General features: G+C 43.7%; 1 protein-coding gene across 3 annotated transcripts; it reads left to right on the top strand.

Annotated features, from left to right (window-relative positions):
* Window positions 1-17710: 17710 nt before the first annotated feature.
* Window positions 17711-51708, top strand: LOC147444872 (calcium-dependent protein kinase 4-like). Of its 3 annotated transcripts, XM_086527389.1 has the most exons (9): window positions 17711-18337; window positions 18426-18555; window positions 18630-19077; window positions 19189-19332; window positions 50041-50193; window positions 50280-50395; window positions 50626-50793; window positions 50948-51172; window positions 51258-51708. In XM_086527389.1, the coding sequence occupies exons 1-9, from the start codon at window positions 18267-18269 to the stop codon at window positions 51393-51395; spliced, it is 1593 nt and encodes a 530-aa protein (XP_086383515.1). In that variant the 5' UTR covers window positions 17711-18266; the 3' UTR covers window positions 51396-51708. The 3 variants fall into 3 exon arrangements, with proteins under 3 accessions (XP_086383515.1, XP_086383513.1, XP_086383514.1); XM_086527388.1 differs by lacking the exon at window positions 17711-18337 and having other exon boundaries at window positions 18386-18555; XM_086527387.1 differs by having other exon boundaries at window positions 17714-19077.
* The last annotated feature ends 20381 nt before the right edge of the window (window positions 51709-72089 follow it).

Genomic DNA, 72089 nt, shown 5'->3' on the forward strand with positions numbered 1-72089 from the left:
AAGGTTGCCAATTGCTTCGTACTCGTAGGTGATGGAAGAAGAATAATAAACTTAACCTTGTCTGGATCAACCTCAATGCCATTTTCTGACACCATGTGGCCCAATAACTTCACCCTTGGCTGTGCTAGATGACATTTCTTTGGATTTAGTTGTCCTCCACATTCATCATATCGAGCCAATACCATCTGCAGCTTCTCATGGTGTTCAGCCCTACTGCTATAAACACAGAAGTCATCCATAAAAGCTTTAACACAACTACCAATGAATGGTTCCAACACCCAATTTGCTCTCTCTTGATAGAAGTAAGGTCCATTTGACAACCCAAATGGCAATACTGTGTAGCAATAGTAGCCCCATGGCGTAATAAAAGTGATCTTTGTGCGGTCTTTAAGAGCAATCTTCAATTGAAAATAGCCTAAAAAACCATCACACACACTGTACCTCTCATAACCTGCCACTGAATCCAAGATCTGATCGGTGAATGGAAGAGGATATGGGTTCTTCTTAGTGGCTGCGTTTAAGGGTTTAAAATCTACACAAATTCTCCACTTTCCATCCTTCTTTGGACTGACTACAACTGGACTCACCCATTCTGTGGTCTCCACAGGGACTATGAACCCTGCCTTCAACAACTTGTCCACCTCTTCTCGCAAGGCTTCCATTTGCTCTTGACCCATCCTTCTTAGCCTTTGCCACACTGGCTTAGCACCTTCTTTCAGCTCTATATGCATCTCTTCACCCTTGAACCCTCTGATCTCTTCATATGAAGTAATGAACAAATCAGGAAAACTAGCCAGCATGTGAAAATATATATCCTTCTCCATAGCTGAGAGGTCTCCACTGATCATTTGTGTCATCAATTCCTGCTTCTTTGACAACTCAGCCTTGGTTTGCATCAGCCCTTCAATCACTTCATAAGGCCCTTCACTTTCATCTTCAACCTCATTCGCAAATGCAACTAAACCAAACTCTTGGATTTCTTTGTCCATCAAAAGAAATGCAACATCAGCATCCTCATCACTGCTGGTAGTGCTATCACTGTCCTCATCTGTCACCGTGGAAGAGTCTTCATCACTAGACTCATTCTCATCTTCATAAAGCTCCTCTAATCGTTTCCTTGTGTCCATATTATAAAGCTTCTTGGTACCTGTCTTTCCATAGAGGCTAATCGTACCATGTCGCCAATCTTGAACAGCTCCCACTGCACGTAACCATGGTCTACCCAGTATAATAGGATATTCTCCCAACCCTGCTGGCATCACATGAAAATCAACCACTGACTTTGCATCATATGCCTCCACTTCTAAGCTCTTTACAACACCCAAGCATTTTACTTTTTGATGGTTTGCCAATCTGATCCAGAAACCTGACACCCTAGACACTGTAAGACCCATCTTCTCAATGCATGAGTGTGTAATGACACATATTTGGGCTCCTCCATCCACATAACCTTGTCCCAAATTTTTCCTTTTATGCCACACATCTACTATTGGGCAAATGTCTGGTAGCTCATCCATTGCCAACACCTTCACTGAACCTCTCTCTGGCTCTTTCTCCATTGGGTTAACCATCCTCTTCCACCGTCGCTTTAGCTTAGGTACCATCTCTATAAGTTGCCCAAAAGTAACATCTGCCCTCCTGCTTGTCAGATCCTCCTTCAAGTCATAGCTTAATTGCCCATCCCCTAGTGGAAAATCTGAAACATGAAACTTTCGACGAGCTCTCATTTTCCTCTTGGCCTTGACATCCTCACCTTCATGACTCTTTCCCTTCTTCTTACTAGGACCTGGGGCACTTCTTCCTTCCTTGTCCTCTGTGGTCCTCCTCCCAATAGGCATCACTAATGTATCCTCTAGCTTTGATGCCTTCTCCAAGGTGACTACACTTAGCACTTTTGTCTTTCCCTTTTCCTCCTGGGTCAGTCCACTGGTTCCTTCGTCTTCCTTAATTTTGATGCCATAATCATTTGACCTAGTTAGCACCTGTCTTGGCAATGGATACATGTCTCCCCCCATCCTTGGTGGCTTATCACATTGCGGGCTGATGTGACCCAGCTCTCCACAATTATAACATGGTCTGCCTCCAAAACCTACCATTTCTTTGTCCAACACCATTCCTAGGCCTTTCTTCACCTCCTGGCTGATTTGCAAACCTCCCTCGACCTCGATTATTTCCCACTTGACCTAGCATGTTTAGGCTGAGATTCTTCATTAAATCTACCACTTGCCTCATGTCTTGCCTTAGCCCATCATCTTGCACCGATGTAGTGACCACTGCTGGCATAACTTGAGTAGTAACAGGAACCACTAGTTCATGATGAACCCTTGACATGCGACCTTGTAAAGACTCTATAGGTTGAAATTCAGACCTCATGGGCAAAGACTCCACCCCTAACTGACTCATTTTCCTCAACTTCCACTCTTTGTTTCTTGCTACCTCTAGTGCATCTTCATATGTCCTAGGCTTCTTTAGCTCCACTCTCCAACGTATATTCTCCCAAAGACCAGCCAAGAACCTGTCCTTCTTCATCATGTCAGGCAGGGGTACCTGTGGTGCTAAGGCCTTGCACATCCGCTCCCATGCCAATGAGAACTTACGTATATACGCATCTACTGGCTCACCTTCCTTTTGCACCAAACCTTGTACTTCTTGCCACACTTTGTCAGGATCTTCTATCTTCACAAACTCCACTTCCAACCCATGCCTTAGATTGTCCCAACTCAATCTTACAGGTGGATCCGCTGCACGCAACTCCTCTTCAAATGTTTTGGACCAGACTCGTGCATCACTCTTCAAACAAATTTGGAGAAGACGTAACATCTGCGAAGGGTCATGAATCTGGTTGCTAATGCAGGCAACCTCCATCTTTTCCAAAAAATCTTCCACATCTTCATCACTTCTTCCATGAAACTCCGGATAAGAGAAAGCCATGGCTACCCAAGTTACAATGCTTTGAGAACCCCTTTGAACACACGTGCAAGAACCCAAAACTTTTGACTACCCAATCCCCAGAAACTTCAATGGAGCTCAACTTTAGATAAAGACAAACACATGCACATCAAATGAGTTTTCATAGTTGATCATCGGAATTACAACAGGCAAAAGACATTCCAAGATCTCTCGTAATCTTCTTGGCCCGAACATAAAGACTATGCGCTGCTGGAAAAAAATCTTCCTGGACACATGAACATTTATCTGGATTCTTTGAGTTAAATGAAATGGAGTGAATTGAGGGCCATTTTGATCATCCATTAAAGCCAACCATGAAGCTCCCAAGAAGGCACACCTGACTTAACCTCTGATTTTGCCAAAATTTCAGCAGCATAACAGCATAAATGGCTCAAAAGACCAAAAAACCAGCCATCATAACTTGGAAAATTTTTGGCAGAGTTTCCCCAGAAATAGAGCAGTAGGAACCCAAAATATAGACTGTATATGTATGCATAAACTGTCAACAATAGAACCCGAGCATCAAGTAGGACTCACTAGTACATAGCCTATGGCGAGGTCACGAAAAGGGTGCTCCAGCTACCTGTATCACCAAAAGGATCTCCACATTTGAGAATCCCCCAGCTCAATAAAAACCTCATGCTATCGACCCTCACACGAAGGCTAATGCAAATCGCGTATAGTCAAGTCTCAGAAATGACTATCTTCCAGACCAAGTCTCATAAATGGCTGGGACTGCCAAATACAACCAAGTATGGCTCCACAAATGCGTACAATGGCAGTTTCCACAAGTAACGTACAATCCAGCAGACAATGCGCTCAAATAGGCGCCAAGTGATGTATACCCACAACAACTGCAAGTGACATCACTGCTAGTATGTCAGTGTACTGCAGCTACCTGTACCTGTGTGAATCACATGTATCTGTACCTGTCCCTGTAACCTGTAACCTGTAACCTGTAGCCCCGAATCTCGAATCTCGAAGCTCGAAGCAGAAAGTACTCGAAGAAGATCCTCCGTGGGGACGCCAAAAGAATGTGAGCGGGATGGAAACACACACAGCGCCTCTATAATGACCCGACACACACTCTTGGAATGATACACACACACACACTATGGGACACCACTCGGCTTACACAACCAACCTGGCCGAGACAGGAAACACGCACAGCGCCTCTATAATGAACCGACACACACTCTTGGAATGATACACACACACACTATGGGGCACCACTCGGCTTACACAACCAGCCTGGCCGAGACAGGAAACACACACACGGAGTGAGAAGAGAGAGATTTCCCACTTGCCCACTCAACACTCACACACACACACTCACACACACACTCTCAATTTCAGCTCAAAGGAGGCAAATTGCTGTTGTTTAGACTCAATGAAGCTCAGCCCAACACCAATGGGGCAAATAGTTTACACAGTATTGAGGAAATACACCAGATACAACCACAAAGTTAAGCAGAGGCTTCACTCACCGGAGAAGATTACACAGAAAAACAACAGAAAATCTGTGAGGAATTTGGCAAAATGGACAACGCCATTGCGTCCGGAATGGCCCAAAACCCCAGTCTACAATGTCAAAGTGCTCAAATCCAACTTCGAATGAGCAGTTTAGGGCCAAAAATGCTCCAAAAACAGCAAAAACACACTTGCGACTGTTCCTCCTCTCTTCTCCACGTTTTTTCTAGTCTTCTCTCAGTTTTTTCAGTTCCCACACTTAGATTTTTTATTTGGGCACCCTTGGCCTTTTAGATGACCTCAAACGGACCCCGAACATGCCAAAAACTGACCTCGCAGTGCATAGTTGTCATCTTTTTGCATCATCCGCACACCTGGCACTCATTTCTTTTCAATAATGCCTCTCGCAACCACGTGAAGTGGCCCCAAAAAGTGGTCCTAATGATGACCTTTCTGCATAAATCTCACAAGAAAACACCACGTCGTGTCCGTACTTATCCACGTGCAAGTCTTGACCCCGTTCGGCCTCCTGACGCCACTAGATGCCATCTGACGCACCTGCTTACCTCATGTCGTCGGCCCGTGGATAGCTTCCTTGAGAAGTTTTATGCACTACCAACTCCTCCTTATTGTAGAAAAAACACACTGGTACTGGTAATAGTGAAAATCGCTGCACTATGTACACCCTGTCCTACCTGTGCACACGTGGGCCCCACGTAACCACCTGGCTATGGAAATTGGGCAATCCTTTATTCGATGCACCATGCATGTGTATGTACATATGCACAATCTCTTACTTCAAAAAACTCCTGACAACGCCTATAGTCATCTTGGTCAAAAGGGTAGGCTTGTGCAATGGGAGAAACGCTCTCTACTAAGTATGGATCAGTCATGGTCAAGAGACGTATCAGCCACTCCAACTCCTTGAAATTCCTCTCACATGCTAGGGTACCTACCAAATCCCATTCACAAGCAAGCACCGGAAAGACCATGTGAAAGATTTGTGAAAAGTAACGAGGGCACCTCTCACCCAAGGCAGGAGTGGATGACTCTAGCATACTAGCCATATATGTACATGCAAATACATGATGGTTAAAGTGCATATATTACAAGGGTCTCGTTCTTGTGCATAATGTGTTTTTATGATTTTGTGTTATGGCTCTTGATCTTTTACTTTTTAATCTTGTTTGTGTGAGTATAAGGCTTTATATATACATTCCCTAAGATTGGAGATTAAGAGGTGAGGGAGGAAGTTGAGAGAGAAGCAAGTGAATGATGGATGTCAGCAAACACTCCCCCCTTCCTTGGGTAGATCATACCTTTTGGAATGATATCGTCACCTTTTGAAACCAATTGTTCCAAGTTGTTATGGGTGAAGGCTTTAACCAATAGTTTTCGACCGCCCTATGCGTTTCATCTAGTTGCAAGGGTGGTAAGGTACTCTCCCATGATTTTATTTGCAACATTGTTGTAGGTGGTGAACTTACAACGGGAGGTGCAAACTCTTTCTTGCTTGTATGGATATGTACAATGGTAGGTGGACGTTGTGTTGAAGCTTCTATTTCTGTATAGAAACTACACGAAGAGCAAGAAGCTTCATTTGATTTCGTTGTTTTTGAGCTAGGTGGAACAAATCGTTCTTTCTTCGGCACCCAAACTAGCTCTGGAGCAGGTGTGTAGCATACCGTGATTTTTTCCTTTCCACGATCCTCAATTTGTTTTGGAGCCACAGGATTGAGCTCACATGGGCCCGCTGACAAGTAAGAGCACAATTTACATTTTGGCAACCAGATTTGATCATTTCCTTCATAGTAGCCTTGGGCTTCCAATAGTTTTTTAGGAATCCAATGCAACATTTCTTTACATTTCTTGGGGCGAATGGGACGTCTCTTACCAAGCTCCTGTCTTTTAGCACTGGCTATGGTTGCTAAAGAAGCTTTAGGAACCCACTTGTATGTTCTCTTTGTTATATTGGGATGGGTCTTGTGTGTCGCAAGCTTTATTTCAACTACATCAGTTGAAGCGCTAGAGAGTTGGGCTATTGGGACATATGGTTCAACCTCTTGGACATGCAATGTTTTGGTTTTTATTTCCTTAAGAGGCAATATCTCCGGGACTATGGCTTGAGTGGCAGGGCTAAGAGTTGGTTTCTGTGTTGTGACACCCCCTATCCCCCAATCAATAGTGCATTTGGTCGCTATCATCCACAAGCGTCCTAGGTTTATATTACCCTCCATAGTTCCAACAGGCATGACCAAAAGTCTTGAGCTACAACCCCATTGTCATAACTGACAAAAGTGTGCCAGATTCCAAAAACCGAAGTTTTTTTCTTGTTGACACCCTTGACTTGGATAATACTCTCAGATAGAGGTGGCTTCCCTAGCTGACACCATACTCCATATGATAGCAGATTATATTTAGCAATCGTGACCAATAAGGCGTTATATAGCACTTTTCCATAGGTGTTGTTTAGCTCAATAGGGTATCGTAGAGGTGTGTCAGAGTCCAACCAATTCTCGTCGGTTTCAACGTGGAATGCATGTGTGACTCCAAGGTTAGCCCCTCGTTTTTGTCTTATGCGTTGTTGTCGCTCCTTAGCCTCAGCTTGAGCTTGTATCTTCTTCAATTCTATTTGTGCCTTGGCTGCCTTTTTTGTATGGATGGCACATAGCTCCTCTTGACTTAAAGGATCATAGTATCTTTTAAATTTGCTCCCATTGAGGAATCCAATGGTTTCCACTCCATCAAGAGTCTCCACACGAATGGTTCCTTGTGGGGTGATCTCACATACTCTATATGGTCCTTTTCCCATATATTTCAACTTTTTCTTTTCGTTATGCACTCCATACATAAAGACTTTATCACCAACATTGATATCTTTGTTCTTTAGATGACGGTCAAACCATTTCTTCCTCCTATCTTTCTCCACAAGTGCATTTTGCACAGCTAATTGCCTCTCTTCATCTAGCCTTTCAAGGATATATAATCACTCAACTAAGGGATTACCATCCCAACCTTCTTGAGAAGCTACTCGAAGACTAACAATGACAAACTCCCATGGCATAACCGCTTCTTGGCCATACACCATCTTAAACGGTGTGCAATTAATGGCAACTCTGTACGTAGTACGATAAGCCCATAGAGCTGATGTAAGCTTTAAATCCCAATCTGTGCGATGAGTGAGTCCACCGTTTTGGTCAAGATAGAGATTAAGGTCTTGTTGGTGCTCTCAGCTTGGCCATTTGCTTGTGGATAATAAGGTGTGGACTTATGGTGAGCTATCATAAAGTTGGTAGTGAGTTATTTTTTATAAAATGAGTACCATTGTCACTCATAATCTCAAAGGGACAACCAAATCTTGTAATAATATTCTCAAAGAGAAACTTGGTAGTTGACCTCGAATCGGCCTTACATGTCGCCCTGGCTTCCGCCCACTTTGTCACATAGTTAGTGGCAACGATAATATATCGAGATTGAGTGTTACGAGCTACCGAACTAATTAGGCCTACAAAGTCCAAACCCCATTTTTCAAATGGTTGAGTCACTTTAACAGGATGTAAGGGCAGCCTATCCTTTCGTTGTGTGATCTTGTAACGTTGGCATTCATCACATCCTTTTGCAAAAAGTGATGCATCCTTAAATAAGGTTGGCCACCAATAGCCTGATTGCAACACCTTTCTAGCTGTTAGTTCCCCTGAGAAATGTCCTCCGGCTATACCCATGTGGACTTCTTGCAGTTTGTATAAATACTCATTCTCACGGGCACAACGTCTAAGAATATCATCCTTCCCTAGCCTGTAGAGAGTTCCTGCAATGAGAGAGTAAGGTTCACATTCTTTTAACAGTTTTTGAGCTATGTCTTTATGAAGCTCTTTGGGTGGAAAACCATTAACTAGAAAGTTCACAATCTTCTCACTCCATTCAGGTATGGTTTCGACTAGGAATAGAGAAGTATCGGGCAACTCATCATCGACTCCAATAGGGGCTTCACCATTGGGTATGCGAGACAAATGATCAACCATGACATGTCTTTTACCAAGTCTCACCACAACGGTAAAATCAAACTCAAGGAGAATTAACAACCATCGTGTAATTCTTCCCGTGGAACAAGGTTTATTTACTAGATACAACAAGGCTTGATGATCAACATAGAACACAAACTTGTTGGCCAGAAGATAGTAGCGAAATTTCTTCAATGCATAAATCATACATAAACCTTCTCACTGTGTAGTGGTGTAGTTTCTCTCGGCATCATTCAATTGACGACTTGAAAAGCTAATGGGGTAGTCCAGTTTATGTTCTCCTGGTTGAGCTAGAACACAGCCAATAGCAAAGTTTGATGCATCAATATGCACATGAAAAATTACATTCCAATCGGGCACTCGTAGAATAGGAGCGCTAGTCAAGGTCTTTTTCAATGACTCATAAGCATGGTCACACTCCGTAGTCCATTGGAACTCAATAAGAAGCTTATACAAAGGACGAGCTATCTCGGCAAAGTTTACAATAAACCGTCTGTAATAACCAACATGGCCCATGAACCTTTGAACTCCTTTATAGTTTGTAGGTGGTGGCAATTCAGCAATGGCTTTAATTTTGCTATCATCTGTGGAAATCCCATTTTTGGACACTATATGCCCTAAAATGACTCCATGTTTAACCCAAAATTAGCATTTGAAAGGGTTTAAGGAGATGCAATACAATCTACACTTCTCAAACACTTTTCGTAAGCATGATAGATGTTCTTTCCAAGAGGAATAAACACAAAGGTCATCTAAGAAAGCTTCACAAAAATCCCTCAAATATTCTCTAAAAGTAGTGTTTATTAATCTTTGAAAGGTAGCAGCGGCATTAGTTAAGCCAAAAGACATAACGTGAAATGTGAACACTCCAAATTCGGTTATAAAGGCTGTTTTAGGTGGTGAGCTTCCAGGAAGGAGCTCAATGTGATGGTCATCATCCCCTCGTTTTGGAGGTAAGTCCATAGGGATATCATCGATGAACACATCTTGGAATCCTTTTAGAAAATTAGACAAGTCTAACTCTTCTTGATTCCTACCATTTACATTTGATGAAACATTAGTATCTTTTAGAGACTCTTTGACAAAAATCATGTACGCAGAAAGTGAGCTCTTCATTGACTTATCAAAAGCAAGAGGATTTACAAGTGGAATAGTGCAACCACGCTCACTAGCATCTATATACATGTTCTTTCCCCTATAGGTGAAGTAGATTCTCCTTTCAGGGAACTTCATGTTGGCAGCCATGCGATCAAACCATGGTGCCCCTAGGATAACATCCTCATGTTGGAGAGGAGAGATGAAGAAGTCTTCCTTGTCGACATAGCTTTGGACATGAAGCCTCAACTTCCCAATCAAGGGAGTAACGGAGGCTTGTTGTCCCTTGAAGCTGCATCAGCCACTACTATATCTCCCATCTCAAAAGCTTGAATGTCCAACTTGGTGGCCAACTCCATTGATATGAAGTTAAGAGTAGAGCCAGGGTCAAACAAGATGAAGGCATCATGCTCTCTTACCTTTCCCCAAGCATAGGAAAGTGATGATCCTTTGCAATGAGCATCCTCTTTTGGAGCTTCGATGGTGGAAGCCCTGGGATTCTCATTGCGAGTATTCTTCTTGGGGCAAGAACGATAGCCATGTCCTTGCTCCCAACACTTGAAACGCTTATGGTCCTTGCAAAAAGCTTCAAGCTCTTCAGGAGAGAGTTTGTTTTTACCTTTGTAAACTCCCTTCTCCTTGGACCGATTGTTGTTGTTGTTGGAATTGACTTGGGAAGTATTTTGAACATTGGTTTTCCCCTTTGCATCATTTTTGTCTTTGTTTTCCATGGGCTTGACATTACGTCTAGCCCCTTGATGGAAATTGATGCGTGAAGCAACCATGGTGTGATGGACTACTTCGCTAATAGTACCAGGCCGTTGAGAGTTGATGTATTCGGCCATCTCTTCAGGTAATCCCGCACAGAATTGTTGCCTTTGCTCGGCAAAGTCTATCTTTTGAAAGACAGTATCCTTGAGATGTAAATCCCAAAACTTGTCTACATATTTGTGGATAGACTCATGGGAGAGGAGCTTCAAGCTGCGCCATTCGGTAAGCACTTTGTCCTTTGCATCGCTTGCAAGGGATTGCTTCATGATGGAAACTCGTAGAGTTTTCCATGTCTTTGGGGCTTCACCATTTCCACGAAGGCTAGCCCACCATTGACGAGCTGATTTTTGGAAGTGCATAGCTACATGGCGTAGCTTAGAGGACTCTGTGAAGCCCTCATCTCCAAAGGCCACATCAAATTGTTGGATGAAGGCCAACACTTTGTCGGTAGCACCGAAGGTGCCATCATAGGTGAGAAAAGAGATACTCTTTCCTCAACTTCTTTAGCTTTTGTGACCTTCGCCATGCAGGAAATGATTTACGATGTCCTCCTCTCTTGTATTCTCCAAGAGAATAACCATAACTTTCGTCAGAAGAGGAGGAAGGTGAAGAAGAAGGAGAAGAGGGTGACCTCTTCCTAGCCCTTTTCTTCCTTTGTTTCCTCTCTTGCCTTTCAGAGTGATGAGAAGAAGGACTATATGTTGATCTTTTCCTCTTGGGAGGAGTGGGCGATCGTCTAGACCGCCGTCTTCGTGGAACCACATCTTCAGAGGAACTTAAACTTTCATTGCTTTCTTGCTCTTTGGATTCCTCCTCTCGAATGGGAGAGAGTCTTCTTTTGGGGGTCTCTTCAAGAGGCCTCCTAAGCTCTCTCTCCTCTTGGAGAGGAAGGGAAATTCCATAAGCACGAAGTTGTTGAGTAACTTCGGCTTGCAAAGCAGGGTTTCCCATAGCTTGCTGCAACCTAGTGACGAGATAATTCACAAAAATGGGAGCATCATCATTAGCACCTTCATGTGCAAAATCAAAGCTATCAATGTTCATTCTACTCTCTTGATTATTGTCAGCCATGTTAACAAAATTTATGTATGTACTTAGTGTATGCTTCGGCAATTCAAAACCTTAGTTGCCACTCCTCTTAGCCTTTGAAAATCGGCTCTTAAGTATCTACACCCACGGCTCGAAGTGGTTAATTATAGAGAGTAGAGGAGTAGGTCTAACATAGCAGAGTTGCCAAGGGCTAGCTCCTTTCGGACTTCTTATGGCTCAGTAATGGTAAAGCCGTAGGCAAGTCTAAAAATACTCCATTATAAAGTCCAAAGCTCCCGAGGTGTGCACCATCCCGCACATAGTGGGCTCAACAAAACCGATAATAGATCCCACTTCCACTTACCCTAATATAATTAACAACATCAACCATTTATAGTCTACTTAAGGACCTCTCTTCTTAAGCAAGCAAAGAGAAACCAAATGCTCTGATACCAATGTAATGGAATTGGCCTATTTAATTTGAGAGTAGCGGAAATTAATGAGAGCACTTTTGAGAAATGACTTTGTGAGCATAGCGGGTGAACATAATTGAAGATAGCAACATAATCATAGCAATTAGTTAACTTGGCATGAACAATACTTTTGCAAGAGAGAGAATTTAGAGAACATGACAACAGTTGAGGACTGGATTTATGTGGAGCCGGTCCCCCCTCCAATAGGCATTTGTATTATGATTTCTCCCATTAAGAGAGACTTGTTACAATACAATCTTTGTGTTCCTTGTGACCTAGGTGATGCAATGAAGATGGAAAGCTTCATGCATCACAAACATAACATAAACTTAAAGAAAGATTTAACTATCCCAAGCCTCAGTCCCAAGACCTCAAACACCTTCGAAGGTGGAGAGAGCTAGCAAGGAATGAGGGTAGGGAAGAGAAAGAAGAAACATTTTGTAGGAGAAAGAATTAGTTCCTCACTTATCATAACTCTTGTTGCTAGCATACATAATAGCATAGTAATGAAGAAGAAGGAGATGGCAAGCTTAAGCATTGAAGCATGGCTCTTGGTTGGATTTGCACTCCCATATCCAAGAGTGTTGGTGTAGGCTCTCAACCTCTACTTGCTTGGAGAAGGAGAGGGAGCTCTTGCACTTTGCATAGCACACAATGAGAGTGTTTGTGAGTGTGTGTGGGTGAGTATACCCCCTAAGAAACCCCCTAGCTTGCTTGGGTCGACCCCCCCTTGTAGCTCATGCTTGAAGCTCGTTGGACCCCTCCAGGCCTAGCCAATCACAAGCATGAGGCATTACAAGCAGCAAGGGTAGCCTTGAGACAAGTGTCCCCCTTTCCCCTTTGAGAGAGAGGGCTATATAAATGCTAAATCATTTAATTAAATCTCCTAAATTATTATTGGATCCCTTGGGTGGCCAACCAATAGGCTTCAGGCACACCATGAGGGCAACATGAGGAGGAACTTGACAAGTGTCCCTTTTGCTTTATTAGTACCATGCATGCCTTGGGTGGCCAACCAATAGGCTTCAGGCACACCATGAGGGCAACATGAGGAGGAACTTGACAAGTGTCCCTTTTGCTTTATTAGTACCATGCATGCCTTGTGTGAGTGTGTGGGTGTTCTCTCTCATCCCCCCTCATGTAGGGCTCTCCCCCTCCTTGTAGGGATTGAATCTTTGACTTTTTGACACCTCAAGCCCCTCATGCATAGGCCCAATTCCCACCACAAGCTTGGCTCATAAGCACTTTAAGCTTGGGCTGGGTTCTCACCTCAAGTGCAACCTTAGCATCTCAAGAATGTCAAGCACCTCAAGCATCTCAATAATCAAGCACCTCAAGCACCTTAGTCATCAAGCATGACAAGCAGGACAAGCACCTCGAGCTGGGTCGGGTTCCCGTGCCTCAAGCTCAGCCCTAGCTTACCTAAGGTCAAAGGCCTTTTACACACATTATTGGAGCTCTTCAATGAAGCTAACCCTAAGGTCTTATGCTCCATTTGTTAGCCTTGCTCTTTGATAGACCATCTCTCATTTGGGCCCCTTTACCATTGGCCCCGTGTTGAGATAGATCTATAAGCACATGTCTATATCTTAACACTTGTTCCCGTTTATTCTCCCATATTAAGTGATCAATTTAATATGAGAAAATCATTTGGTTAGATATTAGATATTAGATTTTATGACATTGGTGATATGGTGTCCGTGAGCCAAGAGGGTTAAGAGAGAGAGAGAGAGAGAGAGAGAGAGAGAGAGAGAGAGAGAGAGAGAGAGAGAGAGAGACGCAGAGAAGCCACAGACTAACACAGAGAGAGGGAGGGGAGACGAACAAGCCAGAAGGGAAGAGAGCGAGAGGGACGAAAGATGCCTACTGGCCGCGACAGAGGGAAGAACGACATGTCTCTGATTTGGTTGCCACTCTCCCTCGTGGTAAGAGTGAGACTCTGAGAGAGAGAGAGAGAGAGAGAGAGAGAGAGAGAGAGAGAGAGAGAGAGAGAGAGAGAGAGAGAGAGAGAGAGAGAGAGAGAGAGAGAGAGAGAGAGAGAGAGAGAGAGAGAGGGCAGGTGGCTATGGTAGCCATGCACATGATCCATTTACGAGAAAGTTGGTTGGATAATAGCAATTTCAAGTGGGCTAGACTGGGCAAGGCGACCAGAGGAGGTACAATTTTGTAAATGCCATATTTAGAAGCCTCAGTTGCTATTTCTAAATGTACTGCAATGGATCAAAAAATTCCTCTTCGGTAGGGTAGTATACCGGGCATGGTGCTATTTTGTCAATCCAATCAATATTTGTAGCCCCATGTCTATCAACCTTGGCCCCCTCATTGCCTACATTCAAATTGAACTAGAAGATGTCTCATCTCTATACTGAAATATTGAATTGTGCCAATCCCTTTGCGTCAAAGCATCACCACCACTACGTGCTGAAGAACAATTTCCAATGTGTGTTTTGTATTTACGTAAAGCAATTGGACACTATCTTTTCCACCTAGCCCAATGCTTCCGTTCCCTGGTCATGAGCGCCAAAGAGTTTGTTGGATGTTGCAATAAGGCCCTCCAGTCCTTGCCAAAACAAGCAAAACACCTTTCACATTCTCCTTCATCGGGCCATCTTCTAGAAGCCCTACTTTTTGGCCCTATAAATAAAAAAGGGGTGTTGTCGTATTACCTTGCCCTACGACAATGTCCTCTTCAAAGCAGATCTACTTTGACGATGTAGGTAAGCAGCATTGTGGAGACAAAACCTATGTGCACGCACATGCGCACACACACACACACAGATAGATAGAGAGAGAGAGAGAGAGAGAGAGAGAGAGAGAGAGAGAGAGAGAGAGAGAGAGAGAGAGAGAGAGAGAGAGAGAGGCCATGCGGCTATGGTAGCCATGCACATGATCCATTTACGAGAAAGTTGGTTGGATGATAGCAATTTCAAGTGGGCTAGACTCGGCAAGGCGAGCTGCATGGTGGGCATTGAAATTTGAAAAAAAAAAGGGGTTAGGGGTGCGTCAAGCAGTGATCTCCACCATTGAAAACAAGCCTCGCTTATTAGCGAAGATCACAACCATCGATCGAGAATGTGAAGTTGATGTAAACTAGACTAGCATTATAGACCGGCCTATCGGCTGTTATGTCTTGCTTTCTGTCTCGCTTTTCTTTGCTGCCAAAAAAAGATCTTACCCAAATGGTAATTGTTTGTCACCTCATTTGCCACCTAACTTAACTTGTTGGCCCCTCAAGTAAGCATGCTTCAAAACTATCTTGCCTTTTAATTTGCAAAAATAAGTACAGACCTCAACCTCATGACTATGCATAATAAAGACCCATAAGATCAATTCTATTTGTTGCAATTGTAGTGCAAGAAATTGATGAAGTAATTTGACCAAGCTTCAACATCTACACTATGTTTCTAGTATTCTGATAATTTTCTCTTGTGCCCAGAAACATACACAACTTGAGTGCTCTTGAAAACATCCCCACTTGATGAGGGCATGTTTCAAATCAGCTGGTGGAATGTGATTGTAAACAATAAAGCATGGGTGCTATGCACTAAGTGTCAACCAAATATGAAATCAACTTAAAACTGAAAGATAAAGTGTTGATTGACAGTCTCTCTAACTGCTTCACATTAACCCATTCAACGTCTCCTCCCTTTTTGGGTTTATTTTTCAACTGGTACATTCAAGGTATGGCATTCTAGACATGAAGTTTGCCCATCATTTTTTGTGTGTATTTGAGCTGAGCCAACCTCATCATGAATTTTTTATCTGCTATCGACATTATCCATCATGCCAAATACCCTAAGGTGCAAGCATAGATGATTGAGTCCCAAGGAAACCCCCCACTCCACCATCGCTTTGAAATTAATCTTAAATTTCTTGGTCTCTTCCCGTTAGAGGAATATTCAACAATCCATCTCAGTTGCGCTCCAAAAACTGGTATTTCAATCAAGAACCTCGTCTAAATTTTATTAAGCATTAGAGCTTTTCACCAAAAATATCCTCATCAATTTGTTAGCCCCCCATCAACTTCTTGCATCATGCAATCTGCCTTCGAGGTAGCGGCATCTGCAATAACAGTTTTTGTATTTAACAGAGAACACTTGGAGCATGACCCCCACTCGATATTTGTTGAAAAAAGAAAAGTATCCCATGTCTCCTCCCATGCTAAAGGATCCTGGCCTAAGTGTAGACAAAGAGACTACATCTTGGATCAAAAGCTCATCTAAAAATGAAACCTCACTTCATGTTTATTGAGAACTCCCGTTGGTTGCTAGTCATGCCCCCAATGGGATTCCTTCAATCAATAATATGAAGAGACCACATCCCTGGCAAGAAGCTCCTCAAACACATTGTGTATAATAAATACTCTTGTCAATTTCTTGCATAATGCCACATACGTTGAAGATGCAAGGATGTGTGCTTGCAAGGGCCTCACTTTCCATAAGAGAAAGAACCTAGAGAATGTTTTCCATGCCCATGTTGGAACATACACTGCAATAAGCGCACTCTAAGAGGCAACATGCTGGAGGAAGGATTGAAAAATTATATTGGGTGATTTCATTTTGGAAAAGCCCTAGCTTTTCATTTGTTCAATTTTTGGCCCCACCCATGTTGATGGACATGGGGTGCACTAAGTGCACCCCATTTATGACATCCAAGATGGCATGGAAGTATCTTTGTACCTGTAGCAATGTGGATCCCATCCTCATATGCTGCAAGAGTTTGAGCAAGTCTCGACTTTCTAAGGATGATTGCAAATCATGCCGGCCATTGTTTTGAGTTTGATGATGTAAAAGCTAAACCCAATAGAAAAAACAACACTTGCATTGATTGAGATGCACTAAGACCCACAATCCAATAAAGAAGAAGATAGGTGTGCGTGAGGAGAGAGGATTGCAGGCAATACAGGGTAGAGAGGGGACCAAGGCTAGCAATCAAAACCCATTGGGCGCTATTGTATCTGCAAATAAAGGAGGACATTGCCTACATGTTGGTGTTGTAGGATGAGAATTGAAGGTTCTCTCTCCCACATATTGCTGCCAATGGGTTCAATAAGCAAGGCTTCGAACCAAGGGCTTCTATATCCAACTCCTTACTCTTGCGGATAGACATGTGAGGCTTGGACCAACATTTGCTGAACGTTGTGCTTCTATCATACCTTGCAAGTCTGTGTAAAGAGCAACAAAGCCCGCAGTCAAGGCTCAAGCTACTGGCCAAGAGCAACTGCAGCCATGCCTGGCCAAAGGAAGGGGCCAATTCAAAATCCAAGTTAAGTGTAACCGACTGCGGACAACGTTAGTTGCAACCAATCCTTGCCACCTATTGTCTACGTCTCGCCGTCTTCACAGCTTACGGCTAGTAACTTTGTGAAAAAGAGGATGGACTTCAGGTGGAGGGGGGATTTGTAGCCACGTGGCAACCCTTTCACCTCAATTCTTTCCACCATTATCTTGTTATATAGATGTAAACTCAGACGAATGTGAACTTGCATGAAAACTAGATGTGAACTTTGCAAACTATGTGCACTATACTATTATGGTGTGGACTCCTTGTAAACTCGGTGTGAACTAAGATCGCGGCGGGCTAGAACTACGCAATATAAATGGTATCATTTTCCATGTCCATCGAAATTCTCAAAATGCATACAATAGCATAGTGGTAGCATAGCGATGGTCTCGGGATGGGGGGTTATGAGGTCGAATCCCACCCAACCCCAATTTTTTCCTCCAAACATATGGTCCACAATCAACAATGCTCTGGAACTCTAGATCCCCAACCAAATAGAGGATACCGATAGGCACTGGGCAGTGTGAAACCACTTGGAAAGGATAAAGTCAACAAGGGCTTGGGTTGGGTCGTCGTCCCACGAGGTCCCGGGAATTGCGATGCGTAGCTGGCTGGGCTGATGCCCGTGTTTTGTTCACTCCCGCCTGTCGCTCTTGCCCTCTCTCTCTCCCACACACACAGACGCACGCACGCGCGCACACCAACCTTGACCTCATCGCCCCAATCGATCTATCGACTTCTGTTTGGAGAGAGAGAGAGAGAGAGAGAGAGACAGAGAGAGATTTGGGATTCTTCCTTTAGCGTCTTCCTTCTCTACGTACCTCTCTTCCACTCCCACACGCTCTCGCACATCAGCAGCAGCTTTTGGATCGTTTCTTTTTGTATTTTCCTCGTGTAGATTTACCCTTTCTACGACTTCTTTCATAGAAAACGAACGAGAGAGAGAGAGAGAGAGAGAGAGAGAGAGATCAGATTTGCTATCGTTGAGGTAGAGAGAGAAGGGGGAAGGGTATAGAGGTTTTCAGCTACGAGATTCAATAAAAGAGTGTGTGTGGGTTTGGCTGTGATGCGCCTTTCCTGCTTGTACCCTTCCTGGCTCTACCTGGCGGCGAAGCAGATTGACCCATTTGATGGGTCAAATCACTATTCATACCTCTGCTAACTTTACAGATAAATGGGCAACACCTGCATAACATCTAGCTTGAACAAGAACGGCTTCTTTTCCGGGGATCTGAACTCCTACAGGTTTTGGAAAGCAGAAACAGCTGCGGACCCCGAGCGGGGCTTGTCGGAGCCGCCTTCAGAGAGTGGGGCCGTTGAAATTACGAAGCAGACAAAGGGTGAAGGCCTCTCTGAGTTCCCACAAAAGAAGCCTGACGCCATTGAAGTTCACCCACCTGTTGTTGCACCCCGGCCACACCCTCAAGCCATGCATCGGTCACATGACCCCATTCTCTCTCCAGGTCAGTCTCTCACCTCATCTGTTTTGGGGCGGAAAACTGAGAATCTCAAGGATCTCTATGTCCTCGGCCGAAAGCTTGGACAGGGGCAATTCGGTACCACCTTCCTCTGCATTGAAAAGTCAACAGGCAAGGAGTTTGCGTGCAAGTCGATAGCCAAGCGCAAGCTCATTTCGCAAGAGGATGTCGATGATGTGCGACGGGAGATTCAGATTATGCACCACTTGTCAGAGCATCCCAACGTCGTTACCATTAAGGGTGCCTATGAGGACATCACATCAGTGCATCTAGTGATGGAGCTGTGCGCTGGTGGTGAACTCTTTGATAGGATTATACAAAGAGGTCATTATAGTGAGAGAAAGGCAGCATACTTGACCAAGGTGATTGTGGGTGTAGTAGAGGCTTGCCATTCGTTGGGTGTTATGCACCGTGATTTAAAACCAGAGAATTTTCTCTTTCTGAATAAGAATGAGGATGCTGCTCTTAAGACCACAGACTTTGGACTCTCAGTTTTTTTCCACCCAGGTACATAAACTCAGTCGGAGATGTGTTTGCTTGTGCTTCTGAGTCCAATTTTCCCAAGCACAAAAGAATTCGTATATGTTCTCATGTAGTTCATATTGCTTTCTGAATTAGGTGAGGTTTTCCATGATGTGGTTGGAAGTCCATACTATGTGGCACCTGAGGTATTACACAAGCATTATGGGCCTGCAGCAGATGTTTGGAGTGCTGGAGTCATATTATACATACTTCTAAGCGGAGTGCCACCTTTTTGGGCAGGTAGCAATTAACTTCTTGTTGTGTGAGAAATCCTATGCAGTTTCAATGTGTAACAACCTAGTTTAATTGCCTGCCTTTTCAAGTTGCTCCCAAAATTGGTTTCACTGTTTTCAACTATTGAGCATTGGTAGTCGAAAATGCGATGGAGGAAGAACCCTCTCTCTCTCTCTCTCACACACACACACACACACACACACACACACACACACACACACACACACACACGTGCATCTTACATACACATAAGAGGAAGAGAAAGGAATGCAAAGTCTGACAAGAACTGCAAAGGAAGAGAGAGAGATTGATACTAGAGCAACTTTTCTCATATGTAAGCTCAAATATAAGTGAGATCTGTTGCAAAGTAAGGGCAGAGTAAATTATATATGATCACAAGACTGAAAATTAAAAAGACCTAGTATATGGTGCTAGGATGAAGAATGGGGCCTGAAGCCCAATAATATGGGATGTGCCTTATGAGCTGCCTTAGACAGGTTCTACTTGGCCAGAAGTGATCGCATCAACTGGGATGAGTGTTTGGGTCTCCTGGTTGGTGTTGAGGAGCATTGCTCTTACTTGAGATGGTTTGACTTGGTGGTTACCTGGCTGGCAGTCTGGTTGCCAGGGCAGGCCTTACTGATCTGGAGCTGTGGAGCTAAGCCTTGATTTTCAAGGCTTAGCTCGTGTTGCTTGGCACACTGCTTGCCTGTCAGATTGGGGGGAGGGTTAGGCATTACCGATCTGGAGATGTGGAGCGAAGCCTTGATTTTCATCCTCACAGTCCATGGTATTTTCCGTTTGCTGGGATTGACAACCCTCTTGGTGGTAGCTATTTGAAGATGTGCCTTTTGGCACTGCTTGTCATGTGCACGAGGGCTTGATGTGCCATGTGGACATGCTACTATGACTCAGAGCCACCCCTAGACTGGGAGAACCTAGGGAGTTCCATGTTGAGACCATTGTGAGCTTGTTTGTAGGACCTACATGTCTGGATAGATTCAATTAGCTCAGTTAGCATCACTGTACAAACTTTTTTGAATAAATGATTGTACACGACGAAGTCAGACAACTTGTGGCGGTTAGTTAGTAATCTAGACTAGCATTACACGTGTTTGCTACTATGTACTGGTTAGAGTTGTGAAGCATGATGTGTACTAGCATGTGCATGTCTTACCTGGTGTATTTTTGAAAGTACACTTGGTATAGATCCAACTTGGTATAGATCAATAGCAATACAAAGTTACTGGATACTGAAACTTATACACTTGAAGACGATGTCACCATTCACGTTTAAACACTTGAATGCAAACCAGGCAATTGTAGAGAGTGAAACTACTAAAAATAACAGATGAAAAAGTACAACAAATGCCTCGTCACAAAGAGGCGAGTATACAAATGTCATGCATGGCATATCAAAATGTCAAACTACATAAATAGAGTATGAAGTCTCAAACCATCTAGTACTAGCCTAGATCTAATCATGGCTCCACACACAAAAAGAGTCAACGCTGAGATCAGAAGAGGAGGATGACTCTGTTGAGGAGACTAAGCCTCCATCTGTCACAAGGTTACCCTCCTTGTCATACTTTGGCTCTACCATGACAGGCACTATAGCTTGGACTGCATCAGCATGACCTAAATTATCCACCTATGTTGCGTGATTCAATCGAACAGTCTCATTTGAAGGTTTGTTGGAGGTTCGAATTGAAAGCTTCCCTCTATGGATGCTTTCCCATTGTGCATTGTGGATCTGAAAGTCCCTCACATAGTGTCACAAAGTGATGACGTGGTGTACCCAAATGGCCGGGTGGACAAGAGAAACTGAACCTAGAAGATGGCCAATGGGGCCTAAGGGGTTTGGGCTGTAGAAACCTAACCTGTTGGAACTTAAATAACTTACAGAGCACCGGCCGGGGGGCTTAAACCCAAAATACCGAAAGCTTGAAGTCTAGGACTGATTAAATTCGCGCTGACATGTTGACGTGGCTGATTGTACAGAATCCCATGATTTGTGTTGATTGCTGATGTGGCACAACTGTACGGATTTCCGTAATTTGCGATGGCAGATTTTTAGAGTATTGCGTGGAGCTTTTGGTAGTAGGTGCTTTTGGGTAAAAGTGCTTTTGAATTGATGCTTTTGGGGCTCTGCTTTTGGGCATCCCTTGTACCGTTTATAAGTGCCCCAAGGGTCACTCTCTGAGAGCATCTGGACGCAGTGTCTTGAAGAGGGTTGGCATGGACCACCTTCCTGGGAAGAGTGAGTCTGTGACCGCACATTGAGCGGTTTTGTTGTGGTTTGCCAAAAGAGATTCGATAGTATTGTCTGCAGTAGAAGTCTTCTATTCAAAGACTTGTGGGACATGCTAATCAAGGTTTTGGGATGCATGCCGACTCATTGACGTATCCTACTGTAATGTGCAGTGGAAGTGAATGATGGTGAATACTCAGGATGAGTGCTCGGTTCGTGCCCAATGTTCCTTTTATTGAAGGGGAGAGAGAGCCCCTTTTACTTGTTGAGAGTTATGCAATAGACCAAAACAAAAGAGAATGCAAATTGAGTGTGAGTGTTGTGTGTGTGTGTGTGTGTGTGTGTGTGTGTGAGAGAGAGAGAGAGAGAGAGAGAGAGAGAGAGAGAGAGAGAGAGAGAGAGAGAGAGAGAAATGAAATGTTATATTAACGTCTTCAAAAGGCCAAAGTGACCTATGAGAGAGAGGATCGACACCAGATGGGGTCCCAAACCCCCCTCCAAGGGCCCCCCTCTCTACTGCTATGGAGATATTTGCTTTAGATTGAACAAATCTGGTACAATGGTTCTAGATGCTGAGATGCTTGACGATGCTGGTATGGTGCGGGTACTACGAGGCTAAGGATGATGAAGGCTGAAAACTGTCGTCGGTGATGCTTGAGAGCTGAATGCTGAAAATGCTAGGCTCGAGGGCTGAAATCTGAAAATGCCGAGTTGCTGTTGCGGTAGATGCGAGGTGCTGATGTCGTGGATAAGACGAGTGTAAGGTGCAGCGGAAGTGAATGTTGAACTTTGCTCAAGATGAGTGCTCCGAATTGTGCTCAAGGATTCCTTTTACTTACGGAAGGGAGAGTTTTCCGTTCCTTTAGTGAGAGAGTGCAATGGACACAAACAAAGTGGATGAACACTGTGAATGAAGGTGTTGAGACTGAGAGATAGAGAGAGAAGAATACGACACTAGAATGTTGTCAAACCCTCCTTCGAAGGCCCCATTCTCTATGGCGAGAGCGGTCTACTATTGATTGCACAAATCTCTACAATGCTTGGACTAGCCGACGATATCGACGACGACAAGACGGGCTGAAATCTGAAAACGCTACTTAAAATCTGCAAATCTTTATCTACTGAATTTTGACTCTATGTCGATGACGACGATGCGATGACGACGCGCTGAAAACGCAGATGCTGAAATCTGCGTTCTCTGGGCTAAAACTGCGAACTTTGCGGGATCTGACCGTGCGGCGAGGATCTGCTGCGGGGAGGTGAGATCTGCGAGGTTCGGGGTTCTACTGCGTAGTCTGACTGCTGAAAAATGAAAATGCTGGTCCTTCTTGATGCCTTGTTGCGAAGGAACTGCCCAAAACACTGAGGTCCAGGCTGATCCAAAACCGCTAGGTTGAATTCTATCTCTTGGCAAAACGCTAGGGCTTTTGCTGGTTCTGTTGTTGCCGGTTGTCTTGCAAATGCAAAACGCTAGGCTGATCTGTTGTTCTGCTGTCGCCGGGAATCTGCAAGTGCAAAAACGCTGGCTTCTGTTGTGGATGGAAAACGCTAGGCCTCTGCTTGGCAAAAACGCTAGGTTGGTCTTGGGGGGTTTTGCTGAGAAGGTGCCTGTTGAGCAAAGGTGCTCTTGTTGCCTCTTCTGCCAAAAAGTGCTAGTGCTAGGTTTCTTATATACAAGCTTATCAAATTTGCCCTATCTAGTTTCTGACAAAAGTCACTTAAAAATAATAATTGAAAATGGGCTAAAATAGGGAAAATAGGTCTATACATTGTAAAAATGCTCCTGATGGGTTCTAATGGAAATCTGATGGTCATGCTGTGTTCAACCAAAGCATATGCATCTACTCTAAGTGTCTGGACATGCACGGTCTATGAACAGACTCACAAAAGTGCCAGATCACTTCCTATTCTAGACTGACTGAAATGAAGTGAACCCTTGTCATGAAGTAGCTTGTCCACGTACACAGGGTTAGATGTGCACGTGACGTCCCCTCCTTTTCAAAGTGAGGTACTGGTACCGAATTGTATGGCATCGAGGGAGATCGCCAACAGGGTCTGGAATCTTGGAAAGGACTCTTCGCCGGCCCACTCTGATGCGTGGATCATGCGATACTTGAACTTCATAAAAGTCTGTAACGCTTGCTTCTTTGGGCCGCACCGAAAGCGACACAAAGTCCTCTGTGGCTCCTTCAATGCTTCAACTTCGTCAATAGTCATGCGTCTACCTTCTTCAAGAATCTCCAAAAATGAAAATTCCTGAAACCACTTCTAACACAAAAACATGAACATACCCATTCCATGTAAAGTGACTGGCAAAATTCTTGTCTTTCGAAAAAACTGTGCATGCAATGTAGATGAACAAAGTGACGGAGTGCTAAACCGTTCATCAAACACATGCAAACAATGGAATCGAATCTTGACCTTCTGATCTAAATCAATCAACTGTGGCAAATCACAATGGAAATGCCTATGCTTGATGCTCAATCCTTCTTGTGCTCTTTCAGATACTGTGTTGTGCCAAGGAAGAGACATGGAATGTGAATTCCTTGGGTGCAAACATTTCAACTTTTCATGAGTAATCCGCATACATCCGTGCTCATTCATGAGTGAATTCAACGTGGAATATGGCATGCGTATGAAAAGGGATCACATAATGACGGTGACTAAAATACAGGAAAGCATCACGAATAAAATATCCGAACAATGCGTACTGACTAATCATTTGAACACAGAATACTTCCTGTGGGGGTTCTTTGGACCAAGACTCGAGAGCCAAGATCGGTTCTTTGTGATTGATTGAAACTGCAATAAGGTTAGCTTCACTAGCAAAAGTATCAACTAAACCATCATCCTTGTGAACAATCACATCATCTTCCTGCAAATCATCATGCTTGTGAGAAATCACATCGTGATCATGCAAATCATAATGCTCATCATTATCATGCAAATCATCTTGCAAATTATCATGCTTATCATTATCATTCAATTCATCATGCAAATCTTGTGTGTCATGCTTTGGAAAAGAAGAGACTGAGAGAGTCTCCTTCTCCTGACCCTTTGCAATGTATGTCTGCACATTAGAAAAAAGTCGTAACAACTCTTTCATGTATTGGTCGCTCATCGCTTTTCTTGCTTTGTTCTCGCAATCAAAGTCTACTCGTCTTTCTTCGTGCTCACGATCCAATTTGGCTTTTCTTACTTTGGCTTCCAAGCGTGCTTGCTTGTGCTCACGCGCTATGGCTGCCATTCTTGCTTCATATTTGCGCTCTATGGCTGCTATTCTTTCTTCGCTTTCTAACTTCTGTCCATCATCATCTTGTCGAAAGCCTCCATAGGACTTAGTGCAATCCTTGGCGTAGATGGGGAAGGGGGAGGGTCAGAAAAACCTCCTGGTGGGGAAAATTCTTCTTCGCCACTGCTGTGCTCATCACCTCCATGCGAAGTATCCATTCCGCTTTGGGTGACGACCATACACTGAAGTCTTGAGTTCTTAAGTTCACGAGGAACTTGGGTTCTTGTGGGTCTTGGGTTCTTGGGTTCTTGAGTCTTGAGGTTCTGGAGTCTTGAGGTTCTTCTTTAGCTTGCAATCTGTGTTAGAGAAGGATCTTCTCTTTACCCGAGCTCTTCTCTTTTCCGCGGGCGCACCCCTTGGCGGCCTTGTGCTCGCACCAAGGTTGCTTTTTCCCACCTCACGTCGATTCGCCGGCCGCTAAGTGCACGGTCCGCTCTCAATGAGTGAAAATAGAAACAAGGGGAGACTGGACAAGCTCTTCTTTCTTGGGTTTCCTGTCACTCTTCAAAAACACGATTAGGAATCGACACGCCCAAGTGGACTTGGGTTACGTGCGACCGCAACAAGCAAATTTTTTAAAAAAATTCTGTGGTTCTTTCCTTCAGTGATACAGAACACTGCCAAAGCTCTGATACCAATGTAAGGTTCAGCAGAAGTGAATGTTGAACTTTGCTCAAGATGAGTGCTCCGAATTGTGCTCAAGGATTCCTTTTATTTACGGAAGGGAGAGCCGTCAGTTCCTTTAGTGAGAGAGTGCAATGGACACAAACAAAGTGGATGAACACTGTCAATGAAGGTGTTGAGACTGAGAGATAGAGAGAGAAGAATACGACACCAGAATGTTGTCAAACCCTCCTCCGAAGGCCCCACTCTCTACGACGAGAGCGGTCTACTATTGATTGCACAAATCTCTACAATGCTTGGACTTGTCGATGATGTCGACGACGATAAGGACGAGGACGAGACGGGCTGAAATCTGAAAACACTACTGGCTAAAATCTGCAAATCTTTATCTGCTGAATTTTGACTCTATGTCGATGACGACGATGCGACGACGACGCGTTGAAAACACAGATGCTGATATCTGCGTTTTCCGGGCTGAAATTGTGAACTTTGCGGGATCTGACCGTGTGGCGAGGATCTGCTGCGGGGAGGTGAGATCTGCGAGGTTTGGGGGTTCTACTGCGTAGTCTGACTGCTGAAAAATGAAAACGCTGGTCCTTCTTGATGCCTTGTCGCGACGGAATTGCCAAAAATGCTGAGGTCCAGGCTGATCCAAAAACGTTTTTAAAGCTGGTTCTGCTGTCGCCGGTTGTCTTGCAAATGCAAAACGCTAGGCTGATCTGTTGTTCTACTATCGCCGGGAATCTGCAAGTGCAAAAACTCTGGCTTCTGCTGTGGATGAAAAACGCTAGGCCTCTGCTTGGCAAAAACGCTAGGTTGGTCTTGGGGGGTTTTGCTGAGAAGGTGCCTGTTGAGCAAAGGTGCTCCTGTTGCCTCTTCTGCTAGAAAGTGCTAGCGCTAGGTTTCTTATATACAAGCTTATCAAATTTGCCCTACCTAGTTTTCAACAAAAGTCACTTAAAAATAATAAGTGAAAATTGGCTAAAATAGGGAAAATAGGACTATGCACTGAAAAAATGCTCCCGATGGGTTCTAATGGAAATTTGATGGTCATGCTGTGTGCAACCAGAGGATATGCATCTACTCTAAGTGTCTAGACATGCATGGTCTGCGAACAGACTCACAAAAGTGCCAGATCACTTCCTATTCTAGACTGACTGAATTGAACTGAACCCTTGTCATGAAGTAGCTTGTTCATGTACACAGGGTTAGATGTGCACGTGACAACGAGGCTAATGGCTGAATGATGAGCACAAAAACGCTGAAGCTTCTTATTTGCTGGGTGGTTGAAAACATTGATGTATTGCCGGCGAAACGCCGGCTGATGGCTGATCAAGCGTTGGTACTGCTGAGAGGTCCTTGCCTTCTAATTCCTCTGCCTTCTTCTAGCACCCAAGGGGCTGCTCTTATAGGAGTTTCCGTCTGGGCCGAGCAGCATGAGAAATCAGCCCACGATTTATTAAAATGCCCCCAAGTCACTTATAAGTTAAGTGACTTATAAGAGGTGGTTCACATGCAGTTGGAAATTTATGTTTGGGCTAGTGCTTATGCCTAGGTACTAATGGATCGTGTAGTAGTTTAGAGGAGGAGAGCTCGTCCTGTTCTGATAGTGAATAGATGAGCAAGAAGACCAAGGAGTTTAAGGAAGGGGGTCAGGATGTCAATTTCGACACATTTTCAGGCTACCAAGACGCCCATTGAGCCCTTTGAGTTTATACAGCAGTTTGACGTCGTGTTCTTGGAATGCTCCAAGGTGCGAAGGGCCGCATTCTACTTGAAAGGAAATGCATAGACATAGTGGTCTACTTTGTTGTTACATAGAGAAGCACCTACGACATCGGTAAAATTCAAGAAAGTTTTCACGTCCACTTGGATATCAGAAGAATATGAAGACGATGTCATCACGGCTTGGAAGGTGCTGGCGATGGAAGATCTGATGCTGAGGTTGAAAACGTTCGTGATCCTTGTGTTGTGGGTACTTGTTCTATGGTACTGGGTTTTACCGTCCTTAAACTGATGGCCATGTGACTCTTTTATAGGTCTTTTATAGGGCTTAAGTGACATAATTGTGCAAGTGAGGGTTATGCAACCATGACCTGCGTGATCATGCACGTCCTAGAGGCTCACAAAATGCTAGGCTAGATCCTAAGCTAACTAAGAATGAGGCTAGACTATAGCATTAACTTGTCCATGTGGCTCCAGTGCAATGCACACGCAACACCTAAATTCAAAAAACCTAACTCACCAACTTAAAGAACTTGTGGAGCACCGACCAAGGGCCTAGAACCCTAAAAAATCAGAGCACTAAAGCTGAGGAAGATTTACGCAATTCGCGCTGGTTGCTACGTAGCACTATTGTATGGGTTTTCACGTTTTGCGCTTGCTGCAAGGCAAGGCTGATTACGCATGCTTTTTGGTGCAAATGCTTTTGGATATAAGAGCTTTTAGAGCAAGTGCTTTTGGGGCTCTGCGTTTGGTCATCTCTTGTTCTGTTTATAAGGACCCATGAGTTCAGTGTCTTTGAGAGCATCTGGACATAGAGTCTCTGTCACGTGCACATCTAACCCTATGTGTACGTGGACAAGCTACTTCATGGCAAGGTTTTAGTTCAGTTCAGTCAATCTAGAATAGGAAATGATCTGGCACTTTTGTGAGTCTGTCCGCAGAGCGTGCATGTCCAGACACTTAGAGTAGATGCATATCCTCTGGTTGCACACAACATGATCATCAAATTTCCATCAGAACCCATCAGGAGCATTTTTACAATGCATAGACCTATTTTCCCTATTTTAGCCATTTTCCACTTATTTATTAAGTGACTTTTGGTGGGAAACTGGGTAGGGCAAATTGCCTAAGTTAATATATAAGAAAACCCAGCGCTAGCACTTTCTGGCAGAAGATGTAGTAGCAGGAACTCGGTTCAACAGACACCTTCTCAGCAGGATCCCCAGCAGGCCTAGCAGGATCCCCAGCAAGCCTAGCATTTTTGCATCAGAAGAAAGTACCTAGCGTTTTCATCACACAGACCAGCCTTGGCGTTTTTGCACAGCAAATCAGCCCTGGCGACAGCAACACAACACGTTCCTTAGCGTTAGCAGATTCCCACCACAACAGATGATTTTAGCCCTAGCGTTTTTGCATCAGCATAACACTTCAGCGTTTTGCAGATTCACCGCGACGGAATCCCAAGAAGCACCAGCGTTTTCAGTTTTCAGCACTTAGACACAACAGAACAAGTCTCGAACCTCGCAGATCTCACCTTCCCGCAGCAGATCCTCGCCGCACGGTCAGATCCCGCCAAGTTTGCAGTTTCAGCCCGGAAAACGCAGATTTCAGCATCTGCGTTTTCAGCGTGTCGTCGTTGCATTATCGTCATCGACATAGAGTTAGAATTCAGCAGATAAAGGTTTGCAGATTTCAGCCATTAGCATTTTCAGATTTCAGCCCGTCTTGTCGTCGTCCTCATCGTCGTCGACATCGTCGGCAAGTCCAAGCATTGTAGAGATTTGTGCAATCATAAGTAGACCGCTCTCGCCATAGACAGTGGGGCCTTCGGAGGAGGGTTTTTGACAAAATTCTGGTGTAGTATTCTTCTCTCTCTATCTCTCATTCTCAGCACCTTCATTCATAGTGTCATTCACTTTGTTTGTGTCCATTACACTCTCTCACTAAAGGAACGGAAGGCTCTCCCTTCCGTAAGTAAAAGGAACCCTTGAGCATAGTTCGGAGCACTCATCTTGAGCAAAGTTTAACAGTCACTTCTGTTGCACCTTACAATCTCAGAGAGCTGCAACCTCACCTTTGTGAAGCAACAATAAAGAAATACCGCAAGGGGGCGCTAGTCTTTGGGGCTAGTGCATTTGGGGACGGAACTCTGCCATTCCGTCTCTCTCTCTCTCTCTCTCTCTCTCTCTCTCATCAAGTTCAATATTTTGCAGAATTTACTCGTGTGTTGCTATTGATTTCTCGCTTGGAGTGTCCAAGCCTGTAATAGTTTTTTATGTTGTCTTTATATTATGAACTTAAGGCTTATGAGGCTGAATTAATCTTTGTTAAGCAATGACTTTGACATAACGCTAAAAATAAATAATGTAAAAGTTGCTTTTAACAAAGTAGCCGGAGGGGGAGTTTTTGGGTCATTGCTGCACATTTCTTAACCCAAGAATCCAATCGTTTGGGGTTGGCACGTTGGATTCCTCCTACCCAAATCTACATGCCCGTAATACCAAATGCCCACCGAAGTACATTGTGTACAAACCATTTATGTAGGAGGGTTTGGAGACTAGAAAACCGAATCTAATGGACTTGTCTGGGCATCAGGTCCTACGAACAAAATCACAAAATTGTCGGCACCAAATCCCCTAGATTCTAAGACAATGCTATTTACAAGATTGGCTGTGGGAGTCGATGTAGCATGTCCACGTGGCACACAAAGCCTTGTGTATGTGAAAGTTTTCACCATGTTGGAGGAGATATCGATATCTCTTGATTTTGGGGGCAAAATTGCAAATAAGTGAAGTTTCCACCGGATTGGCGTGATGTGGGTATTATGAGACGATCTCAACGATTATAGAATGTTGAGACAGATGCAGATTTATTACAGGCGAACTTTGTCTTGATGTCCTCAATGGCAAAGGTTAGAGAACCTCTCACATTTCATGAGGCCCCTTCACAACCGAAGAGGAACAAGGCCATGCAATTCCACGGAGAGAATAACACATGGGAGTTGGTTCTGCAGCCACTAAATTGGGTCATTGATGTCAAGTGGGTCTACAAGACGAAGTACAAATAAAATGGATCTTTGGATAAGCACAAGGCCCGTTTTGTTGCCAAGGGCTTTCGTAGAGACCAAGAGTAGACTAAGCCGAGACCTTTGCACCAATTGCGCGGATGGTGACTATTCAGACAGTTTTTGGCCTATGATTCAGATGAATGTCAAGTCGCTTTCTCAACGTTGACTTAGAGGAGGAGGTGTAGGTAAGGCAGCTTCTAGGATTTTCAATTCTAGGATTGGGCGACAAAAGTTTATAGGTTGCGAGAGGCTCTTTATGGCTTGAGCAAGCTCCTCGAGCGTGGTACCAGAAGATTTCTTCTTCCTTTCTACGACATTCCTTTCATCGTTCTTCTGCAAACCAGATTTATATCTTTTCAGAAAGAGACACTTGGTATCCTCTATGTGAACTGCACGTGCCAATAGAAAAGAACAGACTGAACAGACTTTTAGCACTTTAATAACAACTGAATTGAGAGAGAGAGAGAGACGACACGCGACACGGAGTGGTGGAATTCCACCCTAGAGAGTATTGGCCCCAAACTTTGGTGCCCCTTTCGGTATTTCTGTATATTGCATCAACACAGTACAAGCCGGTACTCCAGACTCTGCACCTTCTCCAGGAAGCATGCCAAAGAATGAGCCCTTAGCACATATTTAAAGGCCTTTGGCCTATGAAAAGTAGTTTACATGAAAAGCCTTCAAACTCAAAATTTTCTGGTCCAAAAGCAATGCCAAAAGATGCCAGCGTAAATCACGGAATTCCGTACAACTGCCACGTCAGCAATCAGTGCAAAACGTGGAAATCGGTACAGCCTGCCACGTCATTTGTTCATGCGCAAGCCTTTGCGTGTAGGTCCTGCTTTTTAAAAATCCTTTATGTCACTTGGGGCCCCATGAGACGGGGTCCCCATAAGTTGGCATGACTTCTTCTTCTGTTATTTGTTCTTCTTAGGGTTTAGGCCCCTCGGCCGGCATCTGCAAGTTGGATCCATTCTTCAAGGCTTTGACACGTCAGCAGTTTGTGACATGAACGATCTTGTGATTATACGTAGCCATGATCCGCATATAGGCAGCACTGTGGAGACCTTGGCAAAGGAGTTTGAGATGACAAACCTTAGCTTGCTTCATCACTTTCTTGGACTAGGGATATGGTAGATAGAGGGGGGACCATCTTTCTCTCTCAGTAGCTCTATGTCCAAGAGTCGTTGCATTTGTGTAGACCAATCTCTTCTCCTATGGAGCCCAATCAAAAGTTGTCCCTATATGACACCTCGAATGTAGTTGATGCTGTGAAGTATTACAAGTTTTTGACATCAGTCTCCCGATGGGACTTCTCAATTCATTTATGCAAAAACCCTCCAAGTCACATATGGAATAGGCTCTTTGGATCTTACAGCATTTGAAACGGTCATTGTCATTGGACATGTTTAACCTGTTGATATGTTCACGTAGCCTTTACCAGTGGCGACATTATCCCTTCATGCCAGCTTCCTTGATTGGTTCTCCGTCTAGGGTCTGAGAGAGAATGTTTGAGTTCTTATATTCCGTGGTGGCTGTGTTAGATTCTTCATTTCCTGCCTACAGGCTTCACACACATCACGTGCACTGGCCCTTGGCTGTGGGTTGGCCACCTGTACGCCTGCTGGACAGGGATCTTCAAGCACATTTAGGGTTATGCTCAGCACTTTGCCCGGCTAGACCTATTTTGGTCCTTTTCCATTTTTTCCATATTCATGGGTATTTTTTGTGCATTGTCGTTGGGGCTTCTGGTCTACTCTACCTACCCCTATTCTCCTATATATAGGAGGGGGGGGGGGGGGGGGGGGGGGGGGGGGGGGGCTGCACTCTCCCATTCATCTTGTCTTGTACACAACAGGTTTTCCATTTGGAGTTATTGGGGCTTGCCATCCTTTTCCATCTGCCTCTTGTGTGTCCATCACCTCTCTCTCTCTCTCTCTCTCTCTCTCTCTCTCTCTCTCTCTCTCTCTCTCCCCGCTGCTCACTCTGACATGGTATTAGAGCTCTAGGCTTGGATCAGCCATTGCCTACCCCTGGGAGGTCAACACGGAGGATTTTATTGCAAAGAATTGCTTCATCTCCATCAGCCTTTTTTTGGGACTTGTGTTTTTTGCTTTAGCCCTAGCATTTTGGGATCCGCATCTTCTTTTGCAACCTCTCTGCTATCGCCCTCCCTCCCTCCCTCTACCTTGATCGCCACCTGCTGCCCCTTCCTTGCATCAGCGTTTTTCAGCACCTTGGCCTAGCGGTTTTTTGTAAAAGAAGGGCAGTCAGCTGATCTGCGTTTTTCAGCCCTATGCTCTAGCGTTTTTGGGCAAGACAAGAGATTGGACCAACGTTTTTACCCTCTGCATCAGCATTCCTTTGCCGCCGATCTTGGACAGTCAGAGCCCCGCTTCTTGCCCCTTGGTCTTCCCGTTGTCCCATGGGAAGGGCTGTCTAGCATTTCGACCTTCAAAATATTAATGGAGAGTTCATGTAAGCAATCTTGGAGCGAAGTGTTTGACATCCGATGAAAGTTGAACATTTTGTTTGTCTTGCAAAGGAAACCCTATACCTCATGTGCAGTGGTGTGAAAGTGTAAAGAGGTCAACACGCTATCCGCACAGTTGATGAGTAAGAAAGAGTAAACTATGCGATTCACCATAGCTTGTGTAACCACAATACCTGATCCGCCAGAAGCAGTACCATGAGAAGAAGTAGATGAGGAGCCAACAAGTGTAACAACAGAAGAAGTTGTAGGTGATTGTCACAAAACGGGGGCGTACACGAGCACTTAGAAATCTGAAAAATAAAATACTTTGCAAAAGTGAGAGAAGAGAGAAGATCGACATAGTATTGGGGACCAGAAGATGGGCTGGTCCCCCCCCGTCAAGAGTATTCTTTATTCAGGGAGAATTCTTATACAAGCACGAGAACCCGAGGAAACCCCTCCATTCTGTAATCTTAGACCCGAAGGTCGTGCTTTCCCGTAAAGGGCTTGGGCTCCAGGCCGTTCCTTCCCGTAAGGGACTTAGGCGCGAAGCCGTACTCTCCCGTAAGGGACTTAGGCGTGAAGCCGTACTTCCCGTGAGGGGCTTTCCCGTAAGACGGGAGATTCCTGCAAAACAAACCACACAAAGCAATAATTCTCAATGCGTATCAACACCTTATACCTGTCGCTCCTTGCTCGGAAAAACGACCTCCGTACTCAGTCGTCACACGAACACTTGCAATTTCCGTCGCCAACCCTTGCTCCAGAATCCCAGCGCTAGCTCCTTCTGCTGCTTCCGGCGTGTGTATAAAACTGGAACGCTGGCTGCTACTTTATAGGGCTTGGCACCCGGCGGGAATAGAGCCGAAAAGAAAGACCCTGGCGCCCCTAGAGAGAGGAGAGAGAGAGATCGCTGAATTTGCGTTTTCTAGAGAGAGGAGAGAGAGATCGCTGATTTTCAGCCTGCGTAGCTTATTAGCGTTGGATTTTTAGAGAGCCTTGCTTTATTTTATTAATAAAAGGGTTGGTCACTTAAAAGTGACCGGCCACTTTATAAAATAAAGTGTGAACCTATTCAAACTTTAAAAACTCACTTAGTTAGTGAAAACAATGCTACACGAACACATTCCAGGCGTCCCCGGGTGCAGAACACGGCATAGATGCAATGCAGACACAGACTCCTCGCGGGAAAGCATCTGCCCTCCCGCAAATGTTCCTGCTTTTCGTAAAAAGCTTCATTGAACCCATTTTTATTCTTGTGCTTGCGTTCTTACGCGTATTTTCTTACTCAGTTCGGATTTCCTCCTTAGCCTACGGAATGCCCCCTTTCTGATGCACCCGTCACCCATCCTGTGACGTATCAGAGGCACTCGTATCCTGGCCCTTTCCACCGAACTTACGGAAACTCCTTCGTGATGTTTACCATCACCCATCAAATGACACATCAGAGTTGTCCTTTCTTGATGGCAGTTCCTGTAGCTACAATCTTTTAACAGTTCTTAGTGCACACAATAAAATATCCTAAAAAAGAGATTAATCATTAAAAAATAAGAAAATAGTCCAATTGGCAACATCCCTCTGGCTTCTAAACAGTTGACCTCAACTGTAGTGTTTGGACATATACCTCCAGTATCTCGTGATAAGCTGCTAAATCCTCCTGCGTCATCCACTGAGCATCAAGATTCGAATAGTTCTTAAACTTAACCAAATACTTCCGTGTTATTTTTCTGGACTTGAGAGGCCGCTCCTGATGACTTACTATCTGCTCCGGTTGGAGTATTTCTTCTGTTTCCTCAACCTCAGGAGGTTCCTTAGCACTAGGCTGGCTCGGAGGTGGTCCGACATACGGCCAGAGTAAACTGACATGGAAAGCATTATGGATCCTCCAATTAGGCGGTAGCTCTAATCGGAAGGTGACATCATTCACTCGGTCAGTGATCTTAAACGGCCCATAATAACGGGTAGAAAGTTTTACCACCTTCCCCTTATGAGACACTTGTTTCTTAAGTCTTGCCTTCTCAAACTTGAGTAAGACTAACTGTCCGACTGTTAAGTCTAGATTCCTCCTGTGCTTGTCTGCAGCTTTCTTATGCTTTTCCTGAGAGCGTAGAATAGCTCTCCTAACTTGCCCGTAGGCTGTGTCCAAATCCCAGACAAATTCATCTGCTGCAAAGATCTTATCCTTAGTTAAAAGGATCGGTGGAAGCAAAGGCTTACTATAGAGAATCTCAAAAGGTGCTTTCCCCGTCGATGAGTGTATGGTATTGTTATACGCATACTCGACAAGAGGCAAATATTTCTCCCAGTCAGATTGCCGGTGTGACACATAAGCTTTTAACATATCCAATACTGTGGAATTGGCTATCTCACTTTGCCCGTCCGTTTGAGGATGGTAGGCAGATGAAAAATTCAGCTTCGTACCAAGATTATCCATCAAGGCACGCCAAAAATTTCTTGTCATGCGAGGATGTCGATCACTCACAATAGACTTAGGCATTCCATGATGCTTAAAGATCTGTGCCAGAAAGACCCTAGCCATATGATCTGCTTTGATCGTTTTCTTGACTGGTATAAAGTGTGCTTGCTTGCTAAACCTGTCCACAATGGTCCAGATCGCGTCATTTCCAGTCTGAGTTCTAGGGAGGTCCATGATGAAGTCCATGGCAATACTTCCCAAGGTTCATTAGGCACAGGCAATGGTTGTAGCAACCCAGGCGTCTTATGCCGATCATACTTCACTTTTTGGCAAACCAAGCATTCCTTGACATACTTATCAATGTCTGCTTTAAGGCTAGACCAAAAGAAATATCTTTCCATTGCAAAGGTCGTGGGGAGGATACCCCGATGACCCGCATAAGGCGAAGCGTGTGCTTCATCCATGATCTTCTTTCTTAATGGTTCCGCCACACATATGGCCTGATGGTGGTAGAGATAACCGTCCCGAATGGAATAGGGAAACTCATTCTCTCCATGATGTAGCTTTCCCCAAATGGTGGAGAAATTTGGATCATTCGGATACAAATCTGGTAGTGCTTCTAATTCTTGGTGATACACTGAAGTGATAGCGTTCACCCTTGGCCGCCTAGACAATGCGTCCGCGACCACATTCTTACTCCCAGCCGTGTGAAGGATCTGGAAGTGAAACATAGACAAAAAGTTTGCCCATCTCATCTGCTTCTCAGATAGTTTCCTTTGCGTAAGAAAATATCGCAAACTCTGGTGATCAGTCTTGATCACAAAATCCGCTCCTAGAAGATAGTGCTTCCAGTTGGATAAGGTGTGAATCACAGCCGTGAGTTCCTTTTCCTAGATTGATGCATGCAACTCTGCATCCTTAAGTCGTTTGCTTTCGTAGGCCACTGCATGGCCTTCTTGGTTTAACACTGCTCCGATGCAATCGTTGAAGCATCGCAGTGAACCTCAAATGGTTTTCTTAAGTCAGGCACTATCAAAATAGGTCCATGGCTTAGCAAGTACTTGAGCCGATCAAAAGCTCCTTGTTGTCTCGATCCCCATCTTAAAGGAATCTTCTTCTTTGTCAAATCATGAAGTGGTTCTGCTACATGAGCAAATCCTCGGACAAACCTTCGATAATACGAACATAATCCCAGGAAGCTACGTACATCATGTACCATAGTGGGAATAGGCCAATCTTCTACCACTCGGATCTTGGCAGGATCCATACTCACTTGATTGTGAGAGACTATATGGCCGAGATAGTGTATCTTTGAGAGATAGAACTCGCTCTTCTTTGCATTCACATGCAACTCATGCTTTCGCAATTCTTGAAACACTAGGTCCAAGTGCTTCCGATGTTCCTCTTCTGACTTAGAGAAGATGAGTATGTCGTCAAAGAATACTCCCGTAAAAGCTCGATACGGGTTGAAAATGCGGTCCATCATGCGATTGAACGTCGAAGGAGCATTGGTCAAGCCGAAAGGCATTACCAAAAATTCATATAGTCCAAAGGTGGTGCGGAAAGCAGTCTTATGGACATCCTCAGGGGCGATCCGTATCTGATGATACCCACTCTTTAAGTCTATGTGACTAAAGACACTTGCACCCTGCAACTTATCAAGTATATCATCAATCCGAGGGATCGGAAAACGATTCTTGATCGTGATCTTGTTTAAAGACCTTTAGTCTATGCACATTCGAAACGTGCCATCTTTCTTCTGCACAAGTAGAACTGGAGAGCAGTAGGGTGAAGCACTTGGCCGTACTAACCCTTTTTCTAGAAGCTCGTTGACTTGCCTCAAAATTTCCTCTTGCTGAGCAAGACTCACCCGATAAGGGGGTTGATTGGGAGGCAAGCTACCTGGTATGAGATCTATGTGGTGATCTTTCGGGCGTACTGGAGGTAGTTCATTAGGGAGTGTTTCCGTGAAACAATCTTTGTATTTTTCAATAAATTGAAAATGCTTAATTTCCAGACTAGAGAGTGAATCCCCACTAGTTTTATCCTTCTCACGTGCAAAAATCAAGTAAGCAGAAACACACTTCTTCATTTCTTTCTTAATGGAGATATGACTTACAATTGGGAACTGCCAATCTCCTACATGAGCATGAATCTTTATTTTCTTACCCCCATGATCAAAAGTGAGGGTCTTTTCCACATAATCAGGGACAGGTGTCATGTGGAAGTGCCATGGCATACCCAAGATGATATCACATCTCTCGATGGGTGCCATAAAAAATGATTCGTGGTCCTTGTACTCGCCAATCCGAAGATTGAGCTGTCCTTGCACGGGAGTTGCATTGGTTGTCAACCCCTCGAATGCCGATCCAGATGTAACCGGTGTGCCAAGCTGAGCCAGTGTGAGGCACAAACGTTCCGCAGTATCCAGGGAGATGAAGTTATCCGTGGATCCTGGATCGTAAAGAATCAGTACTCGCTGGTTGTTCAAAGACCCCAAGCCCTTCAGAAGTTGACGCTTCCCTTTCTCCGTTTCTGTGTTTCCTTGAACATCTGGAATTGAGTTCGAGCTTGGTGGAGCGGGTTCCTTCCTTGCTTTATCTTGCCTCGTAGGGGCGTGTTCTTGCCGTTGCTGCTTTAGCGGGCAATCCGGTTTCAAATGTCCTTTCTCGCCACAATAGAAGCATCTTCCTTCCTCTTTGAAGGTTTGAAGTTGAGTAGGAGAAAGATACTTAGTTCGCTTGCCATTGCCCTCTGGCTTCTTAGAATGATCATAGTCCCTAGATGGAGGACGTTTTCTTCCTTGGCCCCCTTGGTCATCGTAGACCCCTCTTTGTCTCGCACGGTAAGTGCTATGCTCCATTTTTCTGGGCGTCCCAGTTGAGTGCAAATCCTCAGCAATGATTGCTGACTCCATCATCCTTTGAAGAGTGTCATGCAGATACACTTTCATACTCTTTCGAAGCTGCGGTTGGAGACCCGCTTCGAACTTTCGTTTCTTTTCCTCGTCGGCAATCTTCATGAAGGGAGTGACCTTCAGAAGAACCGACCAATACTTGTCCACATAGGTCGTTACTCTCTCATGTTCCTTCTGGGCGAGCCAGTCCCATTCCTTCCGTATGTCCTGCTCAAAGTCAGGCGGAAGAAACTGTTCATAAAATTCAGATTTGAATCTCTCCCAAGTTCTGGCCTGAGAACCTTCCAGAATCTTGGCTAACCACCAATTACTTGCCGTTTCCTTGAGGTGCATCCCCACATGGCGCAATTTGGATCTTTCTGTGAAGTGCCCATTGGTAAAGGCGACTTCAAACTGTCTGATGAAGGACAGTGCTTTGGAGATATCTCTCCGTCCGTTGTAGGTTTCGAACTTGATGTCCTTGTCGCCCGATTTGAAGACTCTCATGCGATGTTGAGACTTGCGACCATGCTTCTTGAATCGAGGCTTATCTTTAGGTTGATGTAGGGTAGTAGTAGTAGCGGCTTCCTTCTTGTGGCGAGACGATTGAGAAGTAGAAGTATAATCAGGAGAGTAGGATGGAGATGAGATAGAGATGTCCTTGCTCTCGTCTAGCAAAGAGAGCACTTTTTCCTGGCCTTTCCTTGGAGTAGGCCGTTCATTCCGATCCGAAGATCCTTTGTGCACCTCGGCACGTTCTTCTTCACTTTCCTCCTGTGGTCTCACGCCAACAGTGTGGTCTGGATGCCCGACTGCATTGGTTCCATTCGTTTTCTTCATTCCGCCCAAGAGCTTTTGGACTTCTGGCAATAGTAAGATTTGTTGCAAATCCGCAAGCTGAGCTTGCACTTGTTGAAGCTCCTCTTCAACGCTTCTCCCTTGGCCCGACATGGTTCTTCCCGTTCTTCCCGGAATCGTCCTTCTTTGCAAAGAAAGAGAGGAGTCCGAGCTCTGATACCACTGTCACAAAACGGGAACGTACACGAGCACTTAGAAATCTGAAAAATAAAATACTTTGCAAAAGTGAGAGAAGAGAGAAGATCGACACAGTATTGGGGACCAGAAGATGGGCTGGTCCTCCCCCGTCAAGAGTATTCTTTATTCAGGTAGAATTCTTATACAAGCACGAGAACCCGAGGAAACCCCTCCGTTCTGTAATCTTAGACCCGAAGGTCGTGCTTTCCCGTAAAGGGCTTGGGCACAAGGCCGTTCCTTCCCGTAAGGGACTTGGGCGTGAAGCCGTACTTCCCGTGAGGGGCTTTCACGTAAGACGAGAGATTCCTGCAAAACAAACCACACAAAGCAATAATTCTCAATGCGTATCAACACCTTATACCTGTCGCTCCTTGCTTGGAAAAACGACCTCCGTACTCAGTCGTCACACGAACACTTGCAATTTCCGTCGCCAACCCTTGCTCCAGAATCCCAGCGCTAGCTTCTTCTGCTGCTTCCGGCGTGTGTATAAAACTGGAACGCTGGCTGCTACTTTATAGGGCCTGGCACCCGGCGGGAATAGAGCCGAAAAGAAAGACCCTGGCGCCCCTAGAGAGAGGAGAGAGAGAGATCGCTGAATCTGCGTTTTCTAGAGAGAGGAGAGAGATCGCTGATTTTCAGCCTGCGTAGCTTATTAGCGCTGGATTTTTAGAGAGCCTTGCTTTATTTTATTAATAAAAGGGTTGGTCACTTAAAAGTGACCGGCCACTTTATAAAATAAAGTGTGAACCTGTTCAAACTTTAAAAACTCACTCAGTTAGTGAAAACAATGCTACACGAACACATTCCAGGCGTCCCCGAGTGCAGAACACGGCACAGATGCAATGCAGACACAGCCTCCTCGCGGGAAAGCATCTGCCCTCCCGCGAATGTTCCTGCTTTTCGTAAAAAGCTTCATTGAACCCATTTTTATTCTTGTGCTTGCGTTCTTACGCGTATTTTCTTACTCAGTTCGGATTTCCTCCTTAGCCTACGGAATGCCCCCTTTCTGATGCACCCGTCACCCATCCTGTGACGTATCAGAGGCACTCGTAACCCGGCCCTTTCCACCGAACTTACGGAAACTCCTTCGCGATGTTTACCATCACCCATCAAATGACACATCAGAGTTGTCCGTTCTTGATGGCAGTTCCTGTAGCTACAATCTTTTAACAGTTCTTAGTGCACACAATAAAATATCCTAAAAAAGAGATTAATCATTAAAAAAAAAGAAAATAGTCCAATTAGCAACAGTGATGATGTCGATGTAGGAGCACCTGCAGGATCGGTTAGCCAGTCCCACAGGTCAAACTACATAAGCATCACCATGATCTTCATTTTCCAGACGACAAAGTTGGAGCCGTCAAGCTTTTCGTCGGGAGGAAAGATGGGCATGGCTGGGAGTGTTGCCGTAGGTACATACAAAAAATCAGCAGAGAAGTCTCGTGCGTAAAATCAGAAGCAAAGGTGAGGATAGGATCAGAAAACCACGCCGGATAGGACGCCAAAAGACCGCAAAGTAGCCAAAAGATCGCGAAGTAGGGGTAAGTGACGGTAGAGGCAAGGGAAACCCGAAGGGATGCCGATGAAGCAAAGTCGAGGTGCTGTCCAAATCTGAAATCGCACAAAATGGGGCTGAAACTTTGCTAGAAATGCGGGGGTTTGAGCAAAACGCCCGGTGATGAACACCAACACCGGATTGAAAATCTCGTCATTTCTGACTATCGAGGACTTCATATCCTGCATGCTTCTGCTCCGTGATGAGCTAGCAGCTTGTGGTCACCAGATCTCTTCGAGGGCATGGCAACTTGGTTGTTGCTCAAGCTTCCTGACACGTATGATTCCTTGTTCCAGTCACTTACTACCTCTACGCGCCCTACTCCTATCACTTGGGAGGACCTCTTACGTGCTATGCAGCAGATAGCTTCGTGCATTTAGGATAGAGCCATCTCAGACCTCTCTGCGGGTGCTACTGCCTCTGCGGGTGCTACTGCATTGGTTTCTACATCCAGTGGGAGTGGTAGTGCTCCCGAATAGTCTGGACTTGGTTGTACACCTTCTCGCCCTGCCATTACTTGTACCTATTGTGGAAAGGAAGGTCATTTTGCAACAAAATGTTATAAACAATGGCGGACCGCAAGAAGGATTCAGATTCTGAGGATGGGACAGCTTCTCGATAGACTTCTGTCACCGCCATCTCTAGCCCTTCACAGGCCGATGGCTTCACCCTCTAGTTTCATCCACCTCCTTCTTCACTCTTATGATCGAGATCACTTTTTGGCTTGGAGTTTGCCGGTTTACCACCTTGGCCTTCTATCCTTTTGTGTCAGAGTGCTCTTCTTCAGGCTCTTCCGTCTCTCTCGTGCTAACCTCCATTGATGAGCTCCCTGCTCGTCTTTATCTTTCCCTCATGTATATTCTCTTCAGTGACTTGTTCTGTTGTTAGCCTCTCCATCAGCTTCCATGTGCGACTTGATCAGCTTGACCTAGCTTCGATCATCATCACATTGGTGCTGGACGGTTCGTCGTTTTTTTTGTTTGGCTGACGCTTCTTCTTTTCACATCCAGATTTGCCAGGCGTGTTGCATCTTCTTCCTTAGCGACTCCGCATCTATCGTTGAGGGGGGGTGTTAGATTCTTCATCTCCAGATGCTTCGCACCCTGCCTACAGGCTTCACACACATCATGTGCACTGGCCCTTGTTTGTGGGTTGGCCACCCATACACCTGCTGGACAGGGATCTTCAGGCACATTTAGGGTTTTGCTCAGCACTTTACCTGGGCAGACCTATTCTGGTCCTTTTCCATTTTTCCATATTCATGGGTATTTTTTGTGCATTGTCGTTGGGGCTTTTGGTCTGCCCTACCTACCCCTATTCTCCTATATATAAGAGGGGGGGCTTGCACTCTCCCATTCATCTTGTCTTGTACACAACAGTTTTGCCATCTGGAGTTATTGGGGCTTGCCAGCCTTTTCCATCGGTCTCTTGTGTGTCCATCGCCATTCTCTCTCTCTCTCTCTCTCTCTCTCTCTCTCTCTCCACTTTCCATTGCTCGCTCTGACAAGCTCCATTATTGTCACGTGACACATCTAACCCTATGTGTGCGTGGACAAGCTACAACACACGACAAGGGTTCAGTCAGTCCAGTCAGTCTAGATTAGCAGTGTTCTGACACTTTTGTGAGTTTGTTCGCAGATCGTGCATGCCCAGACACTTAGTATAGATGTATATCCTCTGGTTGCATACATCATGATCATAAGCAGTCCCATCAGAATCCTTCAGGGGAATTTTCTAGTGCATTTAGCCTATGTTACCTATTTTTGACATTTTTCACTTATTATTTTTAAGTGACTTTTGTTGGAAAGTAGGTAGGGCAAATTGAGTAAGTTTGTATATAAGCAAACCTAGGCTAGCACTAATTGGAGAGGAGACAGCAGGAGCACCTTGCTCAACAGGCAACTTCTTAGCAAGACCAACCCCTGCGACAACTCTGGCGTTTTCTCTCAACAGAAGGCCTAGCGTTTTTGCACCAGATCAGCCAGCTTTTTTGCACTTGCAGATTCCCGGCGACAGTAGACAGCAGATCAGCCCTAGCGTTAGCAGATTCCCACAACAACATAGCAGATTTCCTAGCTTTAGCAGATTTCCCTGCAAGGTCAGTTTTCAGCCCTAAACACGGCAGACATCAGCGTTTTTATCAAGGGAAATTCAGCGTTTTTGCAGCCTAAAGTCAGCCTCGAAAACCAGCATTTTACTTGCAGCAGATTTCAGCAGATAGTGTTTTTGGACAGCAGTTAGAACTGTCCCCATTTCAGCCCTATTGTTGTCATCGCCATCCCGGTTGTCGTCGTCGACATAGCTTAGATCTGCATGAGTTTTATGCATCATCATTGTACCCGTTTGTGCAATCAATCGTAGACCACTCTCGCCAACGAGAGTGGGGCCTTCGGAGGAGGGTTTTACGTCGTATCTAGTGTCGTATCTCTCTTCTCTCTATCTCTCAGTCTCATACACTTGCACGCACAGTGTCCATTCACTTTGTTTGTGATCATAGCATTCTCTCATTAAGAACGGAAGGCTCTCCCTTCCATAAGAACAAAAGGAACCTTGAGCCCAGTTCGGAGCACTCATCTTGAGAAAATACAACATTCATTCCGCTGCACCTTACAATTATCTTCCAAGAGTAGTTTAGGGATGTGTTCTGTCACGTGCACATCTAACCCTATGTAGACAAACTACTTCATGAAATGGGTTCAATTCAGTCCAGTTCAGTTAGCTTAGGAAGTGATCTGGCACTTTTGTGAGTCTGCTCGCAGATCGTGCATGTCCAGATACTTAGACTAGATGCATATCCTCTTGTTGCACACAACATGATCATTAGATTACAGTCAGAACCCATCAGGAGCATTTTTACAGTGCATAGACCTATTTTCCCTATTTTAGCCAATTTTCACTTATTATTTTTAAGTGACTTTTGTTGGAAACTGGGTAGGGCAATTTTCACAAGCAAGTATATAAAGAAACCTAGCGCTAGCACTTCTGGGCAGAAGAGGCAGCAAGAACCAAGGTTCAACATGCACCTTCGTAGCAAGACCCACCCCGGCGTGTCAACCTCGCGTTTTCACCCTACAGACAGCCCATCGTTTTTGCATGCAATTCAGCCCCTGGCGTTTTTGCAGAGCAAATCAGCCCTTGCGACAGCAAGGAGATAGATCAGCCCTAGCGTTAGCAGATTCCCCAGCAGACAGCAGATCAGCCCTAGTGTTAGCAGATTTCCACCGCAAGGATAGAACCAATCATAGCATTTTTGCATCAGCATTACCTCCTAGCGTTTTGCAGATTCATCGCGACAAGATCATCCCTTGCACCAACGTTTTCAGTTTTCAGCACTCAGATCCCGCAGTAGACCCCTGAACCTCGCAGATCTCACCTTTCCGTAGCAGATTCTCGCCGCACGTTCAGATCCCACGAAGTTTGCAGTTTCAGCTTGGAAAATGCAAGTTTCAGCATCTGCGTTTTCGGTGTGTCATCGTCGTATCGTCGCCATCCACATCGTCATCGATATAGAGTTAGAATTCAGCAGATAAAGATTTGCAGATTTCAGCCCGTCTCGTTGTCGTCCTCATTGTCGCCGACATCGTCGTCAAGTCCAAAGCGTTGTAGAGATTTGTGCAATCAATAGTAGATCACTCTCGCCATAGAGAGTGGGGCCTTTGGAGGAGGGTTTGACAACATTCTGGTGTCGTATTCTTCTCTCTCTATCTCTCAGTCTCATGCACCTTCATTCACCGTGTTCATCACTTTGTTTGTGTCCATTGCACTCTCTCACTAAAGGAACGGAAGGCTCTTCCTTCCGTAAGTAAAAGAAACCCTTGAGCACAGTTCGGAGCACTCATCTTGAGCAAAGTTCAACATTCACTTCCGCTGCACCTTAGATTGGTATCAAAGCTTTGGCAGTGTTCTGTTTCACTCAAGGAAAGAATCACAAGAACCACATAATTTTTTTTTTTTTGCTTGTAGCGGTCGCACGTAACCCAAGTCCTCTTGGGCATGTCGATTCCTAATCGTGTTTTTGAAGAGTGACAGGAAACCCAAGAAAGAAGGGCTTGTCCAGCCTCCCCTTGTTTCTCTTTTCACTCATTGAGAGCGGACCGTTGAGGTGGGAAAAAGCAACCTTGGTGTGAGCGCAAGGCTGCCAAGGGGTGTGCTCGTGGAAAAGAGCAGAACTTGGGTGAAGAGAAGATCCTTCTCTAACGCAGATTGCAAGCTAAAGAAGAACCTCAAGAACCTCAAGACTCCCGAACCTCAAGAACCTCAAGACCCCCAAGAACCCAAGACCCACAAGAACCCAAGTTCCTCGTGAACTTAATAAACCAAAGATCTCAGTGTATGGTCGTCACCCAAAGCGACATGGATACTTTGCATGAAGGTGATGAGCATGAAGAAGGGGACGAAGAATTTTCCGCATCAGGAGGTTTTTCTGACCCTCCCCCTTCCCCATCTACGCCACGGTTTGCACCAAATCCTATGGAGGCTTTGGTCAAGATGATGATGGACATGATGGCACAACAACAAGAAGCGAATCGCTTTGTGATGGCACAACTAGAAAGAGAAGCAGAACGACAGGAAGCCGTGGAACGTGAACGCCAACACAGGCAAGACACCTTGGAGCGTGAGCGTGAGCAAGCGTGCTTGGCAGTCGAAGACAGACAAGCAGAGCGTGAGGCACAGAGAGAACTACGCATGCAAGAATTGGTTCGACAGGTTCTCGCCTCGAAGTCCGAGCCAGCCAAATATGTTGGTAGTTCATTAAGTGGTGCAAGCCGAGATTTAGACTCCAACCACCCAGTCACAGAGAAGATCACGTTCAGTAAGTATGATGGTAAGATGGATGCTACGATTATTTATTCTTGGTTGCATCAATTTAATACTTATTTTGCGACAACTAAGAAGACAGGAAATAGCAAGGTTTTGACGGCAGCTATGTACCTTGCCGGTGATGCCATTAATTGGTACCATGCATGGCAAGAGGCACAGTTGACCGCGCACCTAGAGGAAGCCGAGGATGGTGCGTCCCTTTCCTTCAATTGGGCCGACTTCCAAGACAATCTCAAGGCACGGTTTATGCCCCCACAGTACCTCGCACGGTTGAAAGACGATTGGCGCACCCAATTAGGCAAATCGGATGATGAGCGCAAGGAGGCTTTCATTTTCGGGTTGGACGACTATATCAGGTTTGATGTCGAAGTCCTCGACCCAATCGATCTCAACAAGACGGTAGCGATTGCTCTCGCACAAGAGATGAAGCACAACAAGGAAAAGCCCAAGGAAAACAAGACTTCCACAAGTACCTCTCAGACTTCGCAGAACCCTCAGAACGGTAACTCTTCTAACCAATCTTTTAATAGTCTCTCAGAAAAGAACTCTCCAAATGAACTAAGGGTAAGGCTAACACAATTGCTAAACCTAAGCTCACCCCAGATGAAAGGGTAGAACAAGGAAGGATACATCACATCGGAAGAGCAAAGCACTTATTCTAAGGAAGGTTGTTGTTTTCATTGTCACATCAAGGGTCACATAAAAAGAACATGTCCTAAGCTTGAATTTCAAGAAACTAAAGAACCCACAGAACTCACTTTCTCTGTCAATGCAATAAATGAGAACACGAGTGTGACCCAATTCTCTCATGATCCTCCCATTGATGAGTCTTTCATTAAGTGTTATGGTTATGTGAAGGGTCAGCGTTTTGTCATATTGTTTGACCAGGCAGTATGCGTGATTTGTTTAGTGACTCTCTTGTCGAAAGAGCCCGCTTGGAGGTTCGCAAGACATCTCCTTTCGAGGTGTCTGGCTTCTTTCCCTGTATGGACTCTCTCATCACGCAAGAGTGCCTTGATGTTTTGTTCACTTCCTTCTGTAGAAAATTTGTAGTCTCTCTGTCACGGAGACGTGGCAGTTGTTAACTATGTCACTAGGACGTGGCAATTGCTAACTTTAGTTGTTGGTTTCTTTCCAATGGGTTTTGTTTTATTTTTGAGACTCTCTTTTTGAAGTAGCAAACGGTCGAACATTGTATGGCCAATGTGAACGGCAGTTTTACCCGCAAATGGGAAGTGGTCGGCACTGGAATTTGTATAGTAAGAGGATGTCTAGGCTCAGAGCAAGATCATGTAGGTCCCCCAGTTGCACTTAGCAAGTTGGTGGATACTAGGAAGTGAACTCAATAAAGGCATAAAGTCAACGTGGGACTACCAACAGAAAGTATCCGATAGTTGGGCCACATTGCACTTTTGGATGCGGTCCCAATGAGGATAGATGGTCAGATGACCAGTGGGAGCCCAACGGAATCATTTCCCAAAATTTAGGGAACTACTATTTTGGGCCGCGAAATGTGTTCGCGTCATTACCAGCGGTATGACTAGAGGAACATTTTACAACTCTGCCGCGAAGTCAACCGAGCAACCAGTCGGGAGATTTTTAGGCGGCAAACCCAAAACGAGAAAATGCTTGTAAATGCGCCAAGTGGCAGAATTTCGTGAACTAGCCCCATCCAAAAAAGTTTGCGCTGAAATTTAAGAGAGGGGAGGCTTCATTATGCAGGCTGTCACAGGTTAAGAGCTATGGAGTGCTTTCTTTTCCTCCCATGTACAGTGTGGTGCTAGGAGTGATGCCCTGCACGCTACACACTGTTCTCTCTTTCCCCTACGTGCAGTTATGTGATGCCCCAGAAGAGGGCTCTTCATTTGACTGATGTACAGCTGTGTGGTTTCATGCTTTCGTGCTGAGGCAAGAGCCTCCTTGAGCAGGAACAGGGTTAGCTAGCTGCTACTCCAAAGCAGGCACCGGTGAGGGTCATAACCTCACCGTACAGGTGCAAATTCAGCGCTGTGTATGCGCAGAAAATTGACTGTTTTTCAGCCATACGGACACCAGAACCTTTGGGAATCGTGGCCCAGTAGGAGAGAACAGTTTGGGGACTGTTTAGGGCTGGAAACAGGGCAAAAACCAGTAAATACAGCGACCTGAATTTACTGTTTTTGGGCAGGAATCAGAGGGTATACGCCAGTAGAAGTGAGTTCTATCAGGGGAATTGGTTTCGTGCAAGTCTTGGGGTTGTTATGCTGCCGAAATTTGGCCAAAACAGATGGTATCTAGCTGGATACAGGTGAAGGATTCCCAGGACTCTTCTTTGTAATTTACCCTCTAAAGAATAAAGAAATACTGAAAGGGGCGCCAATTTTGGGGCCTACAGGTTGTCGGCGTTTGCTCAGAGCATTCTAGCTTTCGAGCCGTGTGTGTACTTAAGTGTTAATCCCCGTTGTAGGTTACTTTTGCAAAGTTCTCTGTGTGCGTGTCTAAAGTAAAGAATTTTGGGTGAAAGCCAACGCCTACCACCCCACGGGCCGGTTTCATGGTTCCGTTACCGGGACATCAATCACTTTTTCCTCAAAGAGTGAGCCTCGGTTGTTTTGGGTAAAGACACAGAGTGCAGGAACGCGGGATTACACTATGGCCGACAAAGGGAAGGGCATTATGGAAGAGGATTCCTCTTCAAAGGACAGGCAGGAAATTCCTATGGTTTTCGAGATTGGCGAGAACTCACGGCCACGTCAGTTTGTACCTCCTGTCAATGTGAATGTCCCTCCAGTAGTACAGGGCTTTATGACTGGGCAACTTGAGGATGATGCGTTCTGGACTCAGCTAGTTGCCGCGGTGAATGTCTTTTCGCAACTGGTGTAGAATCCAAGGTTTATGGAGTTCTTGCAAGCACCACTAGTGCAACAGCAAAATGGGCAACCTACGCTGCGTACGGAGCTTGTTGAGGTTCAAGCCCAGGTACTTCATGCAGCTCAGGAGGATAGGGAACACTCGCATGTTGCGGAGTCAGGGGCTCCAAAACAGGTTCCTCCCGTGCTTGAACAGGTGGCTAGAACGCCTATTCCACAGGTTATGCCAGTTTAGAGCGCCACCTTTCAGAGTCCGCATGCTGTCTTGAATGGACAGGGAACTGGATACCAGGCTATGCACCCAGTTTTTCCACCACCCACTGTACATTCTGGGTATTTCGGGGGTGGATCAGTGTTCCAAAGTATGGCTGGTTATGCGCTTGGAAGTTAGCCGTACATGCCAGGAATAGTGTGGGGGGGTATGCAAGGCATGATGCCAAACCCCATGTATGGTAGTATCGGCATGCAGCAGGGTTTTGAGAGCAACCACGGCCAGTTTGGGGTGCCACAGGGTCATTTTGTCATGGCTGGTTTTTCTGAACAGCAGCCAGATATCGCACCTCTGACGCAAAATGTGAATGGCCAAGATGTGCCGATCATGCCTACTACAGTGCCCATGTTGCAGACCATTCCTTATGACAACTTGGGGGCACTGGAGAAGCCAAAAGCTTACAAAGAAGGTGGTGCAGTTGTAAAGTTCAGTACCTTCAGTGGCTTCGAGGATAAGACAAAGGCTCTCACTTTCCTCCAACAGTTTGATACAGCTTATGCAGGAGGGAATTTCACAGAGGCTTCTAAGGTCAGGAAAGCTGCCACTTTCTTGAAGGACAATAATGTTCACTACAAATTTGCAAAAAAGTGCCCATTTCTCCCCAGTTTTGAGAGCTGGCCGTTCCAGTATCAGGTGGGAGCGGCCAAACGTTCTGGGACGTTTCGGCCTAGCAGGGGGGGAGGGAACGGCATTCCGGCGTTCCAAGGCCTAGGGAACGCTTTCCCCGGTAACACTGGCATAAACTGTATTTGTGCATTGCATAGATTCTATCTATGGATTGCATGAGATTTGTGGAAGCTGCTTGTTTAATGTTTCAAGAAATTGCACTTTTGTCTTATGTCTCAGTTGTTGTAAGAGTTTGAAGTTGAAACATTTCACAAGTTTCATCCTAATGAGTTTCTCTCCCTGTGTAATAAAATTTTGAACTCTCTCTCTCTTTATGCTTATGTATGTCTGTTGACTGCTTGTGCGAGGTTTAAGCCCTTCATAAGTTCACATATTTAGAACTTTCTGGCCTTAAGTAGGTATTTGTGTGGCTTTAGCTCATTTAATTACAATGGTTTCCTCTTCTGCATTCACAGCTAGCAACTTTACTGACTTTTGTCTGCATGAACAGAAGTTAATTTATCCTGACAGCTTCGTTGAGCTGTTTTTGTTTGAAGTGCATTTGCAAAAAGCTTTTGTTAAGGTACCAGTTGTACCTTTCTTCTGTGCAAATCAAGTTGCTGTCGCTTTGGTTGCTCGTATTTTTCTCTTTTTCTCTTGTCTGGGCAAAAGGCTGGTAACTTTCAGGTTTTTGGGTTCGGTGATTCTTCCTGCCCTGTTTGTGTGACTAGATGTTAGGGTTTAAGGTTATTTTTCTGTCCCCACAAAGTTATAACATATTCATCTTAATGCTTTCACATGTGATGTTTCTGAATATATTGATGTTATGCCAGAGACGGAGCATCAGATTTTTGAGCAGGTTTTGAAAGGAGATCTTGACTTTGAGTCTGATCCATGGCCTGTCATTTCTGAGAGTGCAAAAGATTTGATAAGGAAAATGCTTGTGAGAAATCCAGAGAAGCGATATACAGCTCATGAAGTCTTGTGTAAGCAACCAGCTGTGAATCATGCTTACAAGCACAAGTGGTTTTTGAAATATTCAAATTGACGCGAAGTTTTGGTGTCTCATTAGGCCATCCATGGATTAGGGAAGATGGTGTAGCACCAGATCGACCGATAGATTCGGCTGTTCTTTCAAGAATGAAGCAGTTCATGGCTATGAACAAGATTAAGAAGATAGCTTTAAGGGTATTTTGCTCTGTTCCTTGCCTCTTACAATGTCTAGAGATTGGGAATATGCTTTGTTGGCAAGTGTGCTTGTTTATCTGTTGGGACTGCGATTGCTGCAGGCAAAGAAAGATAAGGTATCTGTGGGCATTTGTGCCTTTCAACTTTTAAGTTTGTGATTTCTAGGATTATTCAAATATCATCAGTGGTGGGTTATCTAGTCTACATGCTCATCTTGCCTGAGAATGCAGGTCATAGCAGAGAGGCTCTCTGAGGAAGAAATAGCAGGGCTGAAAGAGATGTTCAAAATGATCGATGCAGATAATAGTGGTTCTATTACCTTTGACGAACTGAAAACGGGCTTGAGAAAACTTGGCTCTAGTCTCATGGACACTGAAATTCAAACCCTGATGGAAGCTGTATGTACTCTTGTTAAATTTGAACTGGCTGTGCCGAGAGCATCACATTCTTGTGGCCTGATTATATTATCTCATGAAAGTAACCCTAATTGAAGTTCTACCGCCGTTGTTAAATATGAGATCTGATCAATACGTTTGGTTTGACGATATGCAGGCAGATGTGGACAACAATGGCACCATTGACTACGGTGAGTTTCTTGCAGCGACTCTTCATCTGAACAAGATAGAGCGTGAGGAAAACCTGTTTGCGGCGTTCTCTTATTTTGACAAAGATCAAAGTGGGTATATCACTGTGGATGAGCTGCAACAAGCCTGTATAGAATTCAATATGGGTGACGTACGCATCGACGAGATGATAAGGGAGGTAGATCAAGACAATGTAAGATAGATTTTCCTTGTAATTTTATGTGGCCATTGCAATCACAAGTCAATGCTTTGGATCTGAATTCATATTGGTGTTTCAGGATGGAAGAATTGACTATAATGAGTTTGTTGCAATGATGAGGAAAGGAAATGGAGGCATGGGAAGAGCAACCATGCGCAACAGCTTGAGCTCTAGCATCAGAAGTGGCGGTTTAAGAGATGCTTTGATGATTGGCTGATTGTGCACTACATCAAAGAATGTGCCTGAGAAAGTATGGAGCTTTATTGGAAGCCTGCTGTTGTGATTTGAAAGAACAAGCAATTAGCTTGCTTAGAGTTGGTGATGATGGAGGCACAGTGTGTGCTTGTATTATGAGCTGCAAAGTCTTTCATGAAAATGATTTGTAGTCTTTCACTATGCTGCAATCAAATTTGCAACATAGTTTTTCGAAGTTGCGGAAAATTGGCTTTTGCTTTTCCTTACATGAGACTGGTGTATTTAGCGCTACTGTCTTGGAGACTTGAGAGAATGCGCATTCAAGATTTGTTGTACGAGTGTGCAATGCAGAGTCTGGTGTTTTCTCTGATCCATGAAGTTATATCACATTTTGTGTTTCCCCTAGGAGACTGGCCCTCCTTCCCAAGGCCTCTTCACTGTCTCACACAGGGTCCTTCAAGTGGGATCTAGGGCCCAAATTAGGTGATGTGATGCAGGCTTTATCTCCGCCGCTAGATTGCCGTCTAAACTAGGGTAATGTACACCTGCCATACCCTCTCGGACATGTGACCCATGATAGCGTTGTGGCAAGGCTTTCACGCGGGACCATGACGTCTTGGGTTCAACCCTGCAGGATGCGAGGGCCATAAACTAGGGGTGGGGGTAAACCAGGGACCATCATTTTTACCCCGGGGGGGACCCGGGGGGGGGGGGGGGCGGGGGGGGGGAACTGTCCCGGTTTGGAGCTGTGCGTCCCCTCCCGGGGACACCCCATGTGAGTGTGCTACACACTGTGGCTCATCAGGGGCTCTTAATACTTAAGGGGACCTTTTGCATTCGTAGCATACTGAATTACAGATAAATCCGGCCATGGATGCTGAGACTTGGAGGTGAGCTCAGCCCTGCAATGATGGTTTCTTTTTCTTGGTGTGCTGACTTGAAGTCTTTAACTCATGGATCTCAATTTGCCGAGATTGGTTGTAGCAAATTTGTAAAGTTTTGTACGAATCCCAGATTATGAATGCCCATGAAAACAATTTTGGCCTGGCTGAAACCCAAGGGAATACGGCCTGAAAATTCAAGCTGGAGGGTCAACTTGAAATTGCCTTAACTAGTCTTTTCCTTCGTGGGGTGTCAGAATACTTCAATTATAGCAGTCTCAAATTTCATAGTCTACACCTTCAGATGCATTACTGTTTCACTACAGTGTGGCAAAGGATGTCGATGTGGTGAGATATAATTGCTGTTGTGCCTATGAATCCAAAGATTGCAATTTCATTGTAATGGCACATGCAAAGAACTTGGATGAGATGGTAAGACTCCAAATCTAGTCTAAAGAGTACCTCTTTCGGTATATCAGGCTCCATGCTCGTATGCTCTTGAATTTAATCCCCTTTGCTATTTACCTTCAAGATGCCAACTCCGAGTAGTTCTATGTCAAATTTTTGGAGAGCGTTTGGAGCAGCTTGGGGATTGTGCGGCCCATTTTGGAGTATGAAAAGGAAGCAAATTTCTAGATCTTGTAAGTTCCACATGGCCCCCCTTGCTCAAGCACCAATGATAACCATGACCAACACCAACTATCGGCTATGGAAAGCGGATTGATTAGTCCCCAGTTAGCGACCTATGCATGGGCGAAGTTCTCAAGGAAGGTGTCAATTTGTTTGGCTCAAGATTGTGAAGCCGAAAGCAAATACACGAGTTCGCTACAAGACAAGGACAAAGGCAAGCTGAATGTTAGCTGCCTTGGTACCCACGAGGTTTGACAATTGTTGTTATAAATGTGACATGACCCTTTGTTTGGTTGGGGAGTTTGAAGCCAAAATCAAAAGCAAAAATTCACAAAAAGACAAAGGCAAAGACAAGCTGGCATAGATAACGGGTGACAAAAATTTGGCATACGTGGTGGCGACCACACTAACCACTACGCCAAATTTTTAGTTAAGAGGTAGTTGCCGCCACTAGCTTCAGCCACAGAGAGGCTTGTGAGTGGCAGAGAGGGGCAAGTAATGCTCATTATAAATAATTTGGACCATTGAGAGTTCAAGTTACTGGTGTTTGAACCCGTGGGTTGGAGTTCAAGGTACATACATGTATATGGTAGGGAACTAATCAGACGCATCTGAAACACTATGGATGAGTGCACTAATCCATTGTTGTTGGTTGGATTATGGACAAGATGTGTTTCAAAGTCCATTATTTCGGAATGTTTTGGATGTGATGTGTTCATAGTTCACGAATGGGGATTCTTAGACGTAGTGTGGTCTATAGTTCAATTTTCTAAAAGGCAATTGATGAGACGATGATCGAAATTGAGGACATGTAGCTAAACTAAAGGAAGCATTGAAAAATTCAAAAAATATAGAAAGCATCAACTAACTATTAGACTTAAACTTCACTATCGACTTGATAATCGTGTATGGATGTTGTCCAATTGTGCAAGCCGGAGCATATTGTTTGAGTCAAGCTACATAAAAGCAATATGAATAGTTAAACATTTTATCTGCAATGAAGCCTCATAGAGTGAAAATGCTAAATATACAATGCACGTCATGCAAAAGTGCCATACAAAAGTATGATGGAGAATTGACGCATGAAAAATTGGATCCAGATAACGGATCTTGCAATGTTGTTGAGTTCGAGTCGTGCTTGTTCGATCGAAATGTCTGTTGTGAATATATGTACTCCCCGTGACACATAAAAAATACCAACGTATGTACTGATGCACGCCATGCAAAAGTGCCATATAAAAGTATGGTGGAAAGTTGATGCATGAAAAATTGGATCCGAATATTCCATCTTGCAATGTTGTTGAGCTAGAGTCATGGTTGTTTGGTCGAAATGTCCGTTGTTGTGAATATATATACTTTCTGTGACACAAAAAATACCGACGCATCTACCGATGGAAATAAACTCGATGTCAAAACTTGCATTTTTTTTTTCGAGCAGAAAAGGCTCGCATCTGGTATTGCATGTAGGACTAAGAGCAGCCCTCTTTGCTTAAAGGAGAGAGTGCAAAAGCAATCGCACTCCACCTTGGGTTTGCCTAAAAATTCCGCAGAAGTGTGAATACATATTGACCATGACGAGATCCACAAAACACAACCATAAGTACTCGCAAACCCTAACCATCGTGTAAATCACAAAACATAGCCATAATTGAATTCAGAAATCATAACCAAAATTCAACCATAACCATAATCTCAAACTATAACCATAACCGAATACTGAAACTATAACCGAATTTTAAAACCATAACTATAACCATAACCATATCTGAAATCATAACCATAACTTAAAACCATATTTCTAACCAAATTTTTAATCCATAACCATAAACAAATTGTGAAACTATAACCATAACCGAATTCTAAAACCATAACCGTAACCATAATCATCGTGTAAATTGAAAAACATAACCATAATTAAACTTTGAAACCATAACCATAACCATAACCATAACCTCCAACCATATTTCTAATCGAATTTTGCAACCATAACCATAACCATCGTGTAAATCGCAAACATAACCATAATTGAATTTTGAAACCATAAGTATAACCTTAAGCATAACCATAACTTCAAACCATAACTATGACCGAATTCTGAAACTATAATCATAACAAAAATTTAAAACCATAACCATAACCATAACCATAACCAAATTCTGAAGTCATAACCATAACCAAATTCTAAAACCATAACCATAACCATTATGTAAATCACAGAACATAACCATAATCGAATTCTAAAACCATAACCATAACTTTAAATGTAACCATAATAAAAATAGACATAACCATAAACATAATAACTACTGTTTAAAAGTATGAACCAAAATATAAGTAGATATACAGTAATGTGTACATCGATCGGATTGATCAAGGTAAAGCCTCTCAGTCGACGTCCTCTCCCTCATCCTGAAGCTACAAAAGAAGAGCTGATAGTCCATACTTGAATCCATATTTCTCTTCTCTATTCGTCAGAGAACGCTTCATGGCAGGCTTTTGTAATATAAACACTTAACCATAAGAAAAATAGTTGAAAAACATATGTACATATGCTATTTAAATAGTGTATGACACTTACAAACTCACGTCAAAGAATCTCGTAGCCTCCACTTTCAAGACGAGAAGATCCTACAGACTCCAGGCGTGCTCTGGCTGCTGCTTAAACCTGTCTCAATGCTCCTGATGCTCTCGAGAAATCCCTATCCATCCTCTGCATCCAACCATGCCAGCTTTGGCTCGTCGGCTTTGTATTTGTCTCGTGCTTTAGATTGACGATATGACATCGTCATTATAGTCACTCTCGTGACCTAGCAACTGGAGACTGGATCGTATCTCTCTACTAGTATGTACTCTCTGTGAATGGCATCAATAGTGTAATTCTTTTTCTTCGCATTCTTATTTTCCCAATGCTTTGTCGAAGAGTGTCTAAAATTTATTTTATAAAGTTGACGAATCCTGTGACGCATGGCCTTTTCGGCCTTTCCATAACTAGTGTTCCATCCTTAGTCTTGTACACCTTGTTAGGATCAAACTCATGTGATCCCCAAGGTGTACGTGGTGTACTTGTTGGTGTACCTATTTGATCCGCATTTGGGACATTGTTTCAAATATTTGTACTCATTTCGAAATAGTACACAATCATTAGAACATGCATGGATTTTAATATAATCCATCTCCACATTCGTAAGAAACTGTTTGGTGGTGGATCGGATAGGGGACATGTGATTGTCTTCTGGAAAAATTTGCTTGTTCAACAATCTGTCAAAACCATTTAAACAATTTAAACAAGAACTTTGACTTTTCAAATAAATTAGTATGACATATATATATTTCTTTGAAAAGATTGTAATACTCGTGTCGGACCATTCATAAATAGATTGTAGGTTAAGCATTACTAAAGCTAAACGAAGAACATAAACTTTGGCACCGCTATAAAGTGGCATGCAGACAAACCTTTTCATCATTTCTCCTTCCTCTTCGTCATTCTCACATTAGAAAAAATATGGAGTGCATGGGTCTTGTAATCCTAATTTTTAGGGATCAAGGCTAATATTGTGTAGGATTAAGGGGACAAGGGTATTCAAGAAGCTAGTTTTGATTAGGCTTTTCTACCCTTTCTTTTAGACACATGTAGGATGTGGACCCAGGAGGTCCCTTTCTCTCTCAAGATTTTGAAAAGGGAAGGGAGTAAAGGAGTGTGACCACATCAGCAAAAAGGTGCATAACTAAGGGTAAAAAATTTACTTTTTTCAAAAAAGTCATATTTATTTATTTTTGACTTAAAACTCCCTCCCAACATATATGCATATAAAAGAATCATTTTTTGATCTTTTTTTCGACCTATAAGTATTGAAAGTCCACTTTTTCTAAAATCTTTCTTCCCTCCTGAAAAAAAAACCTTTGTTCTCTCCTCTTCCTCCCTCCTCTCCCTCCCTATCCCCTTCTCTCCTCCTCCTCCCCTCTCTCTCCCTCTTCCACCTTGCCTACTTCTCTCCTCCCCTCTCCCTTCCCTCTTCTCTATTTTCACCCTTTGCTTCCTCACGTATAAGCTGACATGGTGCTCACGGAAATCACAAATCGTGTGCTTCCACCAGTACGTACTCCGTACACCAAAAACGTATATATTTGCTTGCCTACAGAGTTTACACTGAAGGCCATACGTGAAGGTGAGTAGAGGTTATCACAGGAATCCCATCTTGCTGGTGAGACGAATGTTGACATTTGGGTGGATGACCATTTGTACCCTTATGATCCTATAAGCCACTTTCATTCATCATTTAAAAGCCTTTTGACGTTTCTTCAATATTTTGATAGGAAAGAAGTAGGGTTATTAGGCTATTGAAAGTGATTGTCTATGGGTTCATGTGCTTCTTTACATTTGTGGATGCACCAATGTCAAGATCTTTAGCTCAAGGCATTGGCATTACAAGAAAGTATTTCCTCTTCAGAGAGGGAGGTTGAAACTCTCCAACAAAAAATACAAAAAAAGGATGCTCGCTTGACAACACCATCACACATTTGAAAGAAACACCCCTTGGTGCAAGAGAACACAAGTGCACGTTTTCATCCATTGAAACACTTACACATACGGGTGGAGCACGCAAAAGACGAGTGAAAACCACAAGGTGCTTTGTTCTTCACTTACAAGATACATTTCTACTTTACACTATTCACTAACATTTATCTTGTTGGTTGCTAGAAACTTTATTCAAGAGACATGCGGTAGAACAACCCAAGACGATTGAGTCAACTTTCTCACTAGTTGTTTGAATATCCATGATGTGATTTCTATCTTACAAATTGACAAATGTGGTTAGTGAAGATGACGTGCAACAAGCTTGTGATGAGGCTGGGATCAGCACCAAAGCCTACAAGGCTATTTTTCAACTCCTAAAGGATGCTCTGCGAGAGCATTGTGGAGAACCTTTTTTCCGTTCTGAACAAGGTCAACCTTGCAAAGAAATCCATAAACAAAGATATGTTCTCCCTCATTGGAGCATATCTAGACATTGAGGACACAATGACAACTTCACTTTATGCTTCTTGCACACAAAAGGCAAGGAAAAAAGGTAGACAAAAATCCATAAGACCTTCGGAGAAGGGCTTCCCTTACACAATGTGGAACAATATTTTCATGGATCTTAGAAGGTTTCAACAAGCTATGCTTAGATTCTACGAGTCACCTCAAGTAGGTGGCACAATATGTGTTCTCTGAAGTCCAAGGTCTTGCCTCTACTTGTTTTGTAGTGTTTGACACAAAGGTCACTTTTGTGCTGAAACTCGATGAGTGTCAAATAGTGAAAGGTCAAAATTTAGAGAAGTTACGTGTCACTCTAATGAATGAAGCCCTGTTACAAACCAAGCGAAGGGATTCATTTGAGCCATCTCCTATCTCGTCTTTCAGTGTTGTGCAATTAGAGAAATACATTTGGTGGGGCTGGGTGCTATTGAGGTGTCCAAAGAGACCAATATAGTACTTTCATAGATTTTTTAGAGAACTCCATGGATCAAAGAAGTAGTACACTCGCAACTTGCAGATGAGAAATTGCAGGTGGAGGGTTTTGGTAGCCTAGGCGGGGTCTTAAAGACCATAAAGTGTTTGATTGGCTACAAACAAGGGACTTGTTCTCTCTTTCCTTGTCCATTTTACACTCGAGGGTAAAAATTTCATAGACAAAAAGCACACAAACTGTGCAAAGGACGGTTCAATGCTTCCATGGCAAGAGGATGGAGACAAAGCATTGGACAATCTTGATGTTGAAGATGAAGGTAGGGAATGGGAAGCGTCTGTTTTGAGATGCCCCATGCTCAATGCCCCAGATCGTGCACTAAAGGACAAGGTTTGGAATCCAACCTTTCCATTTTCTCTATCTAATGTACACTTTTGTACATTACACACATTCATGCACATTTTTGACAGGCTATTGAAGCTCCACATTGTCTATGCTTTCACTAAAGCCATTGGAAAAGGTCCAAGAGGCGATTGAAAGGGTGAAGGCACTTCTCAATTCCATTGGCTGTCATGATGAAAATTTATCAATTGCTGCAAAGAACACATGGGAGGTCCATGAGATCGCCCAAAAAGTTTCAGTGAGTGGACAAAAAGCCAGACACTTCTTGAAGAAAGCAACCCAAGGAAACCCATGCTGACATGATGCTCAAAACAGCTCCAACCACAAGGCAGCTAACCTTTGGGAACTCTGGAAGGAGGTATGCAAAGCTACTACTGACAACGACTCAAATGGAGAGTTTGGGAAACTTTTGATACAATGGTCAAGCTTATGGGTCTTACTAGCACAACATAGGAGCAACGCCAATCATTTCAAGAAGTGTTGGTGAATTTCACCAAGGTCTTTACTCTTACTTGGGGTGAAAATAACATCACACATCACATGGTAAGCCATGTCACATAGTGAACTTATTACAAAAGAATTTTTTCATTTAATAATTTGCACCATCTTCTTGTGTGAACAACATATCTCGTTTGTGCATGGAGCCTTTTTTATGCACAAATATGGTTCGCTTGAGATTTTAGCACTCAAGGCATGGAGAAGTCCCTTTATCGAGCTAGGGGAGTGTACTTTAAAAATTACTCGACATAGTGGTGGTATGGTACAATCTAATTATTTGGAAGAGATAATTAATTGGTTTTTTCGCACGACATTTTCTCGTAAGCTCACCATGGAGTGTGCGTGACAATACAAGATTGCAAGGAAAGTGCACAAATTGAATTGTCAAGAGCTCAACAACAAGTGGTGAATGTCGCAATGCACCGACAAGCATGCTACATGGAACCAACGTAGGGTCCAGAAAGGGTCGAGGTGGATTCAGTACCAGTGTGACTACACGTCAACGCAGGGTCCAAATCTTCAATACATATTTTTTTAATTTAAGTTTGGGGCCATACCTTAAAAAAATAGCTTGTTATAAAAATTATAGTGTGAATGGGCCCTTATAAATATTAGATCCACTCACTAGTCACTTGTTTCTTCTCCATAGGTGAGCTCTTACCATACCCGGTGGCGCGCACCAAATAGACCGCCAAAGAGCATCCGCTTGCTAACAAAAACACTCTCCAAGAATGCAAGAAGACGGCGTGGCTTAAAAGCACAAGAAAATGCTTGCGAATACCTGGCCGTTCTTGGCACTCTTCAAGCACTTGGTAGGGTAGTTGGGCACAAGAGTCATCACGGGCACAAAAGCAATAATTGCAGCAACAACAAGGGGAGCAAGCACCACGATGTAGATTTAAGCAATGCATCGAGCAATGGCGACAAGAACAAGAGTTAGGATCGTCATCGGAGAGTGACACAAAACAACCGCCACACCAACAATCATAAGGAGGACCATCTAGAGCTCGAGTGGTGTATATAGATAGTGAGTCAGAGACAGAGCCACCATGGCAATGTGCTGAGGTACCGTGCACACATTGAGTGCTACCAGTGGAGGAAAGACACTACCCTGTGGGAATGGAGCTTTCCCTATAGTAGAAGATTGGGAGGCAAGGGGAGAGGAGGACGATGAGGAGCCGAAGTAGGTGGCACCACCAATAGCAAAGTATGTAAATTGCCGTTTTTTTTTTTGAAGAAGCCTTGTCGTAAAATCTAATATCTAACCAACCCAAATAATTTTCTCATATTAAACTAATCATTTAATATGGGAGAATGAACGAGAACAAGGTTTAGAATATAGACACGTGCTTACAGATCTACCTCAACACGGGGTCAATGATCAAGGAGTCCAAATGAGAGATGGTTTGTCAAAGAGCAAGGCTAGCTAGTGGAGCTTAAAGACCTTAGGGTTAGCTTCAGTATAGACCTCCAAAGGTTAGTGTTAAAAGTACTTTGACCTTAGGTAAGCTAGGGGTGTGCTTGAGGTGGGAACCCGACCCAAGCTTGAGGTGCTTGTCGTGTTTGCTGACTAAGGTGCTTGAGGTGCTTGTCGTGCTTGGTGACTAAGGTGCTTGAAGTGCTTGAGGTGACTAATGACTAAGGTGCTAAGGTGCTCCATGACTAAGGTGCTTGATGGGGTAAGGTACTCAAAAGTAAATGCATATCCCTACACAAGGGGGGCGTCGAGCCCTCATTGTAGGGGCTAGAGAGAGAACACATACACCCTCACACAAGGCATCCTTGGTACAAGGAAAACAGCAGGGACACTTGTCAACCTCGTCTTCATGTTGCCCTCATAGTGTGCCTAAAGCCTACTGGTTAGCCTCCCAAGGGGTCCAATGATAATTTAGTTAATTTTATTAATTGTCTATGCATTTATCAAGTCCTCTCTCTCAAAGGGGAAAGGGGGAAACATGTCCCAAGGCTACCCTTGTTGCTTGAAATGCACTAAGCCTGTGGATTGGCCAAGCTTGAGGAGGTCCAATCATGTGCAAGATAGTGCTAGAAGGGGGGGTCGACCAAAGCAAGAAGGGGGCTAGCTTGGGGGGTATACTCTCCCCCACACGCACATGCACACGCACACGTACACGCACACGTACACGCACACGCACATGCACACGCACATGCAGACACACACGCACACGCGTGCACTCTCTCTCTCTCTCTCTCTCATTGTGTGAAGTGCAAAGTGCAAGAGCTCCATCTCCTTCTCCAAGCTAGTAGGGAATTTGAGAGCCTACACCAACACTCTTGGCTATGGAATGCAAATCCAGCCAAGAGCCATGCTTCAATGCTTAAGCTTTCCATCTTGTCCATCTTCATTACTATGCTATTATGTATGCTAGCAAGAAGAGTGATGATAAGTGAGGAACTATTTCTTTCTCCTATGAATGTTTCTTGTTCCTCTTCCCTACCATCATTCCCTGCAATCTCTCTCCACCTTTGAAGGTGTTTGAGGCCTTGGGATTGAGGTTGGGGATAGTTAATGACTTTTACAAAGTCTATGTTATGCTTGTGATGCATGAAGCTTTCCATATTCATTGCATCACCTAGGTCACAAGGAAGACAAAGCTTGTATTGTACCAAGTCTCTCTTGATGGGAGAATCTATAATACTAAAGCCTATTGGAGGAGGGACTGGCTCCACATAAATCCGGTCCTCAATTGTTGTCAACTTCTCTAAACTCTCTCTCTCGAAAAAATATTGTTCATGCCAAGTTAATTAAGTACTATGATAATGTTGCTACCATCAATTAAGTTCAACCTCTATGTTCTCAAAGTACTCTCATAAAAATGCTCTCTTTAATTCTCCTAATTCCGCTATTCTCAAAGTTCATAGGCCATTTCCATTACATTGGTATCACGGCTATTGGTTTCTCTTTTCTTGCTTAAGAAGAGAGGTCCTTAAGTTTTCCATGAAAGGTTGGGCCTGTTTATTGTTATAGGGTAAGTGGGACAGGGATCTATTTTCTTGGTTGAGAAGGACTTAGTTTGAGGTACACCATTGGGAACTATAGTCTTAATAATGTAGTCTCTTGGGGCTTGCCTTTGGCTTTACCATTATTGAGCTAGAATCAAGCTCAATAGGAACCATAATCAACCGAGCAATGTTAGAACCTCTCTACTAGTCTTTGCAATCAATAGTGTCTAAACCACCGGTGTGCCTACTTGAGGACTGATTTTTCAAAGGTAAAGAAGAGTAGCGACTAAGGTTTTTGAGGATACCAAAGCACAAAGTCGATCTATATATAAGTTTAATTAGCATGGCTGACAATAACCAAGAAAATAGAATGAACATTGATAAATTTGATTTTGCACATGAAGGTGCTAATGATGATGCCCCCATGTTTGTCAATTATCTTGTTACTAGGTTGTAGCAAGCTACGGGCAACCCTGCTTTGCAAGCCGAATTTACTCAACAACTTCGTGCTTATGGGATTTCCCTTCCTCTCCAAGAGGAGATAGAGCTTAGGAGGCCTCTGGATGAGACCCCCAAAGAAGACTCTCTCCCATGTGAGAGGAGGAGTCCAAAGAACGCAAAATAATGAATCCCTAAGTTCCTCTGAGGATGTGGCTCCACGAAGACGGTGGTCTAGACGGTCACCAATTCCTCTTAAGAGAAAATGGTCAACCCACAGTCCTTCTCCTCATCACTCCAAAAGGGAAGAGAGGAAACAAAGGAAGAAAAGGTCAAGAAAGAGGTCACCCTCTTCTCCTTCTTCTTTACATTCCTCCTCTTCCTAGATAATACAAGAGGGGAGGAAATTGCAAATCTTACCCTGCATGGCGAAGGTCACAAAAGCTCAAGAAGTTCAAAGAGGGAGGAAAGAGTACCTCTTTTCTCACCTATGATGGCACCTTTGGTGCTACCGACAAAGTATTGGCCTTCATCCAACAATTTGATGCGGCCTTTGGAGACGAGGGCTTCACGGAGTCCTCCAAGCTACGCCATGTAGCTATACACTTCCAAAAATCGGCTCGTCAATGGTGAGCTAGACTTCATGGCAATGACGAAGCCCCAAAGACAAGAAAAACTCTATGACTTTCCATCATGAAGCAATTTCTTGCAAGCGAATGGCACAGTTTGAAGCTTCTCTCTCATGAGTCTCTCCACAAATATGTGGACAAGTTTTGGGATTTACATCTCAAGGCTACTATCTCTCAAAAGATAGAATTCGCCGAGCAAAAGCAACAATGTTGTGCGGGATTACTTGAAGATATGGCCGAGTATATCAACTCCCAAAGGCCTGGTTCTATCATCGAAGTAATCCACCATACCATGGTTTCTTCACGTATCAATTTCCAACAAGGGGCTAGATAGAATGTCAAACCCATGGAAAACAAAGATAAAAGTGATGCAGAGGGAAAACCAATGCCCAAAAGTCTTTCCAAGGCCATTCCAACAACAACAACAATTGTTCCAAGGAGAAGGGAGTTTACAAAGGTAAAAACAAACTCTCTCCTGAAGAGCTTGAGTGTGGGGAGAAAGGATATGGTTATCGTTCTTTCCCCAAGAGAAATGCCCGCAATGATACTCCTAGAGCTTCCACTATTGAAGCTCCAAAAGAGGATGCTCATTGCAAAGGATCACCTCTCTCCTATGCTTGGGGAAAGGTAAGGGAGAATGATGCCTTCATCTCGTTTGACCCTAGATCTACTCACACCTTCATATCAATGGAGTTGGCCACCAAGTTGGGCATTCAAGATTTTGAGATGGGAGATGCTGTAACTGCCGATGCGGCTTTCAAGGGATAGCAAGCCTCCATTACTCTCTTGATTGGGAAGTTGAGGCTTCATGTCCAAAGCTATGTCGACAAAGAAGACTTTTCATCTCTCCTCTCCAACATGAGGATTCTCCCACTTCACCTCTACAGGGGAAAGAATATGTATATAGATGCTAGTGAGTCTGGTCGTACTGTACCAATTGTAAATCCTCTTGCTCTTGATAAATCAATTAAGAGCTGAGTTTCTACGTACATGATTTTTGTCAAAGAGTCTCTAAAAGGTCCTCATGTCTCATCAAATTTCAATGGTAGGAATCAAGAAGAGTTATCATCGATGATATCCCTGTGGACTTACCTCCAAAATGAGGGAATGATACCATCAAATTGAGCTCCTACTAGAAAGCTCACCACCTAACAAGCCTCCTTATCAAGTTTCTCAAGCTCAACAAGAGGAGATCATGAGGCAAGTACAAGAAGTGGTAAACAAAGTGATGGTAAGGCCTACCTCCTCTCCCTTTTGTTCTCTAGTCCTTTTAGTACAAAAGAAAAATGGTACATATCGCATATTTGTGGACTATTGCGCACTAAACCATATCACTATCAAAAACAGATTTCCCGTACCTCGGGTAGAAGATATATTTGATAAGCTACAAGGCTCTACCTACTTCAGTAGGATTGACCTTAAAAGTGGCTACCATCAAATAAGGATAGTGAATGAAAATATCCTAAAGACCGCGTTTTGTACAACGTTTGGCCTTTATGAATATCTAGTCATGCCTTTTGGCTTGACTAATGCACCAACCACGTTCAATCGTTTAATGGAGAAAATATTTAGACCCTACCGGAAATTCACTACAAGAAATGCTGCATCTGTTGCCTCTGGGGAATGTACCACTATATGGCATTGCTCTACACCACATTTAGTATAACAATTTGACAATGTCCACAATGGTTTTTGTCTTTAAATCTATTCTTATCCCAATGAGACCCAACAATGTTGCAAAAGATGTGAGAAATCCATGGGTTGTAGGTAATCAAACCACCTCTTTCATTGCTGGTCGCACATGCCACTTTTGTTAAAAAAACCCACACACTAAAACCTGCCCAACACCAAATAATCTCTTTGGCAGTGAGCTACCTCACAAGCCTCCTGCATTAAGCGATGTTATCCAGCCTTCAAAGAATTTCAGCAAATCTAAGCTATGGCCTCTCCTTAAATCTAGTGTGAATACCTCCCCAAATCTATTTTCCAAGATGGATTTACTTTATGCTTACATGATTGTAACCTTCCCTTTTAAGCATCAGTTCCACCCTTTACCTGGGGAAACCCTCTTTCACACTGATGCTCAAGTCAATGATACTGCGTTGAATCCCTTTCCTCCGACACTTCTCAATGACCTATCTCTTTTAGTGGTAGCTAGAGTCCTGCAAAGTGTCTTGCAAACACCAAATGTTTGCCTATCCTCATTATCTTCCATTGCTTTTGACCCTGATGGGCAAGTTGATCATCACTCAACCTCATTTTTTGAGTAGCTCCCTCCAAGTTACCTCCTTACAATGCCAAAACTGCTTACAATACTCCTTGACAACCTATAAAAACCTATTTGCCTCAGCCCTCCCTCAACACCCCAGTCTTATCCATCTCACCATACCTATATCAGGTGGCCAACCTCTATAATCATCTTTCAGCCAATACACCTTATCCTCGACATCGATTCACCCAAACTTGGATTCATGCTTTCATCTCGTTTGTGAGGGTGAATGTGTGGTTTACAAGCTCATGAATCACTCATACAGTGGATTTGGCCAAGTCATTCAAAGCTCGTCCAAAGCAGAAATCAGAGCTATTGAACTTATTCATTATAAAGTAAAACAATGATCGTACAAACCAAATCAAACATTAGATTTCATCTCTCACTATGCACCTACACATGCCTCTGTATGGATGATGTGTCTTACGAGGACATGTGAGAATAATAATCCACAGCATCACCTAATTAGCATACAAGTAGGTACAACAATTCACATTCCAATGAACATCATGTGGCCTTGTAATTGCCTAGCATTCCTGTATGTAATTGCACCCCTTGTACTCAACTATCAATGGCTTCTTTCTTGCATGTCATTTCTTGTCATCTGTCCTGTGTACCTTTACCTTTGGCTTACCAACCTCTTTCTTTCTCTCTGTCTTTCTCTCTCAGATTATTTTTCTCTCGCAGGCTCTTGCCTCCTCTACATCCAAGTCATGGAGCTCAAACTTAAGTTTGAGCCCCGGAGCTAGAGATTGATTGCTCAACTAGGAGTCATACTAGAGTGCTCATGAGGCTTGAAAACTAAGCATCCACGTCATGAGGATCGAAATTAAGTTTGAGCCTCAAGAGCTATAGACTGTATTCTCAACTAGAAAGAGTATTGCAAGTGTATTTGTTCAAGAAGCTTCAAACCTTAATCTTGAGACACATGTGGTAAAGAATCAATTCAAGCCTTGTGAGATACAAAATCTTCCGGACAGTTTCTAGGTAGAAAGAGCTCTACTAAAGTGCTCATGAGGAATGAAAATTGAGTGTCCAAGTCATGAGGCTCAAACTTAAGTTCAAGCCCTGAAGCTAGAGACTAAATTCTCAACTAGAACAAGTACTCACGGGGCTTGAAAACTACGCACCCAAGTCATGAGGCTCTTGAGCCTCGGGTTCTATAGAGAGTATTGCAAGTGTATTTATTTCAAGAAGCTCCTGAACGTAATCTTAAGACACATGTGGTAAAGAATCAATTCAAGCCGTGTGAGATACAAACTCTTCCAAATAGTTTCTAGGTAGAAAGATCTCTACTAGAGTGCTCATGAGGAATGAAAATTGAGTGTCCAATTCATGAGGCTCGAACTTAAGTTTGACCCTCGAAGCTAGAGACTAATTGCTCAACTAGAACGAGTCATACTAGAGTGTTCATGAGGCTTCAAAACTACGCATCCAAGTCATGAGGCTCGAAATTAAGTTCCAGCCTCAGGTGCTATAAACTGAATGCTCAACTAGAAAGAGTATTGCAAGTGTCTTTGTCTCAAGAAGCTCTTGGACCTAGTCTCAAACCGCCTCATGCGCTAAAAACTTTTGCAAATGGTTTCTAGCTAAAAAGAATTTTGCTAAAATCTCTAGCTTAGGAGGCTTGAAAATTGAGTCTCCAGGTCATGAGGCTCAAACTCAAGTTCGAGCCTCATGAGCTAGAGACACATGGAGAGAGAGAGAGAGAGAGAGAGAGAGAGAGAGAGAGAGAGAGAGAGAGAGAGAGGTGATATGAGGACTCCTTATTATGAAGGGATTATATAACAAGATGTTTACATAAAACTTAGCAACAACTTAGTTCATGATTTTCAACACCCTTCATCTAACCATGACCTATGACCAAGAGAAACAACATACCTTGGTCCTTCAGCTACTTCCACCCACAACAAGAACTGAAGGCAATCTTGATGAAGCAAGAACCAACACCGATTGATTGATAGTGCACGGTCGTAGTATGTAGCAAAGCCTTTAGTGCTCTTGGCTAACTTTTGCTAGGCTCTTTGAGCATGTGTAATAAGCACATCATGATGCAAAGGCAAGGTTCACAAAACAACTACAGCATATCAAGATACTTTGATGCAGGCATCAACAATAGCCTGGGTTCTTGGCTGCACAGCTCATGAAAGAAAGATGATGCTCAGTCTATGCCGCAGCTCATGGACGGCGCCACATGAAAGAGGAAAAGAGGCGAAGATCATGACATAGGTAAAAGAACGCTTTTGACAGAGGTGAAATGGCTCCTCAAGGTAGCGACTTTAAGTTCATGCTGAAGTTGATGGAGGGCTCAAGTCATAGCACACTAGCTGTTTTGGTATCATGCCACCCTTCATGGAAAGCTCACGGGAACACATTAGTGAAAGGGCATGGAAGACATATCATCACAGGCTCATGGAAGAGTTCATGGAGAAAGTTGATGCTCACTCTATGCTCCAACTCATGGAGGGGGCATGAAAGAGGAAAAGAGACGAAGATCATGACACAGGTAGAAGAATGCTCTTGACAGAGGTGAAATGGCTCCTCAAGGTAGCGACTTTAAGTTCATGTCGAAGCTGATGGGGGGCTCAATGCATAGCACACTAGGTGGTTTGGTATCATGCCACACTTCATGGTGAGCTCACGGCAACACAGTAGTGAGAGGACATGTCGTCACAGGTTCATGGTAGAGTTCATGGCGAGCTCAAGGTTTGGTATCTTGCCGTAGCTCACGGTTTGGTTTCTTACCGTAGTTCACGGTGAGATCACGGCAGCATAGCAGCGAGAGGGCATGGAGAACAGAACGCGTCGCATGTTTAAGGTTAGAACGACAGTTCATGGCGAGCTCATGACGGCACAATAGCACTTCACATCACAGGTTTTCTAGCGTTAATTTCAAAATTCAAAACTAACATTCAATTTCAAATTTGACTGCCGTATCTGTCAACTTTGACGAAATTCGTTAGTGTCTTTTCTGTGGTTCCTCAGGCTTGTGAAAGTTGCCAATGTTAGAAAAAACACGAGGGGTCCAATGTATCTTAACCAATTGAAACCATAAAATCCCCGTTAGATTTTGGGCTTGCTTGTGAGGAAACTAAAAAATTTACATGTTTTAGTACAAATACCGGCAAAAACTTCAAATTTTGACCTAAAAATGGGAAGAACTTCAAGTTTGCCCTTAATTTCTTTGGTTAGGGAATGTATTTTTCTAGCCTTGGCTCGAACTTTAGCTCGAGCCTTGTTGCCTTTGAAAATTTCTTGCACGTGGTTGTAAAAGAATTATCAAGGCTAGTTTGTCCTACACAATTTAGAAACTAGCGTAAAGACATCAAAATTTTCAAGATGTTGGAAAGGCAAAGGCACAAGACGACACGAGGAGCAAAATGCATTGGGCATGTGGAGAGAAGGAGGAAGCGAGGGGAAGAGCCAGTCATAGAGGGATGCAAGCCAAGTAGGGAAGCTTATCTGTTTTAATAAAGATTGCTTATGGATTTTTCTCCACGTGAGCCTTCACACAGTGTATTGGCTTAGCTCAAAAACCTCTATTCGTAGTAATGAGTAATGGGGTCAATCTCTCTAAGCATAGTCTAGGGATTTTGGAGATGCCACCAACCCTGGATTCTTCAAAATACATCAAGTGGGATCTTAGGAGATTCCATCCAATAAAAGAAGAATCATCAAGGCAGGCCCTAGTATGTATCACAAGTATGTTTATATAATATTTCATCATACAATCTCATAATCTTTTGTGAAGGCGACACCACATATATCTAGCTTGGTGTTGTTGGGACAAAGAATGCACAAGATCATGAGTCTGAGTTTCTTACATCAAGAATGTCTAAAATCTCTTTCAAGTTTCTTCTTGTTTTAAATTTTGATTTTTTTGCTTTTATAGTTTTCTATTTTGGATGTTTAAGTTGAAACTCAAGTACCTAATGGAATTTTTGAATGGTGGTTGGCTCTTGAAGCCTCAATCTCTAGTTTGAGCCTTACCAAAACAGTGTACAAGAGAAGTGCTATGAAAGTCTTTAGATAAAAACATTCATTTTAATCCTTCTTGTTTCTAGTATGAGAGAATTTCAAAGTTCCTAGTAAATGTTTAGAAGATGTTTTAGAAAAAACTCAAACTATGTGAACATCCCACACAGTGAACTACCACAACATCATAAGGTTTTGCAATGGATGCATCACATATCCCTTGAGGTACTATTGGCCTTTGTCTTCAAGTTGTACAGTACTAGGTATGTGCATCCCAAGATAGATATTATGGTGTATTGCTCTATAAGTAAAACCAATGACAAAGAATCCATTGAGTTCCTACATGACATGTAAATTTTTACAGAAAGCTTCATTTTTGAATTCTAGGTTGTTCAATCTCGTATTCTAGTACCAAATTCTAACATGAAATTTGAGTGGTGGGTGGCTCCTTGAGCATAAACCAAGATTAAACATGACATGATGCTATAATCTTCACAAAAATTACTAGGAGAGTTTTTTAGCACATCAACTTTGATTTGATTAATTCCATTTTAAGGTGTGAGAGTGCCAATTGTAAGTTTCTAATGATGTTCATAGAGTTTTTTGAGAAATTTTATTTTCTATGTACAAGTGTCTGCTACCTCTTGTCAATTTATACATGAAACATGCTTTTGGTTTGGGTTGTTTGACCTTGTAATGAGTGTTCTAGCTAACTCAAGTTTCAACGTTTTGACTTGACTGGAACTCAAGCTTTATATTTTTTTCTGGTAGAATAACTACTCCTTGGGACATACAAATTTTTAGAAAGAAACCTCCTATTCTTTTATTGTGCGACAAACAATAGCAATGCTTTATCTATCACAAACTAACACGTTCCAAATAGAGAAATGACATTAAAAATGGCAATCCTCACACCTAACCATCTAAGGCCCTCCAAGTTACTTCAAATTCTACCATTACTTCTAGAACAAGGCAAGCTATGTTAGCTATATTTATGTTAACTTTACAATTTCAAAACTCAATGTTTCCCTTTCCTTATGTACTCTTGATACCATCTAAACATCAAAACTTTTTAAGTTCTTTGTATACTTCTTATTCCTAGCACAATGCAACTTCTTTGAGTTAGTAGAATCAGACACCCAACCATTGACAACAATGCAACCTAGAAAATTTAACACCAATGGTTGACAATGATCCCAACCTAGCATAATGAAACTACCACTCAAGAACATGGTTCACAAAAATTTGTCCCAAAATCATGCATTTTTCCCAAAATTCTTAAATATGTCTTAATTTAGGTGATGGTGCATTATCATTTGCCATGTTTTCCCACTTGTCCTTTCCTTGAGCTCTTTCCTTCATGGTTTTGGTCTCAATTTCAGCCGGTTTTTCTGCAACCTCTTGTTGTGGATTCTGTTTTTCATTTGATTTTTCTTCTTTACGGTCTCTATTTCAAGCAGAGATCCTTGAACCAATTGAAGCATCTTCGAAAAATCTGGAACTAATGACTTATCATCAAAACCATTTGCACTTAACTCTGCAATCATCTTCATCATCTGCTCTAAATTCTCCATCTTCACCTCCCACCCGGCTCATTTTGTGTCGGGTTCACCAAAGATGTCGGAGGATATGTGTTTGAAATGTGAGCCGAGCAGGCTCCGGGCCTCTGGCTGTGAGTGGTATGTGAGAGAACAAAAATAAGAAATGCATATGGCTTTGGTAATCACCGAAGTCTTTAATTAATTAATTGAAGCTTTTAGTACAATGTAATCGGTAGCCAAGGCGGGCTGTTAGCAACACCGTCACTCGGATTAGTTGGAAATTAGGAGTTTAAGCTTCCTTTTTACAAAATTAACCGGGCCGTTAACGACACCGGGGCTTAAGACAATGATTAATCAACCTTCGAACTAATGTCAATGAAGAAAATTTTTGCCTGCAGCTTTAGCGTAGCTCCAACTGCTCTTAAATTCTGCAAATCTTCTCTTTCTATGTTGATATTTCCCTGCTTCCATAGCACTTGAGAGCTCTCTTTTTCAACAATAAGCTAAAAATTTCCCTTATGATCTGCCCTTAAGTTGTCAAGAGCTCTTAAAAGCTATATGAAATTTCTCCCTTTTTGTTGCCTTCAATTGCTCTCCACTTGCTTTACGAGCTTCACTCTCCACAGTCGAGAGAGAGGGAGAGAGAGTACTGACTTCCTGCTTGCTTATTTCTAAAATGAGAGAGCGCTCTCCTCCCTTGCTTGTCACACCTTGCTTCTCAAGAACGTTCATAACACCTTGCTCCTCCTTCTTTCATGCCCGCCTCTTTAATCTCCCTTTGCCCGGCTTTGCTTACTCTTGAGGGTGAGAATTTTCTCTTGCTTATGAACGAGAGAGGAGAGGGAGTCGAAGAGAGAGAGAGAGAGAGAGAGAGAGAGAGAGAGAGAGAGAGAGAGAGAGAGAGAGAGAGAGAGAGAGAGAGAGAGAGAGTCGATTGAGAGGGCCAAAGAGCCCATGAGAGAGCTAGGTTATTATGCTTCCTCCTCCTCCTCTCCTTCACGCCATAACTCCTCTCGTTGATCTTCTGGCACTCTTTCTACCT

This window comes from Adiantum capillus-veneris, chromosome 13, assembly GCF_014529385.1.
Source record: "Adiantum capillus-veneris isolate H3 chromosome 13, ASM1452938v2, whole genome shotgun sequence".
NCBI classification, from domain to species: domain Eukaryota; kingdom Viridiplantae; phylum Streptophyta; class Polypodiopsida; order Polypodiales; family Pteridaceae; genus Adiantum; species Adiantum capillus-veneris.

Coding starts and splice junctions, on each gene's coding strand:
- LOC147444872 (XM_086527387.1), top strand. CDS start 18,267: ATGGGCAACACCTGCATAACATCTAGCTTGAACAAGAACGGCTTCTTT. Junction 50,396..50,625: donor TTAAGAAGATAGCTTTAAGG/GTATTTTGCTCT, acceptor CTGAGAATGCAG/GTCATAGCAGAGAGGCTCTC. Junction 50,794..50,947: donor TTCAAACCCTGATGGAAGCT/GTATGTACTCTT, acceptor GACGATATGCAG/GCAGATGTGGACAACAATGG.